The 72,089-nt window shown below is 43.4% G+C and overlaps 1 protein-coding gene across 1 annotated transcript; it reads right to left on the reverse strand.

Annotated features, from left to right (window-relative positions):
• Nucleotides 1-16,603: 16,603 nt before the first annotated feature.
• On the reverse strand, nt 16,604-41,354 carry KATNAL1 (katanin catalytic subunit A1 like 1). Its single transcript, XM_056858909.1, has 10 exons — nt 41,183-41,354; nt 39,123-39,283; nt 37,256-37,421; nt 33,876-34,003; nt 32,256-32,361; nt 26,698-26,856; nt 25,231-25,357; nt 23,504-23,638; nt 20,731-20,857; nt 16,604-16,888 (listed from the first exon to the last, which is right to left on the reverse strand). The coding sequence occupies exons 1-10, from the start codon at nt 41,342-41,344 to the stop codon at nt 16,690-16,692; spliced, it is 1,470 nt and encodes a 489-aa protein (XP_056714887.1). The 5' UTR covers nt 41,345-41,354; the 3' UTR covers nt 16,604-16,689.
• Nucleotides 41,355-72,089: the final 30,735 nt, after the last annotated feature.

Here is a 72,089-nt window from a genome sequence, read left to right on the forward strand (position 1 = left end):
GGGGCTGACGCTGCTTAGCTTTGGAGATCTGACCGAGATCGGGCTAGCCTGGGCTATCCATACGTAAATTAAAATAGTCACAGGCTTTTCCCTAAAGCTTATAAACCAAAAGATGGAAAAAAAAATATTTAAGGATGGTGAAAGAAAGTGAGGGGGATAGAAACTGCCAGATAGGCTCTGCCCTGAATGAGAAACAAACTTCTATTGGTTAGATGCCTTGAGCAAGACACTAGGGGTCCCATGGGAATTCATATTTAGGAATCAGATGCCATGGAAAGGCACCCAGCCAGAGATACAAATAAAGCAGAAATAAACATTCTCCTTGGGCAATGAAACACTGAACCAAAACAGATCGTAGATACTCTCCTCACCTTGATTTTCCTTATACCCTATTAACATATAACATATTGGCTGAGGTACTATTTTGTCTTTTATCACGCAGAAGAGACACTACAGAAGATTCCTGATCAAGGTAATGTTTGACTTCTACCCCAAAGTTTTACAACACTGGCTTCCGTTCCCCTGCCTCACACATATAGACATGGAGAAAAATGCCATCTATTTAGTAGATTCCTTTGAAATGTGGTGTTGGAGGAGAGTGTTAGGCATACCGTGGACTGCCAAAAAAACAAATCAGTGGGTTATAGATCAAATCAAGCCTGAACTGACCCTAGAAGCTAAAATGACTAAACTGAGGCTATCGTATTTTGGTCACGTCATGAGACGACAAGAGTCACTGGAAAAGACAGTCATGCTAGGAAAAGTTGAGGGCAGCAGGAAAAGAGGAAGACACAACAAGAGATGGATTGACTCAATAAAGGAAGCCACAGCCCTCAATTTGCAAGATCTGAGCAAGGCTGTCAAAGACAGGACATTTTGGAGGACTTTGATTCATAGGGTCACCATGAGTCAGCAGTGACTTGACGGCACTTAACACACACACACATTTTAGTACAGGGGTTATATAACTGAATAATCACACCAATGTTTATTTTATAGGACCATCCTAGCATGATCCTGGCCATAGACCCAAGCCTGGTCCTTGCCATCTCCAGGCTTCATCACGGCCATCTACCTGATCCTTGATTAAAGGATCCCACCAGGGTGTGATTCTACAGGGCCGAAACGATGGAAGGCTGACAATACTATTAGGCTGTTGAATCCTTATAAGATGTCTGTGGCAACTTCTTAACATGGATACATGCTGTTTCCTAAACAATAAACAATTGGACAGTCTTACATAACCAGAACAGTAGAGGGCAGCTTCACCATGCTTAAACCCAGAGAATAATTGTTTATGGAACATCAGCTCCTGGTACACTATTGCAGCTTGATATACAAACCTCTTAAAGTGGCCAGCTTTATCGTAAGGCTCCTTAGTGCCCTGCAGGCCAGTGAGAATAAACAGATCCAGCAATACCGGTATGAAATAGCCAGTTCATCTACATGTTGCGTGAATAAAATGTAATATGGGTATCCCACAGGAAACACTTTTTTTAAAATTCAAAATTCAAATTTCTCTTTATAATTAGTCAACTTAGTTAAAAGGACTCCTTATCCATAATTAGTAATAAGTTTTCAGTTATTGTTTGCTTGCAACGTATATTTGAGCCACAGTACTCAACGCTGTAATTAATTCTGTATCATTAGCACCAATACACGTTTTCAGAAACTCCAATAAGATTTCAAAAGTAAAGGTTGCATTTAAACAGATTTTAGAGAAACTGCATTTTATTTATCAAGCAGTATTTTCTGATTCTGTGCAGCAGTTTGTACGTTTTGCTTATTTGAATTTTTTTAAGTTTTAAAAATTAATTTCCCATTCCTATTTGTACAGACAGATGACATATTAGTAAGGTTGCCAGGTCCCTCTTTGCCACTGGTGGGAGATTTTTGGGGCGGAGCCTGAGGAGGGCGGGGTTTGGAGAGGGGAGGGACTTCAATGCCATAGAGTTCAATTGCCAAAGCGGACATTTTTCTCCAGGTGATCTGATCTCTATCGGCTGGAGATCAGTTGAATTAGCAGGAAATCTCCTGCTACTACCTGGCAGTTGGCACCCCCTTTCATGGACTTACCTATAATACTATTATTTGTTTGTAACAAGGCATAGTCCTCTCTTTGGTGTTACTTTTAAGGCAATAATTAACAACACATGTTTTTGCCTACATACTATCAGTGGTGGATATGTTATTAAATACCACTACTTTATAATCATTGTGTCTAGCTTGTGAAGTGCTGTTTCTAGTTTGCTGACTACCTGGCAGTTGGCAACCCTACATATTAGGATCTTATGATTCTTGTTTAATGTGAAATTAGGTAGGCTTAGGCAAGAGTTGGATTACCAAATTGGGAAATTCCTGGAGATTTGAAGATGGAGCCTGGGGAGATTCGGGGAGAGGAGGGACCTCAGCAATGTGTGACACATGAACACATGAAGCTGCCTTATAATGAATCAGATTCTTGGTCTGTCAAAGTCAGTATTGTCTACTCAGACCGGCAGTGGCTCTCTAAGGTCTCAGGCAGGGGTCTTTCACCTACGTGCCTAGTCCCTTTAACTGGAGATACCAGAGATTGAACCTGGGACCTTCTGCATGCCAAGCAGATGCTCTACCACTGAGCCAAGCCCCTCCGCTATACAGTCCACCCATCAAAGCAATCTTTTTCTCCAGGGGACTGATTTTAGCAATCTGGAGATTAGTTGTTATACTGGGCTATCTCCAGGCCATGCTTGGAGGTTGGCAACCTGAGCAGGAGGACCTTCTTCTCTTTGTACAAATTGTGGCATGATTTCTAAACCATCTCTATCAAACAAAAGGCTGAGTCTTTGTTGGCCTTGTACAACTTTTCTGACAATCTATCACCTCTAGTTGTAGATTAGCGGATGCTTTCCATTTATTTCATTACCCTAAGCTAAGGCTTGAAGCATCTCAATATTTTTAATGATGAATAATTAACTATCTAGCACTATGGATCATGTCACAAGGCCAAATGGTGGAGCAGTCAACACCTGCTTTGCCACCAATTCAATACTTACCGCTTGTTTAGTATGCTTCATCTCACCAGACTGAAAAGACATGCAAAGCAAGGTTTAGTTTAACCTTTGGTTAGAGATATCTTTGCCCAGTGTGGTGTAGTGGTTAAGAGTGGTGGTTTGGAGTGGTGGACTCTAATGTGGAGAACCAGGTTTGATTCCCCACTCCTCCACATTAGCGGCAGATACTAATCTGCTAGAATAAAATCTTGTCAAGTCTTAAAGTGCTGCTAGACCCCTGTTTACATTTCACAGTTAGGGTTGCCAACCTCCAGGTACTAGCTGGAGATCTCCTGCTATTACAACTGACCCCAGCTGATAGAGATCAGTTCACCTGGAGGAAATGGCAACTTTGGCAATTGGACTCTATGGCATTGAAGTCCCTCCCCAAACCCCGCCCTCCTCAGGCTCTGCCCCAAAAATCTCCCACTGGTGGCGAAGAGGGACCTGGCAACCCTATTCACAGTGTATTTCACAGAGTCATGCAATCCCTACCACGTGCCTGAGAGGGAAAGCTCCCTAGACATGACAATTACCAGCAAAGTTTTTTCATCAACACCATTAAGAGTTTCCTGTTCCAGGTTTATGTGCTACCTGCTGTAGTAGTTAGTGCCTAACTGGTATATTCAGGCACTGAACTCTCCCCAAAACAAAACTGTGAGCAGACACAGAATTTCATCTCTCCCAAGGAATTCCTTACTTCCCTTCAACAAAGGAGGCTGAAAGAAAAAAAAATGCTTGCCACAAATTAAACTATTTAGCATATTTTTTTTGTGAACAGTTTAATAAATTATAGTCCAATGCCTCTAGAATGCATTTGATGCGACAGTGAAATTGAATTTTAGATGGCCTCTCTTAATCAACATGGTTTTAAATAAAACATGGCTTTAAATTTTTAAATAAAATGCTTTTTATTTTAAAAACATTCTGTTTTATCACCCTCATTTTAAATAATAACAAGAAACTTCCTTGCAAGTTATAATTTAATTAAAGCAGCTTGGGGGAAAAGGACTGTTAATCCTTCATGAAACTCTAGACAGCCATCACTGCACCAAAAGAAATCTGTTTGCAGAAGCAGGTATCTGGGTAGGTATCCCTTGCTAGAAGCAAGTATAAATTAAATGCATATCCTAATATAGATCCTGTCTATCCACATTGCTTTCAGTGGGATGTACATTTCTGATATGCACTTCTCTGTATTCTGGTGCAAACTCCATGCATAAATACCTATACCGATATACATATGTTCAAAGAAGCATTATCTCCTTAAGATAGCAGTCTATTTGTTATTTTTTTCTGTGTAGAGCAAAGAAGTCACAGATCACGTACACTTTGGGGGGAAACTGCTGCTGTACTATCCGCTGTGTTTAGCAAATTGTGCGTCAAACCAGCAATCTGCAGAGGTCTGATTGCATAGGTGACTGCTAATTGATTTGCAAATATATGCTGGGCCAAAACGGGGGTAGGGTGGGGGAATGATCTAGTCTCTCCCAGTTAGGAACTGGTACTCTTTTGCAGAAGGTGTAGACAAAGTTTCAGGTGTTTAGTCATTCAAATTATCCCTGCAAAACTTCATCTAGGGTTGCCAATCTCCACATAGGGCTGGGAGATTTCCTGGATTTATAACAGATCTCCAGATTACAGAGATCAGTTTCCTTGGAAGAAATGGCTACTTTGGAAGGTGGACTCTACATTGTACTCTGAGATTCTTTCACTTCCCAACCCAACACCTGGGCATGGAGGAGGGGTCACTGGGGGTGTGTGGGGGGGAGGTATTTGTGAATTTCCTGCATTGTTCAGGGGGCTGGACTAGATGACCCTTGAGGTAGCTTCCAACTCTGTTTCTCTGATTCTAACCTTATCTTCATCTTTTCGTTCAAATGCAATTGGGTATTTAATGTGGACTGCGAAATTATGCTGTTGTTATCATTTTTGCTTTTATATCTTTTTTAAAGCTATTCTGTCACCTCATCCAACACTAGGGAAATTGCATTTGGGCAGAATTCTGCATGTCCTCCATTGACAAGAGGTGGGTACAGGGAATGGATAACGCCGGTTTTAGAAATGTTGCCCTGGCTTAGGGTTGCTAACCTCCAGGAGGAGCCTGGAGTTCTCCTGGAATTACAGCTGATCTGCAGTCCTGCCAGCTACATAAATCAATTCCCCTGGAGGAAGAAATGGCACTTTTGGAAGGTGGATTATATGGCATCATATCGCTGCTAATCTTCTCCTCCACAAACTCCATCCTCCCCAGGCATTGCTCCCAAATCTCCAGAAATGTCTCAAGCCAGAGTCCGCAATCCTATCTCGATTAACTGTTTGCCTCTGAGTCAGTATTGTCTACTCCGACTGGCAGCAGCTCTCCAGGGTCTTGGGCAGAGGTATTTCACATCACCTATTGCCAGATCTTTTAAGTGGAGATGTCAGGAACTGAACCCGGGATTTTCTGTATGCCAAGCAGATGTTCTACCATCGAGTCACAGCCCTTCCTCTGTCCTCAGCATCCCATGCAATGATAGTGCTCAGCACTAATTTGGCCATTTATCAGAGGTGAGTATATGTTCTTCCATTTTAAATTTGACAAGCTAATGTTATTTTCTGCATACCTGAGAATTTCCCAGAGGATGTAGAAACCTCTACTTTGTCCTTGGGTGGCACCGTTATACTGCCTTGCTGATAGGCTCATTTATCAATGTAGGTATCAATGGGAAAGATGTGGATTATATTGCGTTTATGTAATAGTCAAGTCTAGAATAGCAGATGAAGGATAAAAGTGAAGCAAACATTGCAAAAACAAGAACTGTATTAAGTATTAAATATTAAGTATAGCTTTTATAGTCAGCTTGGAAAGTAGAGGAAACATGGATACTGGATTTAAGTAGACTAATGATTAAATAAATGTTCAGTTTGACACGAATACTAATTCAAAATGAACTCCCTGAAAGACTGTTCACATTGTATATGGATGACTGAGAAGGTATGTGTGTATGCTTGTATTTTTTTTTTGAAAAATTTAAATAAAAAAATATATTTTAAAAAATGGGAAAGATGTGGATTGTCGTACTGTAATGTAGAATGAATTGTTAGAGGTTATACTATTAATGTCATTTGAAATGCCATTAGGCATAGAAACTACTAATAAATATGCTTTTTAAATGAAAAGGGAGTGAGAAATGTGTCTGGACTCACTGAGGGCACGCTGACCTACTTCTGTGTCCATGTGGCCCTGTACGGGGTGACCACGTTAAGTTAGTGTTTCCCGTCAACCTTGAATCTCCAGTGTATATACTTGACTCCAAAACCCTCATGCTGCCTAACTGGTTGAACCAATTAATGACAATTCTATTCTAAAATTAAGATTAGGAGAGGAAATCAGAGCAATTAAAGGGACAGCTGAGTGGGTGGTTTTTTAAAATAAATAAGGCAACGCTGAAATTGAAACGTGTCAGGTTCTGAACCACTCTTGTGTTAAGTAATTCAAAATAATTCAAGTGGTCTGAGGAGCACATCTAGGAAAATCATCAGTTTATACCGAGGGTTCCTTGACAAGTGTGTTGATTAGACTCTCCCTTCCTGCTCAACCCCTACTTTTCCAGTTGCTGTCTCCTTTTCACGGTAGACCATCTTGAATCATCATGGCAACCCAAGCAGGGAAGCAAATATCAGAAAGTGGAATATCTGCGTAGAGAGGAAAATGTATAGGGGAAGGAAGAATTGCCAGTTGCTTGAGAGGCAACTTTTTTTCTTGAGCAAAGGTGCCTATGCATTTGACATCTGCGTGGCAGGCAGAAATTCAACAGGTTAAGTTTTACCCAGTAGTGGAAAAAACTACTCCCATTGAATTTCTGTTGGCCATGTTACAGGAACCTAGCAGCCTTGGGGATTATTTAGGGAGACTATCCAAATTTTACAAAGTGCACATCAAAACAATTGTAATATTCCTATAGGCTAGATCAGCAACTAATTTTTAACAGGGGCTCATTTTTTGTATTCTGTAAGAGCTGAACAGCTAGCAGTATTGGCTTTGCCCATTGACTCACTTCAGTTTCGCCTAGCCACGCCCACAAAATAAGTGAAGATGATTAGGGACCAGGCAAGCATCTGTGGTGAGGGAATTTCACAGCCAGGACATTACCACGGAGAAGGCAATGTCTTTGGGTAGCTACCCACCTCATGGGTACCTGAAACCAACCCATCATAGAAGACTTTGGTCCATAGACAAATTGATATTAGAGTAAGTGGTCTTAAGTACCCCGGTCCCATGCCATCTGATACTATGCCTGGAAGCAACAACATTATTTTGATATTGGTATGGTGTCATTAAGGAGCCCCGTGGCGCAGAGTGGTAAGCTGCAGTACTGCAGTCCAAGCTCTGCTCACGACCTGAGTTCGATCTCAACGGGAGTTGGTTTCAGGTCGCCGGCTCAAGGTTGACTCAGCCTTCCATCCTTCCGAGGTCAGTCAAATGAGTACCCAGCTTGCTGGGGGTAAAGGGAAGATGACTGGGGAAGGCACTGGCAAACCACCCCGTAAACAAAATCTGCCTAGGAAATGTCGGGATGTGACGTTACCCCATGGGTCAGGAATGACCTGGTGCTTGCACAGGGGACCTTTACCTTTTTAAGGTGTCATTGCAGTAACTGACTGAACACATGACGCTGCCTTATTCTGAAACAGACCATTAATCTACAACGGTCTGCACTGTCTACTCTGATTGGCTCAGGCTGGGATCGTCTACATCACCTACTACCTTGATCCTTTGGGCGGGGGTTATAAGATTTTGAGAGTCCAAGCTCCCTTCATCACTTGGGGGAAAGGGTTTAACATCCTGACCCCACCTTGCCTCACCCCTGTACCACTTCCCAAACGTGATTCTCCTATCCTTTGAATTATCAAAAAACACCACATTAGATGCTGATCACACATCTCACAGATCACATCTAATTTCCCTACAAGAGCCAGTGGTGCATTTGTGTGATCTTCATATATCACTGAAGCAGCTATCATGTTGTCCACATAACAATTAACGTACTGCAATGGTTTTTCCATCCTCAACCCTGAAAGTTTTAAATGTCTAGATGGAAAGAGTTTCCGTCTAGACATCAGGAAGAATTTTCTTACAGTTAGAGCGGTTCCTCAGTGGAACAGGCTTCCTTGAGAGGTGGTAAGCTCTCCTTCCCTGGAGGTTTTTAAGCAGTGGTTAGATGGTCATCTGTCAGCAGTGCTGATTCTGTGACCTTAGGCAGATGAGAGGGAGGGCATCTTCGCCACTTTTCTGGGCATGGAGTAGGGGTCACTGGGGGTGTGTGGAGGAGGTAGTTGTGAATTTCCTGTAGTGTGCAGGGGGTTGACATAGATGACCCTGGTGGTCCCTTCCAACTCTATGATTCTAAGTTACAGGAATCAGCTCTGGGAAATGAGGAACATGCATACATAGTGCAATGCCTGATCTTTCAACTCAGAAGAGACAAGATAATTACAGTAAATAGATATTCACACACAGCTTTTTGGGAGCACAAGCATGATATCAGAAGAAGCCAAGTGGTTGTGCATTATGCTGATAAAATGTTATGACTCATAGTATCAAATCTTCACCATATCGAAGCTTTACATGTTGGAAATATATTCCTTGAAGGCCTTTCTAGAGTTGTGCCAAACTGAATCAAACAAACCAGAAAAAAACTACATTTGAAAGGACAGGGTTGCCTTACATTTTTAAAAGAACACAGCCCAAACAGGCATGTTGGGAAATATCAATGGTTAGAATCTACTGCAGTTTAAAAAACTAATTAGCAGCCTCAGGCAGCTACTTAGAAGATCAGGGAAGGGTTCCTGGGTGAAATTGCGTTTAACCCATTCCTCATATATTCCACTCCCAAGATTTAAAATACCCTGCCAAAGCTGCAATTCTTCCAAAGTAGGAAAAAATACAGATATAAGCACCTGAATCTCTCTCTCCCCCATATTGAACTGGTCCTCTCCCCTCAAAGGTCTTGCCAACCAGCCATTGAAGCTAGCTTGGGGGGGGGCACCTAAAATACTAGTAAATTAATTGAGCTTTCATGAGCATGAGCCTCCTTCCTCAGATACATTGACAACAAACATTTTGGACCATGGCCAAAGAAGTGAGGCAGGCGTGCATAAAAGAAATAGCAGGGGGACTTACTGGCAGTGGGGGGCGGGCTTGCCTGCGACATTACGATGTTGCTGGTGACACAGTGATGTCACTTCCAAGCACACAGGGAGTGAAACCAGCACATTGGGATGCTCCGAAAGCCCCCGCCCCCCATTTCTGCCATTTCTTCCCCATCCACCCAGCTGAGCAGTGGTGGGGAAGCATCCTCTGGGGGCAGTGTCGAGACAAAAAGCCATCTTTAACATCCATTTTGTTCTCTCTGGCTGGTCAGCCTGTAATTTTCCATCCTATGGCTTAGTGCTTCACGACAAGCTGCAGGTGCCTCTCAAGGTCTTTTCCTAGAATCGAGCTAATTAGCTCATGAGAAACATCCGAGTAAGGAGATGGGAGGGGACACTTGCTCATCTTCCTGTGGGAACACAGATCCATTCTGCACGGGCTCAGAGCACCCAGAAAGTTCCAGCCAGACATACTTGTGATTGGATGCAAAAGTGTCACCTGTTTTTGGCTAGCTTTTCCGTAAGTTTCAGTATAGCTGACCCCTTCCTCCACCGTCTTTGCTTCCTGTTATGCTGTCGCTCAGAACCATGTTTTGCTCAACAGACGTCATGCCTTAATTACCAGCCTATGTAACATCTTTAAGTATTTAGCTAGACAGATTTCTTCTTTTCTTTGTTGTATTCAGCCACTGACCTGTAACCTTTTACAACCTTTTTGCTTACTTTTATACTTAATAAAGTTGTTTTGCTATTATTGATGAGTTTACTGGTCCAAACCAAGAACAGGTCAGTTGCGTTACCAGAAACGAAACAGGGGCTCTGTTTCTACAGGCAGGGATTCCCTGCTCCCAGTGGGAATTGGCAAGCCTAGAAAGAAAGGCACATACGGAGCTAGAACTTAGTTTGCTGCTCTGCTTCAGCAGTCCCCACTGCTAAAGAGACAAGCCGCTGTTCCACTGTAAAAAAGGGTTCTGCAGCTGTGTCAGAAACACCAACTTAAGCTTGGATGTGAATGTAGTTTTGCAGAGAGCATATAGCTTATTGTAATGGTGACATTAGCTGAAAATGAATTATAATGTCAAGTATGAATGGATAACCTATATTTATAGCTGGCAAATCCGAATCACTAAGGGACCTTACAGATCATAGCTGTGGATATATTTTTCTTTTGGCTCTCTATAGCTGATACACCATTTCATAACCCAACCTTCTCCGGGTGGTACCCATGTACGCACTGCACTATTGTTCTCTACATGGATCATATGCAGGGTTGTCAGCAATCCTTTGGTTTATTCACTTCGCTCTTGTTATATTTATAAACCTTTCATGGAGTTGCTATGGTTTCTATTACATGCATCCCATTTCATGTCCCGCTCATTTCCTCTCACCTTTACCACTGCAATGACTTCACTAAGATCTTACATGCAATCATCTCTTCAATTATAAACCGTTCCACAGACAATGCAGCCACCTTCAGCTAAGCAAAGCGATACATCCCCTTCGAGCCAATAGGTATGAGAAGAAACGTCTACGATGAAACGTATAAAGCACCGTCATTTCAAACAATATCGTGAATGAACACATTGGCCTGTTCACTTAGATAAGCAAAAAGTGAAGAAATATAAGCTTTGATTTCCTCTAATGAAAAGACACTCTACAGATCTTTATTCATGCTCGATTTTTGCCAGGGAAGTGTCACAAATTGTTTCATGACATTCACAAAAATGTTCAACTCTTTAACAGTCTTTAACACTTCACTCACTGGGTAGCTTTGGGAAAGTCATTGGGTTTGGCAAGCCTAGAAAGAGGTCCTTGCAAGGTTCAAAGGGCGTTGCTGCCCTTGCAAGGACTTCGAGACCCAAATGGCGGAGAACAGGGTGGTGGGATGGAGTCCTTGAAAACGGGCCATACAGTGAACCCCTTCCCACCAGCAACGAGGTCTGGGTAACCGCTGTTATCTTCTTCAGAGGGGTTGTTCTATGGCAGATGTATTGGTTCCTTCTCTAACAGAGAGGTAGAAGGTCATCAGAGGGGGCTCGTTAGGATAAAAAGGTGACAATCTGATTTTTGGTGTTAAAATGCACAAGTGAGACAAGTGCAGCCTGAATTGAGAATTTTATGGTTCCTATTGGCTCTAGTCTAAGGACTGAGCTATAGAACTATTAAGCCATGCACCAATGAATGATTCAAGGATCCAACTGCCAAAATGTAGGCTATGAATAGATTCTGGCAAGCTCGGCAAGCCCATATAGGTGGGCGTTTGGGTGCTGCAAGGCCCCGAGAAAATTTTGAAATGTGACCGATTACAGGGACATTTTGAGGTTGGATCCTACCAGCTTTTCTCCTGGTGAAAGTGAGAGGAAGGGCTCCTTTTAACTGCTGAAAAGGTTATGCCAGGGATTGTGGGTCCCACATGGACAAAAGCCATGCAGACAGGGGCTGCGGTGCAGAGGAGAGTTTTAAAAGATCAACGCATTATTTTCCAGTGTCCATTTTTTTCACAGTAAAATGTTGGAAGGAGAACAAAAGGTCTGAAAAGAGCTCTAAATATTAAAGTGCTATATAAATTATTAATACAGGCTTTGAGCTTGGGCTTTTCTTGTTCTCCACTGCAGAGCACTTTCCTCTGGCACCAGGCACTTCCTGTTGATGTAAGACTGGTGTGTTGCATCAGCAGGAAGCACCTAGTGCCAGTGGAGCAGACTCTGTAACAGGGAATAGTGATTCACAAGCAGAAGCAAGCCATGATCACCTAACATCAATACTTATATTTCTTTTATTTCTTTTTAATTTTTTTGCTGTCAATTAACAGCTGACTTATGGCCACCCTGTAGGGTTTTCAAGCCAAGAGCAGTAGCGGAGCTACATTTTTGGGCCCCTGAAGCTTGAAGTGTTATGGGGCCCCATTTGCAACCGGCAACAATAGGGCAACATCCAACAAGGCCCAAAGGGCCCTTGCAAGGATCTTGAGGCCCAAATGGCGAAGAACAGAGTGGTGGGATGGAGTCTTTGAAAACAGGCCATACAGTGAACCCCTTCCCACCAGCAACGAGGTCTGGGTAACTGCTGTTATCTTCTTCAGAGAGGTTGTTCTATGGCAGATGTATTGGTTCATTCTCTAACAGAGAGGGAGAAGGTCATCAGAGGGGGCTCGTTAGGATAAAAAGGTGACAATCTGATTTTTGGAGTTTAAATGCACAAGCGAGATGAGTGCAGCCTGCATTGAGAATTCAGATGTCTTTTTATGGTTCCAATTGGCTCTAGCCTAAGGGCTGAGCTATAGAACTATTAAGCCATGCACCAACGAAGGATTCGAGGATCCAGATGCCAAAATGTAGGCTATGAATAGATTTTGGTGAGCTCAGTGAGCCCATACAGCTGGGGGTTCGGGCGCTGCAAGCCCCCAAGAAAATTTTGAAATTTGACCAATTATAGGAACATTTTGAGGCCATATGAAATGGGTAGTAGAGCATATTCTAAAGTCAGTATTAAGTACTTCAACCCATTGGCTTATGATTCTATCACTAAAATAGCCTTATTTTAATAACAAATGCTTAAAAAAAACTCAATTGATTTTGTTGAAAAAATCACTCATTTAAAAAAAAGTTGCTTCAGGGTCCCTCTGGGATTGCCACTGGGCAAGAGAGGTTCAGAAGTGGTTTGCCGTTGCCTGCCACCACGCCATAACCCTGGTATTCCTTGGAAGTCGCCTATCCAAATACTTGTCAGGGTCAAAGGCTGAGAGTTTGTGGCTTGCCCAAGGTCACCCAGCAAGATTCCATGGCAGAGTTGGGATTCAAACCTGGGTTTCCCAGATCCTAGTCCGACACTTTAACCAGTACACCACGCTGGCTCTCAATTATGTTTCTAGAAACTGAATATTTGCTGCTTATGAAAAAAACACTCTTTGAAAGAAGCAACCCCAGGCACCATGGAGTTTAGACATTTAATAGTACTGTCAAATTAGCCTTCATTTCTACTATGAATGTTACAGCAGTTTTCTTACACTGCTTTCTGAACACCATCAATGGTCTCTGGTACACTTTTGGGTGGTACCAAAGATCATAATGATAACAGAGATGAACTGGACGTTTTTGTAAAGATTTGTCAAAAGGTTTATTTGGAAAAGCAAAGAAAAAGGTGTTTCAAAGGGAATTTCTGAGCAACTGCAGTTGGATACATGATTCTTCCCTGCTTCGTTGGACTGCAGCCATAGAAGACAAAAGCAGCAGCTGATGTTTTGGTCCATTGTTCTTTGGGACCATACAAGACAATGTTGCAAAGAGCAAGCAAAATATAATAGCTATCCTCGGTACAGGATATGACTCCACTATACTATTCATAATACAGAACAAAAACTAAAGCTTATATAAAGAAATGCCCTCCACTTTGGACTACATCACTCTGTTGGGAGGCTGCAACCTCCCCCTCATTGGTTCCAAGAAGTTTCTCTGTTAGTAAAAGGTCAGGAAACAGGAGAGAGATCCATTATTAATTAATTTTATTTACTTTCTTGCAACTAAACTTTAGACAAGAGAACTTTAGATGGAGAAAATGGCTGCTTTGGAGGGTTGACTCTATGGAATTATATTTGGCTAAGGCCTCTCCCTTCCCCAAAACCCTGCCCTCTGCGAACTCCTCCACAAAATCTCCAGGAATTTCCCAACCTGGAGCTGGCAACCCTAGACAGGCCTGGCCCCAGTAAGTCCCCACTCAAAGGCCAAAATAGGCCTGGAAAGGGCTCTGCCCCCACTTGCCTTTTATTCACAGAACCAAGTCGGGAATCTGTGATTGCCTAGCAATGGCCACTGAGGAATCTGTTGCTTAAAGCTAGAGATACTCTGTTTATCATTTTGCTGTTTTTTAAACCCCCAAATGTTTGTTTGTTTTAGATGTCAAATTTTTCTGCAAACCTGGGACCCTTTTCTGGTCTGCAGAAAGATCGGTCTTGCTTGGTCACAACTCCAGCCACCGGATTTGATTATCCTCAGATTTAGCTGATTTCATTATTAGTATATAGATGACAAACCTATAAAAACTAAAACACTATATGAGGTGGGTGTGCTCCTCTTATGCTTCCAGAGCATCACATCCAACTTAGCCACTGCAGGAGCACAAAAGAATACCAAAATCTCTATGCAGAACAAAGAGTACCATATAAAAGAAACATGAGTCATCATTAGGACATTTATTGTGATTTCTTCCTTTCAAGGTACAGCTGCCATTTGTTGGAAACACAATGTACTATTCACAGTCTCAACTCAAGATGCCTTCTGTGTAAAAAATAAAATAAAATAGTAACAAGTAAGGAATCCAAGACAAAACAATCACAAACACCATCTCTGTAACTAGCCACATACCATGGGACTGGATCACCCACGCAGATCATACTAGTCCTTGGTCTGCTTCTTGGACTAGTAAAATTCCTATGTGGCTTGCAGATGTCCAGAATGCTGAATTAGCATGCTGGATACTTGAAAAAACCATGTCTGGAAATACTCTAAATGAGAGCTTTTGAAACACGAATTATTTTGTGTGGTAGGCTGCCAAAATGAAAGGAAACATCTATTGGTCAGTCAAACAATTCCGTCACAAGATAGACTGATCTAATTTAAACCTAACAACTGGTACTCCAGGGATTAGATAACTTATTCAAGTGGAAATGTTATCTTGGATTTGGCAATCCACACAGTTTTTCTGGAGCTGAATCTAAGAACAGGACCCACCGGTAACTCTGATTGTGGATTTTTCACTAGAAAAATAATTTGGATAACCAGTTCCATATCTGCATTTACCTAAACATGATCACTTTAAAAAGTCAACTGTGCATTATATCTTTGAGGGCCCAATTACGATTAGAGCAATCCTTTTGTATACACCAGATATTAGAAAGATTCTGTTGAAATTATCATATTTGAGGAGCAAACTGCTAAAATGGGTAGAAACACACAAAAAATGTTACGAGAGCTTTAGATATACTAACAGCCCATTCTTGAGAGTTGCTGTGGCCAGGGACGGCATGGCCACGGCATCGCTGCAACACCCCCAATGTGGTTTCACAGCAGCTCCAGGAAGAAAAAAGGGCTATTTAAAAAAAAAATGGAAAATGGGGGGGGGGGGGGAGAAGCCCTATAGACAACAGCAATGCTGCCCCAATATAAAGGTGGCGCAGCACCGCCATAGCTTTTGGGGGCGTTCCTGGGCTGAGAGGGGTTAGGAGGCTGCCTAGTGGCAGCTCCGCCCCCAAAAATGCCCTGGGAATGCCTCTCGGGACGTCTGCACAAGGACATGCCAGGAGGATGCCGGCAGGACGCCGAGCTGGCGTCCAAGGGCAGCGCTGCCACCGCAATCCAGATGGGCCAGCGTAAGTGCCCCAACACAGGCGTCCGTGCCAGTTTAGATGGCACAAGTGGCACAGATGCCAGCATAGGGGTCATACTGCCTCCTAAGCCCATTTGGCCCCCAGCTTCAGGAATGGGCTGTCCGTGATGGGGAACAGGACATTCTTAGATGCTAAAAATGATAGCTCTCTATTTTCAAGTTTAGGTTCCATCGTGTGACACTTCAGTATCCCATACTGTAACAAAGGTGCAACTGAAAAAAGGAAAAGGTACTCTAAAAGCAAAGGATATCTGGACACCCAGTGCAAGATCTGCACTGGTTTAATTTAGCAATGTATTTAACACCAGTAACAAAAATGGAGATGAGAGGAAAGTCGGCCCTGAGATTTTCGCATAATTGCCTGCTTTTCGGAAAGGTCTCCACTACTGCTTCACACTTTACACAACAATTATGATGGCCGCAGTTTAATCCAAGCTGGCTGCAGTAAACATATAAAGTGTAAGAGGGAAACTTAGATTTTCAAACACTCGGCAACAGAATGCGTCAAAGAGGTGCAGCTGGCCACCGCAATATACATGTGTATATTGCACATTTAGAGACACACGTCTCCCTTTTACAGTATGGTGTTTAATTGTGTTCCAGCAAATACCAGTGTAGCCATGGCAACATGACTGCAGTGTAAAGCGAACCTCAGTATTTTTATCTTAGATCATACTGAAGAGCTCCCTAATGGAGGCAGAAGTGCAGAATAAAAACTTGTGTTTTACATTCAAGTGTATGAAATCCAGGTATAACTAGACATACACTATGTCCTAGCATCACAGGCATATATCAAGAGCAAGCTGGTAGCTTTCTTCCTGCACAATCCCATATCTGGTGGGCAGATAACATCCATGAAAGATTAGCATGTGAAAATCAGGACGCAGGCATCCACAGTTAAAGTGCAGGAAGCCACAAATGCAGAGGGATTCCCTTGCTATGTTTACAGGTTGTAGTAGTCATCCATGAAATACCATGATCTCACTGTGTAACATTTTTATTTTGTTCCCTTTAAAGTGCAAAAAAAAAAAAAAGTTTAATAGGGGGTATCTCGTCCATAGGTAAAACTCAAGATTTCTATGCCTCTTTAACATTTTAAAATGGGAAAGCTACAATCCACTGGGAAGAGACATCCCCGAGGTTAAGCAGATCCAAATTCCGACATCCACTTGTCATATTTCTCCAAGTCGGCCACTGAAACAGACTTAGAGATTTTCTTCAGAGCTAGGTCAAAGTCTCCCTTGGTAACGGGCATCTGAAGCTCTTCTTTAGATAGTGCGCGAATCTCTTCAGGGCTTAAACCGTTAATACGCCGCCTCATTGCCATCAAAGAGGCATCCCTAGAAACAAAGGAAAATGCACAGGAACTAATTACCAACAGTGCAGGCTGGGAACCATCAAGATTTTGATTACACTGTATGTTGCAGCCTCCTAGCAGGAGGACATAAAACATTTCCTCTCATCTGTCTTCCCGTCCCCCTTGGAAACTCTGGCTTCTACATCTCCAATATCCCCAACATTAATATAACGCAAAGGACAAGATGCAGCTGAAACTCACTAAGGCATCGAGTAAATGTGAAGATAATTAAACCTATAAAACCAATACCCCCCCTCGCAGACACAACCCTTTTACAATGATTTATGGAGATGCTGAGCTAATCGTTCAGCGTGTGCAAAAGAATGCTGCTGAGTCGCTATAGCTCCTTCAAACCCTCTGGATCTATCCTCCTCTATGTTGAGAAAGGGGGTCCCAAGTGGCCTTAAAATCCAATCCAATAGGCAGGAATGGATGTGGAGTTAAGAAGGAGCAGAAACCTGCTTTTCCTAGCTACTATATCCTTTTCTGCCTATGTAAGCCTGAGAGCAGCTGTGGGTGCATTATAAATTGTGTCAAAGATGTTTCAGGATATAGAAAAGGAATCAGAGAAAAGAAGCTTCAGTATCAAACTTGCCTGTATACCGATACTGGAGAACCTTCATATGGTTTGGGGGCTATTTCCCCATCTTGGACAATGGCTTGAATTTACTGCTTAACAACTTTCTAACCAGCCCCTCAACCACACCACCGTGAAGGTGCAGGTTTGGTTGCTCAGGCCATTTTTGAAAGAGAGACAGTACTCAGAGGCTGAAATTTCTTCTCTGGGGAGACTTTACCAAGTCCTTCTCTCAAGTTTTCCAAGGCAAGCCAAGTTTATTTTCTTTTGTGTAGATTTTGAGGGGGCAGATGATTTTGCTGCTTTGGGTTTAAGCCTTCTTCACAGTTCTGCTATTGCTGAGTTCTGGGATGGTTTGTTCTTCTCGTATTTGTCACCATTATCTAAGCCACACTGGGGATCTTTTTTGGGTTGGGAACGTAACATATGTGTTTTAAATAATGAAGTTTACAGGATGATTTTTGCCAGATTGAGGGGAGGGAAATTGTCCTGGTGTTCACTTGATCTTTATCAAGGCACAGTTCATATGTCAAACAACCCCATCAAAGTTCGGTTGTGATAGGTACTAATTGTTATGCTCAAACATGTCCTCCCTCCCCTGGCATGGCACGACTGATACTGAAAACAGAAGGAACCCCTAGTTACTAGGATAGAAACTATGTGTGTGAGGTGCCATCAAGTTGCGGTTGACTTAGGGTGGGCTTTCAAGGCAAGTGAATAAGCAGAGGTGGTTTGCCATTGCCTTCCTCTGCAGAGACTTCCTTGTAGGTCTCCCTTCCAAGTACTGACCACACGTAGCTTCCAAGATCTGATGAGACCGGGCTGCCTTCCCTCCCACAGGATATAAACTACCCACAGATTATTAAGGCGCCCACATTTGAACATCACAACTAATTGTAGTTAGTTACTACCGCCTTCAATTGCTGCATGCTCATGCCATGAGGCAGAAGGGTATGTGCAAGCCCAACACCTAACCAGATTAAGCTCATCTCACACACAAAAAAACCCTCTGGTTTGTTCATGACATCTGAACCAAACCTGAGAAGTTGAGACGCAAACTAATTAATTAATATCTTCTAAATTATATTATAGTATTACATCTGTTCCATTATTTATTAATTTGGGATTTTTAGCTTGCCCAATTTCAGAAGGCTCTAAGTGGGTTACAATAAGTGACACTGCATGCATACATACATTATTAATCTCATTATTTATTTGTTTAATACATCATTATGCAGAGGACTAAAGGTCATTAAGATTTAGCTGCATTTTGAAACGGCAGCTGTTTGAGGTAGCGGATTTCTAACTGTGCTCCAGAGAGGCCTGAGTTGCCTCAGATACTTGCCAGGTATCTCTCAATAAAAAAAGACGAGCAATGACAGGCTTGCTTCACTAACAGACAGCTTCACTAACAGTACCAATCTTATCCTGCAGTGCATGGCCATGCAGAAGTTTGGGGGTGAGGCACCAATCCACTGTGAACAAGCATGTGACCTTGTGAATCATGTGAAAGCCATTTAACACTAAGTTCTTTTATGCATGGCTGTTTCACTCTCCGTCACCCCTCCGATGACCTTGGGTCTTTGTGTTGATTATGCATGCCCTTTCCGACGGTCAGAGGTCGCCTCGCTCTCCCCCTGCCTTTCCCCACCTCTTGTCCGTGTTTTCAAATTTGAGATAAAAAGGTTTCCTGAAAACGGAAGCAAAACGTGGGGAAACGCAGGGGAGAGTGCAAGGCGACCTCTGACGGTCGGAAACGACATGGCTTAATCAACACAAAGACCCAAAGTCATCGGAAGGGTGACAGCGAGTGAAACAGCCTTGCATAAAAGACCTATGTCAGACCATTGGTTCATTTAGCTCTGTATAGTCCACTCGGTATGGCAGCAGCTTCAGTTCTCTGACACAGAACAAACTTTTCCAGTACTTGCTACATGAAATACTTTAACTGAAGGTGCCGAGGATTGAGCCCAAGAGCTCCTGCCTGCAGAAAGGGAGCAATCTGGTTTTAATGGAAAGGTGGCATATAAATATACTAAATAACCAATATATCTAATTCTCAATGTGGCCAAACTTCTAGATTTTTAAATCCAGAGACTGAAGCCATGAACAGACAAGACAGATCTTTCTAGAAACCTGAAAGAAGCTCCAGTTTGCAGAAAAATCTAAAAAAGTAAAGAAAACACCCTGGATGTTAAACCCCCTAAACTAACCGTAGAAGCACCTATAGTTTTAAGAAACAAATCCCTTCTCAGTGGACATTGCAGGAGTTGCTAGGCAACCACAACAAGTACTGCCAGCCTTCAAGCCTTGGTTTTTGTCAGTAAAAGGCCAGGGGAGAGGGCAGGGCCCATTGCAGGGCTGTTTTGGCCTTTGAGGGAGAACTCATTGGCCTGGCAGCAACCACCAGGCAACTTGATACCATGTGACTTGCATAACTCATTCAAGAATGGCTGCTTGCTACTGCAACAGAAGCCACCCAAAAAAGCCACTGTGATGTAGTGGTTAGACAAGGATCTGGGAGACCCAGGTTTGAATCACCATTCTGCCATGGAAGCTCACTGGGCAACGTTGGGCCAGTTATACATTCTCAGCCTAACCTACCTCACAGGGCTGCTGTGAGAATAAAATGGAGCAGGAGAATGCTGTAAACTGCTTTGAATCCCTCTTGGGGAGAAAGGCAGAATATAAATGAAGCGAATAAATAATGAATATAGCTGAAGATGGAGGGGGCAGATAAAAGGTAGGTTTAATGGGAAGAAGGAAGCAGGGAAAGGAGAGGAGATGGAAGTTGCCAGGAGAAGAGAGAAAGGAAATAGTACAAGAAGGAGTATGTGGAGGAGTATATAGGGGAAAGTGAGCCCCCTCCACAAATATTTGTGGGTTCCCTATTGCACAACTGGGCCCTGCAGCCAGCACCACACATTTTTTTCCCCAGGTAGAGGCTGTCATGGGTGGAAAGGAGGGAAAGGTGAGGAAGGGGGGGCAGAAGGAAACCGGGTGGCTTGTGTGTGGTAAGGAGAGAAAGAAGGAAAGGAGGAGAGGCTATAGGGGTTTCCAGAGAAGGTAAATAGGGAGGGGAAAAGAAGATGCAGGAGTCCTTGTGGGTCCCCTGCTTGTAAAACTATAATAATAAAAGGATCCATCTGTGGCTGGCAAAACTCATCAGAAAATGAAGCTACGAATCTCAAACTTTTAGTTTAGTTTAGTAGTTCAACTTTTTTTTAGCTAGGAAATATAGCAGATACCTGCAGACATTAGTAATGTCAGCACCAGAATAGCCTTCAATCTTCTCAGCAATTTCTTCCAGGTTAATGTCAGGATCCAGATCTACTTCCCGGAGATTAATCTTAAGCAACTCTGCTCTGCCTTTCGCTACAATAGTGAAGATCTGATTAAAGTAGCTTGCAAATGTAGAGTATTTATACAATGTTTAACTTTCGAATTTGGTTTTATAATCTCAGAAACCAGCCCTATCTTAAATACCTTAAAAATGCAAGCCTATCATTTTTTAAACAACAAAAAAAATGTTACATTGTATTGGTCTAAACCAAGAGGTTTCAGGGGCAGAGATCGGTTTCCTTTGGATGAAGGAGTACCAGAAATTAGCAGTGGCATCCTAAACAGAGTTACACCTCTAAATCCATTGAAATCAGTGGGTCTCAGGAAGTCTTAAGAACCTAAACAATATTTACAAGTAAAATTCCAGTGCAGGCAAAGAGGCACTTCTGTGAAGTGGGAGAGCCATTTACTTCCTGACAGATCCTTGGTGAAGTATCTCCCCGCCCCCAGGTGTTTAGCCTTCAGCCAAGTGAACACATGACGCCACCTTATTCTGAGTCATGCCATTGGTCGATCTAGTCCAGCAGTTTGTAATCTGATTGGCAGTGGGTCTCCACCAGGATCTCAGACAGACATCTTTCCCAGCTCTGTGGACTGAAACACTTCTAAATGGAGCTGCTGCAGACTCAACCTTCTGCATGCAAACCTTCTGCTCCCTTAGATTTTTTTTAGAGAAATAAATACCCTGTTTTGAGGGCAGTTCTGACCCATTTCCATTCCCTATAGAAAAGATGATTACAGTAAAACAAAATGTAAACTTGGGAGTTTTTAAAAGAATTTTTTAAAATCCATAGGAGAGGGGGAGTGCCTTCCCAAATGATTAACACTTGTGACAATCATCAGTTTGCAGAGCCTGGAAATAGAAAGATTCCTGCAGAGTTGGATTAACTTTGAAAATTCATGGCTTTAAACTTTAGAAAGAGAGAAAAAGGCTCCAAAGTGAGCTCACTGCTATCTGTGCATAGCTTTTACTGCTCTACTTTCTGTTCAGGCAGGAGTTCTACATAATTCGAAGTTTTATACTACCAGAAGGGGAGCCCAGTAATAATTCCAATCTTGCCTATATTGCAACACTGTTAGATGAACACAGTGAACACCTTCCTCTAAAAACTAATTTATGTAGGAATCAGCAGTAAGTGACAGAACTTCAAACAGAGAGTGTTTTCACATGAGAATCAAAGCAGTTCTCACTTTGATTGATTTGCAACACAAATGCTCAACCTACATTAGCCAAAATGCTCAGTTGCACCACACCTGCCGTCTTCCACCTTCTCTTTCATGTTAAATAAGAAGGCATCCAGATAAACAGCATGACAGAGGTGTAAAGGCAACTTAAACCTCACATGAGAAAATGATTCTATATCAGCCGTCAACTTAAGTTCTCCCACACAAGACGCTAAAACAATACATTACATATGAAACGGCTGCTTCTGAAAACAGGATGCCTGCAATGAGTACACCATCTGAAAATATCATGCGAGTTTCCCCAGCCTGACCACTCACCAGTCACAACCAATGATGTGGTACAGGGTTAGAGAAACTTCGGCCTTTTATATGCAGGGACGTTTTCCCACAGTCACCCCCACCCACTGCTTTGGGGACTCCTTTTGATTATGCATGCCTTTTCCGCCCATCAGAGGTTTCCTTGCTCTCCCCATGTGTTTTGCCTGCGTTTTCCAGATTCTGGCTAAAACAGCATCTGGAAAACAAGGGCAAAATGCGTGGGGAGAGAGAGGTGACCTCTGATGGGCAGAAAAGGCATGAATAACCAAAAGGAGTCCCCAAAGCAGTCAGCGGGGGGTGATCGCAGAGAAACGTCCCTGCATTGATTGTAATGTCATCATGACAAGAAGTAATATTGAACATCAAGGGGAGGACTTGACCTGAAGATAAGAACATAAGGATGCCATTAATGCCAGCAGCCACACTATATTGCACAAAATATGCCATTCTGACCCCTTAATTTACAACCTGATGAAGTCAGGCTATACAACTATGAAAGGCCCTTCCCTCCATCAAGCTCAACAGCAGCTGCCATCACTTCACACATGTACATTGTTATCTTGAAAGTTTATGCAGGAAAATAAGCCCTAACCCCATTTTAAGAGGGTTGCTGCTATACAGCCCTAAAATTATAAGGAATCTTTAAAAGCATGTTCAACCAGTGGCTAGGAAAGCCAATGCACACTGAGGTACCATAAGGCAGGGGAATAAGCAGCAAGCTATGATCCGAACAGCTGAAAATCTAGCCACAAAGGCCAGGCAAGGGCTGATTTACAACATGGGAAGCCTGGAAGGAAAAAATTATTGGATCCACTTTTCTGCTTTGGTGGGCAAGGGCACAGAAGTAGATTGGCAATATTTCTTCAAGACACCCAAAGGCTGCCTCTGATGTCCACTCAAGCATTGCCCATTAAACATTCGAAATAATTCTAAGCTCATTAAAACAAACTCAAGTTCTGAACCTAAGATCCTGCCCACTGTGAAATACTGCAGCTAGTTCATTCTGCAACCTCAAGCATGTTTTTTTTTAAAAAGAACAAACAAGTTATGAATCCCTGAAAATGCAATATTTGTAACAGGAATGTCAATGGATTCTCTTACAGTCCCCTAGGGAAGCTTTAAATAACAAGGGCAAGAAAAACACATTTAAGAGGAAAGCGGTTACAGCAGTCCCACCTGTCGGCAATGGTATATAAATCCTTTTCTCCAGCCTCCTTCTTAAAGCTTCATCAATGTCCCAGGGAAAATTGGTGGCAGCCAACACCATCACCATTCTGGATGGGTCGTCATTCTCAAGAGCTCCGCTTACTCCTGTGTGAACAAAGGCTGCATCTGTAACAAGGCATTTCTGTTTTGTTCACTTTCGAGTATGTATTTTATGTGCGATTTAAAGAGTATTTAATCATGTTGCCTGGCCCTCTTGTGTGAAGGAGAAAAATAATCCTCATTGGTTAAGAGTGGCAGAGCTTTTTGGAGGGAAGCAGGAGCAGGGAAGACAAAAGAAATGGGCCACCACCAAGCTACATGCTTGCAAAACACCTAGATACCTAGCAAGGGGAAAGGTAGAACCAAAATGGAGAATTTATTTTACATAGAAGAGACAAGAAGTTCCCACAACTATGTCTCCAGGTATTTACCTTTTGTGGTGATCAAGGAGGATTTAAGGATCAAACTACACATGATGCTTGAGATAGTGGATCCTCCCGCTTGTAATTTATCTTAAAAAGCAGCCGTGTGTGTGTGTGGGGGTGTACTGGGGCTGTTGCAATGAGGAAGAGTTTGCATACCCCTACCCCCATACTGTTTCTCTAATACTTTTAGCCTTAGCAGAGAGGGGAAAGACACAATATGGGTTAATCTGGATTTTTACCCATCTGGAATTAAAGGCAGCTTGGGGAAGGACAGTTTAGATGGGAGAAAAGGAGTGTGTGTGGTGGTAGGGGGGAGATGTACCCTTCCACAGCAATGAACAGCTGCAATTAAGCTACCTCTATACTATTTAAGGACTGGCCACTGTGCCCCTCATAATTATCTGGGGCTAAGATGAGCACTAAAAACAACATCCAGTAATATTAATGTCAGAAAGGGCAGTGACCGCACAGAGCCAGTTCAGGAGGTCAGAAATGTGCGTACTTCAGACTCGTGTCTTTTATAACCTGAAAAAAGGCTCAGACACAACTATTCGGGTAGGCATCTCAGTAAGAGTACCCTTCCCCAACATTCTTATCACATATGTAGTGAGAGAACTGTGCATCTCCCTGACCCCACGATCTGAACCTGGACGGACGTAGTCAGGCTACAAAATTACAGGGTGAACCCATGTTTATATAAATATAGTCAGGCAAAAATGCAGTCAAGTAAACAAAGGTTTGTTGGTCAGGGAGAGGGAAGTGTGGAACAGCCCAACAGTGCAGTCCTAAGAAGAGTTATGCCCTGATTAGAATGGACTTAGAAGGATAACTCTGTTCCGGATTGTTCTGCAAGTCTCTTATCAGGTTGATTTATCCTCAGAAGTTATGTGGCCTTGGTCCTTCTTTACCCAGAAATGTAATACTGGAATGAAGGGGAAAAACACTCTTGTTTGTATATAAAAAGAAATAATACATTGACATTTCATAAAACCTCAATGTTTCTTATTAGCTGTAATGTCAATAATGATAAAACACACACCATTAATGGGGGGAAAGTGTCTTGCAAGTGGGAAAATAAGTATGAAAATGCTCTGATTTTAATTTCTGTTGAATTGGAAAGACATTGTGTAAACTTAAGAAAAAGTTGAAGAAATTAAAATGGAAAATATGCTACTTCTTGATCGGCTCTGCACGTTTTTGGAAGCAAGTCCACCATTAACTTACAAAACTGAAAGGGAAGCTCATTTGCAGATATCGAACAACACTGCTTACCATCCATCTGAACAAGCAGCTCAGACTTGACCCTGCGGCTTGCTTCGTGTTCCTCAGAGGTGCCTCTGCGGCTGAAGATAGAGTCTATTTCATCCATGAAAATGGTGGTAGGGGCATAAAATCTGGCCTTGAACAAGGACAACGAGTTACTTACATGAGATAAAAACTGCATGCAAGATCCTTAACAGCAGCAGCCATGTTGACCAAATATGATGTGCTGCCTTGGGACAACCTCTTATCAGCACTATCTACATATCTGTTGTCTAAACCGAAGCCAGTTGCGACAATCTTTTGAGGAACTTACTGTGGCCAGTGAGTTTAAAATGACCTATCACATTAAAGCACAAAACAGCGAGATGTGCAAGAAAATAGCATTTTGTCAATATACCCCTCAAATCAGATAAACCAAAGGGGGGGGGGAGAACCAGGAGAAAGATAGGCAACAAATTTTGAGATCACCCTAACTGTGAGCACTGTGTCTTGAGTGGATGAGCCACGCCTAGTCATTGGTTGAGTTGCTGAGATGTTAAGTATTACTTAGTAATGTTCAACTGCTCTACAGTTTTGTTTTGTTTTTAAGTCAGTAAAGATATAGGGCTTGGGTTGTTCTTTTCTGCAGAGAAGGGTGTGGGAAGAAGTACTGCAGTGTGGGTCTGGTTTTTTACTGTATGACTGGGGCGTATATAGAAGAAGAAGAGGAGTTGGTTATTATATGCCGCTTTTCTCTACCTTTTAAGGAGAATCAAACCAGCTTACAAGGCACTTTGTGAGGTAGGAGAATCAAACCAGCTTACAAGGCACTTTGTGAGGTAGGTGGGACTGAGAGAGGTAGGAGAGAACTGTGACTGGCCCAAAGTCATCCAGGCGCCTTCATGTGGAGGAGTAGGGAAACCAACCTAATTCACCAGATTCAAGTTCACCGCTCATGTGGACTCAAACCCTGTTCTCCAGATTAGAGTCCACCACTCCTAACCAGGGCGAAGAAGAAGAGTTGGTTATTATGTGCCTAACCATTACACCACTCCTTACCACCACTCCTAACCACACCACGCTGGCTCTGTACTGAAGTGATATGTGAGTGGCATGCAAGTAGAGTACATACTTGTGTTAGAAACTGAAGGGGAAGTAGAGATGGAACTACATGTATAATTTCTGCCAATCCCCCCACCCTGTGCACACCTCCACTTTGCCTGCTATGCTGTTCCTGAGGGCCCAGTGACCCCAAGAACAAAATTCCATGGGGAAAGGCACAGTAAGTGGCAATGCAGAAATCAATGGAAATCACTGATTCCCTCTTCTGACAACTCAAGTATCCTTAAGTTTTCCAAACAGTGCACTTAGGTACAGGCCAATTGTTCCAGCGCTTTACGCTAGTCCCAGAGATGGTTGAACCTAATTTGCTTTTGAGACAAGGAATTGCAAGATCGTTGATGTCTGCTTTTGAGCTGGAGCATAAGTGAGACTTACCATTTCAAATAACAAGCGGACTAACTTTTCAGATTCACCTCGGTACTTAGACGTCAGAGTAGAGGAAGACACGTTGAAGAAGGTTGTCCCGCATTCTGTGGCAACAGCCTTGGCTAGCATGGTTTTGCCAGTCCCTGGAGGACCAACCATCAACACTCCCTAAAATTAAATACAGACAACTGAAGAAACAAAAGAAGCCCTCATATAAGCAATCTAGTCAAACTGAATCAATCCAGTGTAAATCTAGGCTATAGATTTTAACTGCCCAAAGCCATTTGTGCTATATTCAAGGGCCTAAGTTACTTTTACCCTGGCCTGGATGGCCCAGGCTAGCCTGTACTCATCAGATCTCAAAAGCTAAACAGGGATGACCCTGGTTAGTACTTCCATGGGAGACCACCAACGAATACCAGGGTCACTATGCAGAGGCAGGCAATGGCAAACTACCTCTATTAGTCTCTTGCCTTGAAAACCCTACTAGGTTGCCATAAGTCAGCTGCAACTTGATGGCACTTTACACACACAAGTCACTTCTGCTTCATGATGAAGGCACTCGTTCATTCCATTAGGACACAGCTAACTGATGCTGAAAGGCAAGGGAAATGTTACCGCCTCTAGTTCTGCACTCTTGTACTTTAGGGTTGCCAAGTCACTCTTTGCCACCGGCGGGAGGTTTTTGGGGTGGAGCCTGAGGATGGCGGGGTTTGGTGAGGGGAGGGACTTCAATGTCATAGAGCAGTGGTTCTCAACCTGGGGTCATATGGCCCCCGGGGGCCCCTAGGAGATTCCAAGGGGGCACAGATGAAAACTGCATAAATGGGGGGCCACAGCACGAGACTAGGGGGCCACAGAGGGAAGTGAGAAGTGAAGAAAACAGAAACACATGAAAACCTAACACATGACTTTCTTCTTTGCACTTCTATGCATCGTTTGCAACTGTGGATTTTTGTATCTCTGTAATCTTGTGCAACAGTGGTAGAGGCTTTGTTCTCCCTTGAATGTGAACATTGTTGTTTATTAGCGTGTTATATTCCCTTTTTGTGGGGTATTTTTTGTAAATTTCAGTTTCCCAATAAGAACTGCATGTGTGCATTTTGTGTGGCTGTTTATGCTTCTTTGTTCCTTGGCTATTTACAAACAAAACATTTAAATAGCTATCTTTCTACTGGTAGGACAGGGGGGCCACAGGAAGGAAACAAGTTCGGAAGGGGGCCACGGTAGGAAAAAGGTTGAGAATCACTGCCATAGAGTACAATTGCCAAAGCAGCATTTTCTCCAGGTGAACTGATCTCTATCAGCTGGAGATCAGTTGTAATAGCAGGAGATCTCCAGCTACTATCTGGAGGTTGGTAACCCTATTGTACTTACTGCTGAAGGAATATTTAATCTATCATCATGGCAATGTTTGCCTTCTTATCTCCATGTCTCCCTTTGCCGCTTTACAAAACACTTAAAATAAATGAATGGTTGTGTAGCATGATTGATCTGCCATGAAACAGCTCCAATTTAGGCGATTTTTCTCCGATGCAAAGACCAGGTTGACTTACAAACTACCGCCTCTTCAAATGACCATGCAGGGCAAACTGGCTGCCTGAAAAGCATGTAGGTTCCGCCTTCCAGAATATAGCTCATGTGCACTTCCCACTATGCACAGAATTTAGCTACTGAAAAAATGGAAAAATAATATTTGCCTCATTATCGCAAAACCAGAATTCTATGGATCAAAACAAATGCTCACAGGTGTTATCAAGCAGCTTTCCTACATGTGCAATATTCATGCAGCTCACTTCTTAGTATGCATGGAATGTGATTTCTTAATGTTTACACTAAGTACATATGGAATAAACAATGCTTCAAGTGATAGATTTTTTAAAAAAATAGACTTTCTGTTCTGAAAGAATAGCAAGCTTCCGAGTTCCATAAAACTCTTCTTTAGGTACGGTGCTACCTGCAGTACAGTTGATTGAATAATGAAATCAGCTACTGAAATTATATGAACCCTTTTAGCCCCTCTTTGCGACCAATAAAGCAATTGTCCTTTTAACTACTTTGAAAAGAACCTCTGAGATTTCAGGGATCCATTCAAAAGCAAGTTCTAAGCTGCTTCACCTTCCTGAAGGAAAGGGTCAACACAGAAGCAGCAAATATCCTGACTTTTTATTGGGAGAGAGGCTGATTTAGACTGGCGCAGAAATGCTTCATGAGGGTGCGTTTAATGCTTTCTCCACCCATATAATTTCCCTGAAGCTGGTATTAGGCCTGTAGGGAAAGGAAGGAGAAATACACACACACTTGGGGGCTAAGAGCATCTTTAGGGAATTTACACACGGTAATGGCAAATAATGGCTACTATTAAATTTTTAAGAGGAAGTGGAGTCAGCTCTTTAAACCCTAGCCATTAAGAACCACGAGAGTGAACACATGAAGCTGCCTTATACTGAATCAGATAGCTGATTCAGCCAGGGAGATGCCCTCCTGACTGTCCCACCAATTACATATGCTTGTTTGGTGAGAGAGGTTCTGTTCTGTGGCAGCCCCACAATTATGGAACAACCTCCCCAGAGAGGTGCGCCTGCCCCCTCATTGTCAATCTTCAGGAAGCAATTGTTTTATTTAGGACTGCAGTTTGATTGATTTAGCTTTTATTATTGGCAGCCCTAATTGGAGCTTTTAAACTGTGACTTCTATGGGTTTTATAATTGTTGCCTTATTGTGTTTTGTTATAAGGTTTTATTTATATTGTAAGCTGCGTGGAGTTCTGCAAGGGAGAAAGGCAGCTAATAAATGTGATAGACAGACAGACTGACAGATAACTGGTCTGCCAAAGCCAGTATTGTTTACACTGACTGGCAGTGGCTCACCAGGTTATCTCAAGAAGTCTTTCTTGAAGAAGTCACCTTCCACTTGATCCTTTTAACTAGAAATGCTGGGCTTTGAACCTGGGACCTTCTGCATGCCAAGCAACTGCTCTACCACTAAGCCATAGTCATTCCTCCAAGAGGCCAAAATCTAAAGGCTACACTTAAAAAACAAATCTTCGTATTTCTCAGAGCTACACACGAAAATGGCCTCATCTACTATCCACTGTCCCACCTTCACTTCTTCTCCTCTCCTGAGCCCCCACTCAGCCGGAAACAATAATTCTGCCCCATAAAGCCTCCATAAAAAGTGTCCCTAGTCTGGCTGTCTACACACAAAGAGCTAATGTTTCCATCCATCTGCCACGTGCACTCTCTCTCTCTTTCCCAATATCTACCTGGGATACTGGGAAGGTGGAAGGATAAGGAGTTGGAAGAAGGACAACTTAGTCCATATGTCTTTTATAATCCTTCTCATTCTCAGATTACTGAACTGCTGATTACAGACCCATTCAAGAACCACATATAGCTCATGAATCACACCTGGTCAGCTCTAAGAAAGACTGCAGCTTTTGAGACTGTAAGAATTGTGCTCCCTTTGCAAAGCACAGAACTAAATTTAAAATCTCTCTTCCAGGGACACATTTGCCATCTTACTCTCTCATCACAGATTCTGCTGTTACTGCATTTCTTTCATTCCACTGCAACCATAAGATCAGATTACATGCTAACAAGGGCTTCCTGAAGACACACTGTATTTTCAGGGTAATCAAATTAGCTGAAATTAGAATTGCACATCACAATGGACTTTATGCAATTAATATCTTACATAAAGTGCCACTGCAATAAAATAATCAGTTAAAAGCTATCTACACTGCAAATTAAGTTTTGCCTGTTCCTTGGGGGGGTGGAATTACTTCGAAAGAATGACACGGGAAGAAAGACTTATAAAACCAAATCAACTGAAAATGCAATTATTCAAGAATTGTGCTCTCCCTCAATTCTTTGGCTTAATGGATGTACGGTGCATTTTGCATTAACTCTTACTACCTCAGTAGCTATTTAAGGACTTTTTGAATGCAGACCCCAATGTACATGTATGGGGAACTACATCACATTAGTTCATATCCTTACTCCATAGCTGGTATTTAATATGGCACTTTTAATGTTGCTAAAGTTTTCCCAAAAATTGAAAATAAAAAAGCAGAGAAAATAAATGGATTTGTCTTCCGCAAGAAGATTAAACTACAGTGATGAAGTGTTCATCTGATAGCGGGCTTTTTGCTCGCAAGAGCTTATGTCACACACAAAAAAGGAAAGGGGGGGACCTGTTTTGAGATCCACACAGCACATTGCTGGTTTCGCTGAAACAGGCTGACACGGCTACCCATCTGGAATCTGCCCACAATAAGACATGGCAACAATTTACACAGTGGCTAAAATGCCCAGTGTCATATACCATTTTACTTTTAAAGTACAAGCTGTATACAACCCCAGAGGCTAACCTGTATCCCACTCCATCCCATACCACTGGAACTGGCTTAATTTTCAAAGCCAAGGAGCTTCAGAAAGCGAGCTCGCGCCGCATCTCACCACAGAACAATCAGTCCCAACATGGACGGCTGCTTAATGTGCTTCGCACAAAAGATGTCCTTTTCTCCTCGGCTCTGTCAAATCTTCAGCCTTCCATTCGCAGGCTCAATTGCACTCCAGGGGGGGCAGGCGTTTTGATGGCATCACAGCAGGATTATTTCTTGCTGCTGTGAAGAACTGCTAGTTGAACAGTGGGAAGCACAACTAAAGCTTGGCCCTTCTTGGCTCAGAGAATGCTTCAAAGGGAGCCAAACAGGCAGCTCTCTGATGTCCCAAAAACAATCGCTCCAAATGTATCTACTCATTCCTGTGCTCACCTGGCAGAGAGAGTCTTTTTTTCATACACAGCACCTACCTTGGAAATAAAAGCAGCTGTCTTGAGAACTGCTTTCAGAGGAGCTTGAACATACAAGCACAGAACTGGCTGGTTTCTATTTGTATTGTTGCCCTCAATGTCCGGGAACAAAACCTGCTTTATTTCTGCTGTTCCAACAACAGTGAAATATAACCCTGTCACCCTTGCGGCACAATCAAGAGTAGTAACAACTCGTACTATTGTAGGCTTCTCAGCTTTGGGGATCATGGGAATTCACTTTGAACCAAAGAGACACCATGGAAGATGATGCCTGTAAACAACCATGTAGACAGCCAAACTCAACCTGCAACTCCTCAGGTCAATCAGACCAACAGACAGCAGCATGGCACCTAGAGATGGCCACAATTCAGTTGGTTACATGAGTCAATGGTAGCAAGCTATCTTGTGTGTGTGTAAAGTGCCATCAAGTCACAGTCTACTTATGGAGACCCCAGCAAGGGGCTTTCAAGGCAAGTGAGAAGCGGAGGTGGTTTGCCATTGCCTTCCTCTGCAAAGTCATCCTTGGTGGTCTCCCTTCCAAGTACCAACCCTGCTTAGCTTCTGAGATTTGACGAGACTGGGCTACATCCCTCCCTCTTCCTAAATACAGGATACTATCATGAAAGAGAATGGAAACAAGTATTAAATAACATGGTGCAAATGCATAAATATACACGACAATGTGGGACACAGGTACATATTGTAGTTATGAACACGCACGCGCACGCGCACAAAACGCCTTCAATGCTCACCTTCCAAGGTCGCCTGATCCCTTTGAAAAAATCTGGCATCCACATGGGAAGAACAACTGCTTCCCTTAATAATTTCTTGGCTTCTTCCAAATCTGCGATGTCATCCCTGTGCAAAATTTAGAAGACACGTGTAAAATAAATTCTGGTTTTTTATGTAAAAGTACAACAATTATTTCCTCTGGTTTTATAAAAACCGAGACAGCTACTAGAATAAGCCTGTGGAGGAGGGGGACATGACTTTCAGCCAACCCTACCACAGGCTGTTCAATTAAAAAAATAGTTTCCCTGAAAACCTGATTATCAAAGCAACACTTTAAGATGCTCCTGAGTGTTGTTGCACATTTTAATATATGTCTAATGAACCTTTTGCTCATGGTGGTACTGTTCAAGAATAAAAGCCTTGCTTGCTTATCTGAACAGAACAGAGTTAAATCCAGAAGAACAGGGATGAACCTGCCAGTAACACAAGGGTGCCCCGGGGTCTCAAAGATCAGCTGTGTGTGCTTACCTTGGGAGCGCAGGCAGCCCCACTCTGGCAATAACCTCCATTAGCTAAAAGTGCTGCCCACGACAGGGGAAATATCATGACACATACACAGTTGGACCACCAATTGTCCTCCTTATTCTGGCCAAGAATACGGAGATATTTTATTTATTGGCAAATTTCATATCCCACCTTTCTGCCCTCAAAAGGGTCACCAAGGCAACTAACAATTTAAAACCAGTTCCAGTCCCAGTGCAAAAAGAGCGCCTGTATGCAAATGAACGTTTAGGCGTAGCTTGATTATAACTTTTGGCGTATCTTCAAAGCGGCTGTTAAGTAGTAAACTACGGATTGAGTTAACAACCTTATCATTACCAGACAGCAGATAAATTAAGTGGTAGTCATGAGAACATACAGGAAAGTGTGAAATCAATGGAGCAATCAGAAAAGATCTTATAGAACAGGGGTGGGGAACGTCAGGCCCGGGGGCCGTTTAAGGCCCGCGAAATCATTTAGTCTGGCCCTCTTGGGTCCTGGCAGATCTCTAGCTTAGAAGGATCTAAGACTGGTGATCCACCCCCTCCTGCAGATAGGAATTGCCTCTATTCAAGGCAGAGTTTGTTTTGCAGAGAAAAGGAACCTTTTTTTCCCCTTGCGGAAGAGTCGTTAGCTATGGAGCTGCTAGGACTGCCCAAGAAACTGTGCGGAAAAAAGATTCCCCACCCCTGTTATAGAATACAAATCACAACTGAATAAAAAATGGGTAGGTGTTTCTGTTTTTGCCTTTCCACACGGACAGACTCTCTGTTCGACTGGGGTTTTCAAAAATCTGCCAGTTAATTCATTGAGGGGTAAGGCATTATATCTGGCAGGGGCGACACCTTGATCACAATTTAAAACACAGGAGACAGAACTGCATTTAAAAACCATTAAAACCAACCTCCCCCTCCCTGCATACACATAATTACAACAACTTTAAAACAGAGTTAAAATAGGTACAAAGATTTAAAAACAGCAATTAAAACATTGGTCAGGAAGGAGGAGACAGTAAAGTTTCCCTTCTGAGATCCAGCAAGCTTGGCTCTCAAGGAAATATGAACTTCAGCCTCATTTACTTTACAAAATATGCAACATACCAATGAGTACTTAGATTCCTCGACACAATGTCTCTTTCAAGAGCTTCAACCAGATCTTTGTCATATCCCGCACCATCAAATTTCTGAATATCGCTATCACCAGCGCCATCCTGAGAAATCTTCTTTCCCTATGTTTCAAACATGTTGAAAGCAAGCAGAATCCATTATCATACCCTAAATTTAAGATATACAGCCAGAAAGAATGTAAAAAGACATTGAAGAAATAGGGGGGGGGGGCAGGGAGCCAGAGGCATTCAAAATACATGACAAAACACAAAATACATGACAAAACACAAAATAATTTAAACCCTGGCAACTATACCACAAGGAACAGGGTATCACTAACTGAGAATTCTCAGCAGCCTCACCAAATTCAGTTCCAAAGATTCACTGCTCCCCCCCTTGAATGGGACATTTGTAAGGCGATGTTGCTAGATCTTGCTTTGCTTATGCCCATTAGAAGCAGCATCTGTAGATCCGAACACCTGTTACCAACTTTGCTATGTCAGCTGCACCCCCTCCTGGATAAGAATGATCTTACCACAGGGTATTCATGCATTGGCAGCTTCCAGGGTAGACTTCTGCAATGTATAATACACAGGGCTACCTCAGAGAAGTCTTCAGAAACTTCAGCTTCTCTGGAACACTGCAGCCATAGTTATTCACTGCAGCAAGCATCTCTCTCTCTCTCTCTCTCTCTCCAGCGCTCAAAGACCTTCACTAGCTTCCAGTTTGTTTTCAGGCACAGTTCAAAGTACTGGTGTTGCCTTTTAAAGTCCCGAATGTGACTTTACTGGAATCAGAGTGTTTAAATGACTGCCTTCTTTCACTTAAGCCTGCCTGCCCTGTTGAGATTGTGACTGACGGCTCTTCCCCAGGTGCCCCCACCATTGGAAGCGAGGTGGGTACTGGAAAGAGAGCCTTTTCAGTGAATGGGCCAACCTATGGAACTGCCTGCCAAGGGATGCTTGCTTGGCACCATCTTTGTAATCTTTTGGCCACTGGGTAAAAAAAAAAAACACCTATTTACCTCCAACTTTTTGTGGTTACATGTTTTCAATTATTTTATTTTATGGCATCAAGGTCTTTACTAGAGTAGTTTCTACTGTTGCCATTTTAATGCTATTGTTTCCCTGTTACTGCTACAGTTCAGTGTGGTTGTACGTTGAAGAAGAAGAGTTGGTTTTTATATGCCGAATTTCTCTACCACTTAAGGGAGAATCAAACAGGCTTACAACCGCCTTCCCCTCCCCACAACAGACACTCTGTGAGGTGGGTGGGGCTGAGAGAGTGTGACTAGCCCAAGGTCACCCAGCTGGCTTCATGTGTAGGAGCGGGGAAACAAATCCAGTTCACCAGATTAGCCTCCAACGCTCATGTGGAGGAGAGGGGGAATCAAACCCGTTTCTCCAGATCAGAGTCCACCACTCCAAACCATTGCTCTTAACCACTACACCACGCTAGCTTAAAGTCTACGTTGCTGCTTTTTATGTGCTACAAGCTGCCTTGAACTGAAAGGCAACAGGAACAGAGCAGTTCCATCCAAGTGTGCATCAGCAAGACAGCCATGATTCTTCAAAGTGTTCAAGGGACACCAGTAATGAATGGAAGCCCCCAATTCCATGGTGAGGCTCGTGGGGTGTTGACATAGTTGGCACACAGATGGGAGCCCACTGGGGACCCCAACGTAAAGAAAATGCAGGTCACAAGTGTAAATAACAATTCAATGAATCCCCTACACCAGCTGCCAATAAAGCTTGTTTTCTTGGAATACGCCCACACTCGCAGCATGCTGCTGATGGCCCAAGCTGAGTTTAAATCATCATCATGCCAGTTGTCTCTTCATTTGTTTTTAAGCCAATGCTGTTAACACTTCAGAAAGGACCCCCTGTGCGCCTTGTGGGTGTACCGATGCTGCTCAGTGATGCTGAAAAGCAGCTGTGGCTTTTCTCAGCCAAACTATGCAGAATTGGGAAGCCATTTGCTCTCAATGTACTTCTTTCACATTAGAAAGGAAAGAAATGGCAAATCAGGAAAGGGGACAGATGTGGCACAGAGATTGGAAGAATGTGAGAAGCCCAGGAGAGGGCATCAAGAAAGAGTCTGAGTGGTAGAAGAAGAAGAGTTGGCTTTTATAAGCCAATTTTCTCGACCTTTTAAGGAGAATCAAACCGGCTTACAATCGCCTTCCCTTCCTCAACCCACAACAGACACCTTGTGAGGTAGGTGAGGCTGAGAGAGCTCTAAGAGAACTGTGACTAGCCCAAGGTCACCCAGCTGGCTTCATACGCAGGAGTGGGGAAACCAACCCAATTCACCAGATTAGAGTCCGCCACTCATGTGGAGCAGCGGGGAATCAAAGTTGGTTCTCTAGATTAGAGTTCACCACGCTTAACCACTACACCACACTGGCTCTCCAATGGTGCTTCTCTTGCGGACATATGTTCCTGTGACCCTTGGAGACTAGCCTGTGCCTTTCTAGCTTCTTTTCAACCCCACTTTGACCAGAAACCAGTGTTCAGAAATCTCTGATGCACCTTTTCTTTTGCACAGAAAATCTCAGTTAAGAGCAGGAAATGGCTCCCCAAAAGGATGCTAAAATTTCACAAAGCAAGAAAACAAGGAGAGACTGTCCAGCTTGTGCGGGGCTGCACAAAGCCTTCTCACCTGGACAGCTCGCAAAGCCTGTGCCCTGCAGCAACTCAGTGGGGCGGACACAACGTGCCAGATGCCACTCTCCATGGTGCTCGTGCGCAATCGCTCAGGATGTGGATGCTCAGAGAGGTTTCAAAATAGAATTCTTACTCCATTTTGCAATGGGAACCATAAGCTATTTTCTTTCTGCCACCTAGTGACCAAATTCTTTGAACAGCAACTCTGATTGAAGATAAACAGAAATCTTCCTTGGGGTGTCCCCTGATTTAAGATTACTAGCAGCATTCTATCCAGATATAACAGCCGTTCTCTGAGTTAGTTTCAGCACAGGCTTAACTCGATTCCATAATACACCTTACCAAAAGGCAGAGGATAACTAATATAAATCTGTTACAAATACAGGTTTGAGGACTGTCGGTATCCTTCTAATGGATGACAGCTCATTGCAATGCAGGAACCCTCCCTGGAAGTTGCCCCCCAACAGCCTCCATGCCTTTCCTGGGTCCCAGGATCAGATGCAAAGCCTAGGGTGCCACAGGCACTTTTCTTCCTATGCATGCTTTAGCCTATCCAAAAAATGATATGCCGGTAGGAAAAAGTCTTATGTAAAGCAGCCCCCAAACAAAAACTACTTCTTGTGCTGCTGAGTACCAGTTCAATGTGCTGTTCTTTTCTACTAAAGGTAAAAATGCCTCCCTGCTTCCAACCATCCCCCAGATGCTTACCTTCTCATCTTTTCCTTTAGCTTTAGCTTCCCTCTCTCGGCTGCTGGCAGGTTTCTCATTTTTTGAGATTGGTTGAGCTCTGCCCACAGGGCCTCGCTGCAACCCTGGTGATTCTCTTCTCAAGGGTTTCACTTCTCGGTTGGGTCGTTTTATCTGGGGTGGGGCTCTGTTATGTAAAGGAATCGTGTTAAGTAGTTATGAGAAACAAAATACTTTTTGCTAATGTGTTTTTGCACTCAAACATTTTTGGAGGGGGGGGAAACTGATAAAAAAGTATGCAGGTTGATCTGAGAGGGGAGTACCAGTGGGTGGATGACCAGGGAGAGACTAGATATCCTTTCAGCCCTTTCCAGTGCTATGTGGGTGTTAGTTGTATTATTTCGATGAAGTGTCCTAAGGCAAAAAAAAATTCTGAAGACCCAAGAAAATCACCATAGATTTATAGGAACAAGAAATATTAGACACCATGGCTTATCAGTCCCCAGAATGTCCTTAAACAAGATCTAAAGCTGGTACAATGAAGAATCAGAGTGAAAAGCCAAATTCAGACATTGTGTCAATCAATGGTTAAGGAACTGACAAGTGTGGGAATCCTTTGTTTGGGGCTCTGACCTCTATGACAGTTTCTGTTCTCCTGGCCTCTTTCCAGGAAGGGGTTTGTGGGCACACACGCACAAACCCATAGCTTCCATCCTATGCTGCCTGGAGCAGGTAGCTGGCCATGTCCTTCTCAGCTGCCTCCCAGCCTGTTTTGAAGTACGCATAGCAAGCCATACTTGCTCTCTTATGAGACGTCAGCCATCTTTCCCATCCCAGCAGCACCTAGCATGTGCACTGTGCCCATGATGGCACTTAAAGGGTGGGTACCACAAGGTCTCGGTTGGGATGGGAAAAACAACCACCCAGACAACAAATCATGGCTTGCAATCAGCCAGCAAATCAGGGGCAGAAATTAGTATGAAATGGGTTTGTGCTAAATATACTTTGGTGCAATGCCTAAACAGAAAAACCAGTTACAGCTGTTGTTCCACCTCTGGAGACAGCCATCCCAGAGAAACAGGATACTGAGCATACTGGGAGGGAAATCAGAGGGAACAATTGTAAACTACACTGTGCCAGCACATTCGAAAGCTCCAGACATGCTTTGGGCTTTAAACTATGGTTCGCATAATGCATGGTTTGGCTTAATATCCAAACTGAAAGACAGTCAAAGTAACCTGGCCACACAGCAAACACATCCCAAGAAGCTGGAACTACGGAGCAGCAAGTTGAACCAGGCCAGAAATAGGCTTAGTCTCTTAGAACTCCGTTTACAATAACAATGAAAGAGGAGGTAGCAATTTCCATAGATCTCTCCCTTCCACTGCAGACACCCACTTTGCCCCCTATGCTGTTTCTGAGGATGCACTGACCCACAAAAACAAAATTTACGGGAACTCAGGGAACTACAGCAGAAGAGGGAAGGCTGGAAAGTCACACTCTGTTAGGCCTGCTCCTCAAGTGGATCTCACTGGCTACAAGTGATGATTTACTTTTACACCACCCTTCCTCCAAAGAGTGCAGGGTAGCATAAATGGTCATACATTCACCATTTTATCAAAGTGATAGAAACAACAGCATACGAGGCTAAATGAATACAATTAACAATAGAAAACATCCAGGCACCATTTTATCTTCACAACAGAAGGTAGAGCATGACAGGTCCCTGGTCAGCTAATAAAATTCATGGCAAAGTAGGGATATTCGCTTGGGTCTCTCTGGTCCTAGTCTGACACTTCAACCACTACCTCATACTCATTCTCACTCAAGCTTTATCAGATTTAATCAGTTCAATTGTACATTGAAGTCATACTTTAAACCCAATTACCTGTGCTCTGCTGGAACAGGTGGTGGCCAAACAGATGGATCCCTAAATGATTCATCCTGATAAGATACTGGAATATCTGTAGGTCTGTCTATTTTAAAACTCTCTAAAGTATTGACAATGATTTTTACTTGCTCGTATTCTTCCAATAATTCTTGCCGAACCTTGAAAATAAACAGATTACAAAAATTCTACCATATTTACTTATTTAATTTACAGAAGCAGTAAGGTGACCAGAAAAAAGGGAGTCAGGAGTATTAACATGACACTTAAAGCAGAAGTAGACCAAAGATGATCCATCACAGTGGACTTTGCCAGTTCCTAGTAGATCCCCCTAATGCCCGCTGACTTCTAGTATTCTTGCAGATGGATTCTTGGCGCAATCCAGCTTGGCAATTTTTATGTTCTGAAGTAAGAGTACATATGAGAACACTTAAAACAAATTAGTTATACCTTAACTGTTACAAGATGCTTGACTTTGCACTCCTACTTTCTAAATTAAAATATAAAGTGGACTTCTACTAAAAGAAAAAACAGACTATACAACAGAGTTATCCAGTCCCTAGTTTAAAACAACAGGAAAGAAAGAAAGAAAGAAAGAAAGAAAGAAAGAAAGAAAGAAAGAAAGAAAGAAAGAAAGAAAGAAAGAAAGAAAGAAAGAAAGAAAGAAAGAAAGAAAGAAAGAAAGAAAGAAAGAAAGAAAGAAAGAAAGAAAGAAAGAAAGAAAGAAAGAAATCATCCACACAGGCCCTTAGCTTATATTTCTTTATGGGATGAGTGTATGTGTAGGTAGGTATACACACAGAATTTATACATCTCTCTCCCACCCAGGCAGGACATCACGTGTGTTTAGGCTGTTACATTACTTATCCATGGTTTTCTCACTAATCAGTCCACTATGTGTACTTATTCAGAATGTGTATCCTCAAGTGGCACTATTTGGTCCAGTCATTCCTCAATAATTACCTTTTTGTTGTTAAGATTCAGAATTAAGCTTGTGTTTCCAAAAGATTCACTATACACCAGACTTGTAATGCATGAAAAGGTAGGAAATATTTAATCCAACTACTATTTGTCAATTATTTTATAAGTTAATGAGGCATCAGCTAAATAATAGATGTTTTAAAATCCTGCAGTTTGTCCAAAATCAGATCACCAACTCTGTCTTACTTTAAGGATTGCTCTTTAATTCCAGTTTCCACAGATTCCATCCCTGCCCAGGAGAACTCCACTTGGCCCTCTACTATGTTCCTGAACGTCTGCTGAACCCTAAGAATAAGGCTTAGTAGTCTGTAGAAGAATGGGGAAACAGGAAAGTCTTGCTCTACTACCTGTCTACAGACAATTGGATACAGGCCACTCTATAAAATCTGTTTGCAAAGCTCCCGTGAAATATGCCATAATATTTTGCCCACATAGTATAATGCATATACATGGAGAATCATTGAGAATCAGGCTTATCTTTTTAGCTCAGAGCTTCCTAAACATCAGCTGAGAACAAGACGAGATAGCAAAAGAGAACTGCAGGCAAAACACTTCTAAAATAAGCAGACTCACACAGTTAAGCCTTTGATTAGCAAAGGCAATAACTACATTGGCAAAGGAGGGATCAAAGCAATACATAGGAAGCATGACAGAGGAAGGAAGGACAGAGAACTGGGCACAGGACAGACAATAGGGACTCCAGATGCTACCACTGGTGAAGAAACTAGGAGTAAAGCTGGTCTAGTAGAATGTGGGTGGGGGAGGCCTTCCTCCTACACTTGGTCTTCGCCAAAAGGCCAAGAAGTCAAGAAGTGATTGGGGGAAGTGATTGTGGGAAACCTTTCTTAAGAACTCTGACCGTGCAAATTTAATCTAGCCGGGATGCTAAGCCATTTTTAGGAGCATGAAAAATTCATAAAAGAAACATTTTACTGATCTGACAGACAGCTGAGGGCATTCTGAGGACATTCTAATATGGTCCTTGCTAGCTAGTGCTGGCTAGTTGGTGACATACATGGGTTAGAATAAATACAACCATTTTGCTGTGCACGATGCGAATAAGCGCCACTTTATCATACCTGTTGCCACTTGCCCTTCAGTGCAGGGTCTCTGATTGACTGACAATGTCTCTGAATTTGCTGGATGACACCCTGATAATAAACCATAGAAGAGTCGTAGTTTCCAAGAAGTGCGTATTCCCTTCCTTTTTTAGCGTTATCACAAATCTCAGCCAAATTCATCTTCTTTGAGAAACCTAAAGTATATCATAAGAAAACAATTTTACATGCTGTAACATAACATACAGAATAGTAACTTAGCTCTGTAATGGAGAGTTATGGAACCTCGTGCTCCCCCAATTCTGCAAGGATACTCATGCTGCCCAAGTTGTTTGCAATGCCACATTTTTTGCAGCTAGCTTTCTCAAACCACGCTATTTTCTTTTCACTGTTGTTCTTGGGTTCCCAGACTACCCATATAGAGATGTTTTTTTATTTTTAATCCAGTGTGCTACTTGAGCTACAGTGAACATTAAAAGTTTGATATACGTAGCAAATTCAAAGAGCTGTCTACAGCTACTAGCCATAGTAACTAAAAGTAACCTTCATGTACATGCCTCTGAAATGTTTAAATTCATAATTATTTGGTATCCTATTTTTGTTCCCTGTGGCCTGGGCTATGTGTTCTTTGCTAAAATTAAAACTGCCCCCTGATAATCTAAATTCTATACCCAGAAAAGCTAGATTCTGTAGTCTGCATTTGTTATGCATATTGCACCAATTCATTCTTTATTTTGTAAATTTCACATTTTCCATCATTCGTTCTTCTGTTTCTAGTCATAAAACCCACTGCTAGGGGGAGTTTTATCTAGTGATCCCTCTGACCACATTCAGATGCCACATAAGACCACAGTTTATAAACCCTGGTGTGATTAACTCCAGTTTAGTGTGATGTACTGCCCAAAATACTGTTGATGGGTGCTGATTCTAAACCATGAGATTCTAAACCATGGTTCATAAATGGCTTCTTAGTTGTGGTTGCAGACAGCTGTGAACACTCTATTAAGTAACACTGCCCACTAAGCCTCCAGGACACAGAGATGGATGCACAACTCAACAAAAAACCTTGCTGTCGCACCTGCGTTTGTGGAACAAAGACTAACAATCCTTAGCCAAAAGCAATGAGGAAGAGGAATCCTGGCTTGCCCTAGGCTGCTTCTCCCTTGCCCCTCATACCCCTCCCACTTATTGCAGCCCACCAGTAACAAGCCAGCTGCATATGTAATTGGTAATCCAAGGGAATTTGTAGTAACATCCAGAGATTCTGTTAAGAGGTAGAAGGTAGACTGCAAACCGATTTACAAACTGTGGTTATACAAACTACAATCTATTGTAACATCTGAATGGAACCTTCAACTTCTGAAATTATTTATTTAGAATTTTTACACTGCCTCTCTACTGAACCTTCCCATAATTTAAAGGTATTTCCCACACAACTTTAAGAATAAATCTGCATCTCTAAGGGCTAAAACTTGCTTTAAAAAGAAAAAAAAAGTGGGAGATTTTTAGGAAGCTGCACTCCCATAGAATTTCAGCATACATAGAGCTGTGTTATTATGGGGTAACAATAGAAATGTAAAGTTTCTGTAAATTTTGAGGCCACTGAGAAGAACTGGGGGGTTTTTTTGGGGGGGGGGAGAAAATGGGAATTTTGGGGGGAAATGGAAATATATGCAATACTTACTGTCCTGTCAAACCCAAGCTAATTTTACTACTGTAACAACAAAAAATGCATAATTTATAACTTACTTAGCATATGAAATTGCTACATTTGACATACATATAAAAGTTATAAATGCCTTAGTTTCCTGAAAGCAAAACTGCAAATATACCCAGTACTTGAGAGAAAACTACAAGCTGCATGCCCCAATGCTACCTTAATACATGTACCTTAATTTTTATTATCTGAAAAGTAGGACAAACAGAAAACACAAGCTTTATAGTAAATAAGATGAAATTTATCATTTGGTCAGAAAAGGGGGCACACAAAGGGTTAACAACAATATCTGCACAGCTGGATGTAGTTCCAATTGGTTGCTTTCTTCTTCCTTCTGTGGCTACTGGTTAGAGAGCGCCTAGTTCTCAAGGAAGCTTTCAGAGGTTTCCTCTGAGGCTTTGCAGAAGTCTGCCCTACCTTCTTGTAATCTTTTTTTCCCTCCTGCATCCTAGGGTAATAAACTACTTACTACCCAGTCTGTGGGGTATTTGTGTTATAGTGGTAACGGAGAGGTGAAAAAGTCAACCATAAGGGAAGAGTCAGGTCAAAAGGACAACAGAAGCAATGAAAGCCCTGCATGCTCCCCTTATGAAGATTAAGTATCCTCCTAGGTGCAGAAATGTATCTTGTATTTAAGAGCTGTATATGGTACAGCATGCCCACCTTGTCTTTAAAAGCATTTCACTCATTCTAAAGAGAAAATATTTCATAGCAGTTTTTTCAGTACTTCCCCAACTTTCCCCAGGGAGCTCGAGCAACTGTTCTATGAGGAGCGGTTAAAATGCTTAGGGCTGTTTAGTTTAGAAAGAAGATAGTTAAGGGGAGACATGTTAGAGATCTATAAAATGATGCATGGTCTGGAGAGAGTAGATAGGGAAAAGCTTTTCTCCCTCTCTCATAATACCAGAACACGGGGTCATCTGCTGAAGCTGAAGGGTGAGAGATTAAAAACAGATACAAGGAAGTATTACTTCCCACAACGCATAGTTATATTGTGGAACTCCCTGCCCCAGGATGTGTTAATGGCTGCCAACTTGGAAGGCTTAAAGAGGGGAATAAACATGTTCATGGAGGATAGTGCTATCCATGGCTACTAGTCAAAATGAATACTAGTCACGATGCGTACCTATTCTCTCCAGTGTCAGAGGAGCATGCCGATTATATTAGGTGCAGTGTAACACAGGCAGGATAACGCTACTGCAGTCGTCTTGTTTGTGGCTTCCTAGAAGCACCTGGTTGGCCACTGTGAACAGACTGTTGGCTTGGTGGGCCTTGGTCTGATCCAGCAGGGCTTTTCTTATGTTCCAATTCTTCTGTCAGAAAAATTGGTGGGGGGGGAGGCCTTGGTAAAATAAACTGATTTCCACCCGGCAAATTTCCCCCCAGGTTTTTTCCAGGCCTTCGCATCTCTAGGCACAATCCTGATTTTCAGACTTGAGAGTATACTTGATAAGCCTGGTCTCGACCAGGAAGAGTGGGGTATTAAATTGAAACAATAAATAAATAAATAAGCCACTTCCAGTTCTGTGATGAGAGCACCCCACAACATAAAAAGTAGGTTTTTCTCATTCACATGTTTCACTGTTTAGGTAAAAACCATGTATGAATAAGCCCGGAGAGTGGCACAGCAACTTTTCACAAAACTGGAAGACCCAGCTGCAGCTTTCGCACATGGAAAAGCACCAGTAGCACTGATAGAGACCCTACAGAGTACTTTATCAGTACAACAGTTTCCAAACTCTTTTAATTCTACCCATTACACATGTTCTGGATTTTTCAACAACCCACGCATACAGCAACAAGCCAATCTGTTCACTGTATCTGTTTCTATGTATTCCAAGTCTTACGAAAGGTACTTTTCTGAAATGACGTACAGCAATCAAATCATAACCTCTATGGTATTGCAACTTGGCCTACCTATGTGCTTTTGCTCGGCTATAAAGAACTGTTAATTACTTGGAGCTGGCTTCTCTCCAGGACAATCATCCAAACAAATTAATGCACATGAGATATAGTGAAAACTCCCAGAATGCTTCACAGAACACAGGAGGAGAAAGGGTGATGTCACCCAGTTATTTTTGGCACACGGAAGACACAATTTGCCATTAGCTCACCTATAACATCCTATTAATGACAATCATCACAGGAAACTGTTCTTAAAGAACAGGCATAGGCAGTTCAAGGTCCAAAGAATCCACAAATCAGGAGAAGAAATCTCAAGAGGAATTTGTTGCTAGGTAGGAAATGGTTCACTTGGCTCATTATCTTCTCTCTCAGTGGTCACTTTGAGCTACCTTTGCCAATGCTTTTCTAGTTCTTCCTCTATATGCAAGTTTTTGTGCCTTTGGAATTCGAACAATATAGCTCAGGAGACCCAATATCACGCCAGGTCATCTATATTGTTACTCCCTAGACAGTGACTAGTTGCAGTGGTTAGCACAGGCAAGAAATTGGGCAATTCAAAGTATAGTCTGCAAGGGTAAGTTGCAAATCAGAAATGGTTCAGAAAAAAACAACTGAAGCAAATGCATCATTAGAATAATAGAGGATGTAACATCCTGAATCATCTGTGTGCCCTTTGATAACTCAGCTGGTAAAGGACCACAGCAAATTTTTAAAATGTCCTTAGGTCACTGGTTCAACACCAACACCATGAGGTTTTCAGGAAGGTAAAGCAGGAATTGCATAGTTCATTTATACAGCATATTCCTTGTATGTGGAACAGACTAGATTCAGCCCCTGGTGTCTCCTCTTAAACCACCTTAGATAGCAGGTGTCAGGAAAGCTTTTTTCTCTTCATGAAACTCTACAAAGGTAATTCCAGCCATAAAGGGCATACTGAGCTAGATGGACTAATGGTTTGATTTGGTGAAGAGCAGCTTCGTATGATCATTCTCAGCCTTTTTAGCAGTTAAATATTCAGTACAAATTGTCTTTAAAGGTCCCCTGTGCAAGCACCGGGTCATTCCTGACCCATGGGGTGACGTCACATCCTGACGTTTCCAAGGCAGACTTTGTTTGTGGGGTGGTTTGCCAGTGCCTTTCCCAGTCGTCTTCCCTTTACCCCCAGCAAGCTGGGTACTCATTTCACCGACCTCGGAAGGATGGAAGGCTGAGTCAACCTTGAGCCGGCTACCTGAAACCGACTTCCGTCGGGATCGAACTCAGGTCGTGAGAAGAGCTTTTGACTGCAGTACTGCAGCTTAACACTCTGCGCCACGGGGCTCCTTCAAATTGTCTTTAGCTTCCATCTTTTCATCATTTAGATCCTGTCAAGGACTTGGGGACTTGAACCTCAGTGTCCAGGACAGGGAACAACTGCAGACTGTATAACTTCATGCTTCAGTCTTCTTCATGAGCAAAAGTTAATAGCAGCATGCTATTAACAGAGTAGCCTCAGTGATTAGCAGGCAGCATGAAGCCTCTGGATCAGCCAAGCTCTGTGTAAATTCTGGAAGCCTGGCCTTCTGACTTTGTTTTGTTGAACTGTGCCCTTTGCTTGCTGCAGTTCAAGTTCTAGCTCCTGACTCAGATCACAGATCTCAGGAAGTGTAGTCTTTGATCCAGCACTGTTCTTACCAGATCTTTAGACTAGTGTTAACTAGAAAAATAGCTAGAAACCTTTGTTTTATGAGACAGGATATCAGCCTGGCCCAGTCTTCCACACCCTACAGAACCTGTTCCCAGAGCCACAGATATTGTGGATGTGACTAAAACTGCAAACAGAACCTCCTGCTCTTGTCAGGAAACTTTCTTATCGTATTCCACAGTTCACATTTGGAAAGATTACCCACAAAATGTATTCTGATTGAATAATTGGGATCTCCAGGTTGCAGGGTTTTGGCTATTAAACTTGCAATAAGCTAATATCCCTGGATAAAGAATCTTATTCTTTTTAACTATTTCCACATCGTTTGCAATATTGTATCGACATCTGAAGCTTTCCTGAAACAGCCTATGACCGCTTTTCAGATAGGTTTATTCATGGATCATAGATGAAAATACAGTTTATAGATATGCATGTCAAAGAGCTGCTGTTCCAATCTATGGTTTAAAAAAAATCTTGCGCTAGATATGGAAAGGAGGTCACAAAACATATTAACCTTCATTCTTCACAGCATAAGCTGAGCTGATCCTCGAGGTCAGAAATAAGTTCTCTCCACAGAGACATAAACACTGTTGATCTAATGCTGTTCTTGAAATCAGCTAAATATGAGTTCCTTACAAATAACTTCTAAATGTTGTGTTTTTACTAGTTTTATTTTGTAAGCCACTTTGAGTATATGGTATAAAAAATTTCTAAATAAATATATACTCGGTCAGATTCCTGTATTTGAAGAAGGAATCCCCAAATCTTTCTGAAGTAGAGCTTCTGTTCAGAGGTGTAGACCATACTCTGCCAATACTCTTTCTAGTACCACCATTCCAGCAAACAGTATGCCACAAGTTTCCCAGTCCATTTGTACCACATGCTAATAGGGACATTGCACAGCATGGTTTCCTTAAATTTTTTTAGCCTCTTCACAACTGTCTTAAATCAGTACATTCATATCTTTGTTTATTTATATTTATATCCCACTCCCCCCCCTCACTACAGTTGGGCTCGGGGCAGATAAGAATAAACTGGTCTCATGTACCGGTTTCAATTCATTTGTTGTCCTACATCTTGGTTTCATCTTGCTTCTGATCTGGTCTTCTGATATCAACTCCAGCTTATGGCCACAAATGCACCTGAACATCAACAGCTGCCATGAATTACCAAGGCTCTTGGGGCCATCCATACATATGGCATAAGGGACAAATTCCAGGTGAGTAGCCAATGTTAAGCTAACACAAAGCAAAACAGGAGTCTTGTGGCATCTTAAAGATCAACAAATGTTTATTCCAGCACAAGCATGCATGGACTAGAGCCCACTTCCTCAGGTACATTATCATCATTTTAATTTTCTACCATCATCTTCACGTTCTCACTTTTCTCACTAAGATTCAAGGTGACACCAAATTATTTAGAGTGATTAAAACAAAATTGGACTGTGAAGAGCTCCAAAAGGATCTCTTCAGACTGGAGGAATGGGCATTAAAATGGCAAATGAGATCCAATGCGAGCAAGTGTAAAGTGATGTATATTGGGGCAAAAAATCCCAACTTCATATATACACTGATGGGATCCGTACTAGCAGCAACAGACCAAGAAAGGGATTTTGGAGTGGTAGTGCATAGCGCTATGAATATGTCAACCCAGTATGCAGCTGCTGTGAAAAAGGCAAATTCCATGCTGGCCATAAGTAGACAAGGAATACAAAATTAAACTGCTGCTATCATACTCCCCTTGTACAAATCTATGGTGAGACCACACATGGAATACTGTGTACAGTTCTGGTCACACCTAAAAAAGGATATTGCAGAGCTTGAGAAGGTGCAGAAAACAGCAACCAAAATGATCAGGGGGCCAGAGCAACTGCCCTATGAGGAGAGGCTAAAAAGCTTGGGCAGTTTAGCTTGGAAAGAAGGTGGTTAAGGGGAGATATGATAGAGGTCGATAAAATTATGCATGGTATGGAGAGTATAGAAGAGTATAGAAGAGCCCCGTGGCGCAGAGTGGTAAGCTGCAGTACTGCAGTCAAAAGCTCTGCTCACAACCTCAGTTCGATCCCAACGGAAGTTGGTTTCAGGTAGCTGGCTCAAGGTTGACTCAGCCTTCCATCCTTCTGAGGTCGGTAAAATGAGTACCCAGCTTGCTGGGGGTAAAGGGAAGATGACTGGGGAAGGCACTGGCAAACCACTCCGTAAACAAAGTCTGCCTAGAAAACGTCAGGATGTGACGTCACCCCATGGGTCAGGAATGAAGCTTGAAGGTGAGAGATTCAAAACAGACAAAAGGAAGTATTTATTCACACAACGCATAGTTAAATTGTGGAACTCCCTGCCCCAGGATGTGGTGATGGCTGCCAACTTGAAAGGCTTTAAGAGGGGAATACATGTTCATGGAAGGTAGAGCTATCCATGGCTAGTAGTTTTATTTCTTGTATTTTAGGGCATCCTCTTGTCACAGGTCATCTGTGAAGCACTACCTGACAGCTCATATTAATTCATGCTCACAACCATTGTTTCACTTCTCCAGACTGCAAAAATGATACTGTGCATATTAGAGCCAGTTCTACCACTTTATTTGGGTTTTTCCCCCCTCCTCAAAGGCACATAGGACTGTGCACAAAAGAGTTCACACTTAAGCATCTTACCAAGCATCACACACATCAGCATTAAGTGTTTGCCAAGTATAAGCTGCAGTCACCCGCATCCAAATCCTGCCATGTTATCATGGTCCTCCATGGAAACTGAGATACCCGTCTTTTTAAAGTAAGCTGACGTCATCTTGGGTTGGATGTGAGTTTATTAACCCCATTCAATTTTTCATCATACAATGGCTTACAGCTGAACATTCAAAAAGCTTCTGATAAGAAGTCCTGTGCATGTTGTAAAATAAAAGCTATTTATGGTGTTAAGCAATAGATGTTGCTCACATGCAAGACATGGCAGCTGTGTATCTATATATTTTTAAAATCACTCTATTTACATAAATGAGAGTATTTCTGAACTCTAAAAGGGTGCAGTCCTAAAAAAGAGCAAGCTACCCCCTTTCACCCATTTGATGCAGCAAAACCCTACATCTCAAGGACACCAAAAAAGAATCGCCTTCGAGATGCTATCAACTCCAGAATTCTGCAATTGATACTAGTTAAATAGTAAAACACCAACTTTTAAAGAAAAACAGCATGAGCAACTGAATAGTAAAAACACCAACTTTTAAAGAAAAACAGCATGAGCAATTTCATTTTTTATAATATAGAAAGACCTAGGGAAAAGATAGTAATATTCTTCTAGAAATACAACAGATCCATGGCTTTATTGTTTCTTATGCTGTAAAATACCAAAGAAACCTATAAAATAGGCGCAAAAGCTTCTGAGTACCCGCCCCTATTTTCCTACTTCTATTTTGATTTTGCAGCTATAAAGCTTTCCCGCAGCTCTGCCTTATCCCTTACACAGGTAAGATCATTTATCCAACGACTCCTTGGGGGTGGGGTAGACCCAGCCTTACAGCCCACCCCGTGATAAGGCCTCAGGGCAGCAAGGCAGACAGAGGATCGGGGAGGGGCCTGCCTGTACCGTTATCTGGGCGCCTCCACCATCAGCTCCCGCTCTCCCCACCCCCCACTTGACCCTACAAGGCAGTTACTCCCTTCCCTTTCTTTCAGACTCTCCCTCTTAATGATACACACCCTCCCCAAGGAACAGTGGCAAAGGGGTAAAACTAATAGGATACCCCCACAAGAGCTCTCTGGGATTTGTAGTTCTTCCCGGCCCGCGCTTCCTCTGGCCACTAGAGAAAACGAAAGCCCGACCGAACTACAATTCCCATCATGCTCCGCGAGAAGGCGGGGGGGGGGTAAATCCTTTCTCCCTGGTCCCCTGATTTACCTTAATAGGGACGTCTCTCAAGCGATGCAGCCGCTCGCGATTCCTAACCGGCCAGGTTTGCTTCGCATCCTCGCCCTGAAAACAATCCGTCGCGGAGGAATAAAGTGTAGAGAATGAGCAGGCGGGGCGTCGGTCCTTCGGCTGCGCGCGCGAGAGAGAGAGAGAGAGGAAAAGGAGAGGAGGGGGCGCAACCCTCCGGCTCCCTCACCCCGTTGGCGTGCGCGCGGGGCAGCGGCGGCGGTTGGTTGCCATGGAGGCGAGGGAGGAGGGAGGGAGCGTGGAGAGAGCCTGTCGCTCCTCCCCCTGCTGGTGGGAGACCCGCATCCTCTCTGGCAGTCCTAGGCCATTGATGCCTGGGAGGTTTCTGGCAGTCCTAGGCCATTGATGCCTGGGAGGTTTTGCCTTAGGTTTGCTGCTCTCTAGATGCTCATTTCCCCCCCATCTGAATTCTCAGAACTCTGCATGGGGGCTGATTGTTGAGTTTTGAGAATCTGGATGGGGAAAATGGGCATCTGGAGAGCGGCAAACCCAAGAACAAATCTCCCCTGCATCAATCCCCCGAGTCTCTCTCCTGCTGGACCTAACCAACTCGTCCTTCCTGCCCCTCCTTTAGTAGAGGTCTAAAGGTGGTCGGATCCTACGCAAGCTTTATGCTCAATGTCAAAACCACCATCACCACCCCGCCTTCAGCCTGTCCTCCAAGCAGCAGCAAGACACCTCAAGATATAAACACAATAAACTTTTTGGGATTTTGCACTAATGGCCAGGCTAACTCGCCTGCTGAAAATGAATTCTATGGACGAATTTATGATAAAATGGCAACCTTTGTGTGATTATTACTCATGCGCCGTGAAAAAAAAAGGTAAAGGTCTCCTGTGCAAGCACCAGGTCCCATCCCGACATTTACTAGGCAGATTACATTTACGGGGTGGTTTGCCAGTACCTACCCCATGAACAGTTACTAAAAACAAAGAGTTTTAGAGAATTGATTTAGAAATTACTTAATGAATGCATAGTAACGTTTACATGCTTCAGACAAATGATGATATTTTTAGACAGTATAATGCTTGGAAGACGAATTAGATGTGACCTTTCCCCCCATATCCCTTTTTCTACTTTCTGTACCCTCTTATAAAAAACATTTTTTTAAAAAAGATATAAACACAATGCACAAAACACTCGTTCTTTACTTCAGGATAGCTTTCTCTAGAATTCATAATCCACCTTTCAGACCATCAGGACAACTCTGTCTTGTCCAGCACCTTCTATCTACCAACTTTTCTGCTGGGGCAGCACAAGCTCACAGTAAACAAAAGGGGCTTGTGGCACTTTAATAAGCTGACCCATTCATTATAACAGGAGATTTTCTGAGCTTTAGTCAGATGCAGTGAAAGGCAGCGGGAAAAGAGGAAGACCCAACAAGAGATGGTTTGACTCAATCAAGGAAGCCACAGCCCTCGGTTTGTAAGACCTGAGCAAGGCTGTTAAGGATAGGATGTTTTGGAGGACATTGATTCATAGGGTCGCCATGAGTCCGAAGCGACTTGACGGCCCTTAATGCATACAGCGAAATATTCTGCTTCTAGCCTGAGGGCTGTTTTATTCACCAAAATCAACATAGGAAGCTAAAAATCACATATAAAATGACCTATATTATCAACAATGTCTACTCTACAAATATCTACATGAACAAACAAAATTAATTGACAAGTGGTCCCACAATATGCCATATATCGGAACAATTCAAAGTCCAAAACAACTCGAGGATTCCGCCCTTAATGTGTCTTAGGTCGGATTGCTTTGCAAAGCGATCTCAATCCGATGGTCTTCTAGAAAATGTACCATTTCGACATCCAGCTTCTTCAGAAAAACGTAGAATCTGCCACACAAGAGCTCTTCATATGTATATAAATAGTATGTGAAAAAGCAGCAACACCGCTTGTTAATCACCAAATGTACAATGACAGTTTGAGGACTGTTTTGTGCACATCATTTTGGGCTGGTGAATGTTGTATTAGGCTGTACATATGCCCCTGGCTTGTGTTTTTATGGCTTGTTTGAGGATTCATACTTTAAATGTTGTTTTCATCATTTTATTAATTTTTTACTTTGAGCTTCCTCAAGCAAGTTTCTGGAGAGGTGGCCTAGACATTTTCTAAATAAATAAATGCAATTCTGTTAAACATAAAAGTTTGTATTAATACATAAATTTAATTATATTCAAGTAAAAAGAAAAACACTAACCACACCTGTTCCCCCAGTTAACTGACAGAATCAACCAGTTGGGACTTCATGTGTGGGGTACCCCAAGGGCCCATTTTATCCCCAATGGTCTTTAACGTCTATGTTAACATTTGGTTAAGATCATCATCAGCTTCTGATTGGGTCGTCACCAGTATATGGATGACACTGAGCTACATTTCATGACCTAAACCCCCAGAAGCAGCCATGAAGGTCCTGGATTGGTGTCCTGAAGCCATAGTCATGTGGTTTTACCATAGTGTTTCAGTGGAATCCTAGAGTGTTGCCCCAACTCGATGATGTCACTTCCAGTGTCGCATCTGAAGTGAGGTCATGCCATCACTCTGACAGTGATTTTCCCCCCAGCATGGTGTAGTGGTTACGAGTGGTGGTTTGGAGCGGTGGACTCTGATCTGGAGAACCAGGTTTGATTCCCCACTCCTACACATGAGCGGCGGAGGCTAATCTGGTGAACTGGATTTGTTTCCCCACTCCTACACAGGAAGCCAACTGGGTGACCTTGGGCAAGTTACAGCTCTGTTAAAGCTCTCTCAGCCCCACCTACCTCACAGGGTATGTGTTGTGGGGAGGGGAAGGGAAGGTGATTGTAAGCCAGTTTGAGTTTCCCTTAAGTGGTAGAGAAAGTCGGCATATAGAAACCAACTCTTCTTCATCAGTTACCAAGCAGTAGTGAGGGATCAGGGTCTGCCGTTTGGAGGTGCAGCTCCACCTTAGACCCAGGTGTGGCATCAAATCCTCGCTGAGCTCCCTGTCTTCCCCAAACTCCATGCTCCCTAGGCACCACCTAAAATCTCCAAGAATGTCCTGAACAATGAAGGCATGTAGGGCAGTTTAATTCTAGAGGGCAGTTGCTGAAGGGTAAACTATTTTGAAAGATTTGGCAGCATGTTTAACTGTCCGTTTTTAACAGTGTGTTTTAAACTGTATATTGTTTACATCTTGTTGCTCTTACTGCTTTGTAAGGAGCTGAAGCAGGATATAAGTAAATAAATAAACTGTTTTAAATGCTGTTGCCTGATCTGAAAGACAGAATAAGTTGAAACTCTACATTTAAAAAATGGGGCAATGCAACTAAAATTCATCATGCTTATCGTATGCCATTGAAATAAAGGAACAAGCTCATTAGTTTCAAATTAAGCCCTACTAATTTTGATGGGTCTTGATGGGCTACATTTCAGATCTTGGTCTGATCAAGCATGGTTGTGTTTGAAGAAACGTTCATGGTCCTTAAGAGGGGGGATTTAGCATTTCCTTCCTCATTCATGATATCGATTGCTTGCAAATCTTTATGTTTGCTCAGGCTTGCACTGTGAGTGGAATTGTCCTCCACACAAGATGTTTTTAAGTTACTTGCTAGGAAACTAATTTTACACAGCTCTAATTTCAATAATAAAAAGGCTTATCGATAGCCTGAGGAGAGTTTATTGTCCACCATGATGGTCTAAAGACAAATACTGTCACCCATGGGACTCTGCAAAGGCAGCAATTAGACAGCATTTTATTGGACTGTGGAATGCATGGAAGATGCAGTCAAACTAAGCTTGAGTTTAGAAGCAAAACTGGCTTCTGAGAGAGAGAGAATGCAAGAAATCTGACAACCTAAAAATATTTAAAGAGCTTAAGGCTCTCTGGAGAGACGTTATTGAGTTGGACAGGACTGAACATTTGCAGAGCACGAAAACATGGATTTCAATGACCAACTGCAAAGTGCACTTTACCATTGGTGTGGCATCTTTAAAAATGAGCAACAAAAACTTCAAATCCCAAACTCAATTTGTAACAACACTTTCATAATAACATAAGAACATAAGAAGAGCCCTGCTGGATCAGACCAGTGGTCCATCTAGTCCAGCTTCCTGTCTCACACAGTGGCCAACCAGTTCCTCTGGAGGTCCAACAACAGGGCATAGAGGCCAAGGACTTCCCCTGATGTTACCTCCTGGCACTGACATGCAGACGTTTACTGCCTCTGAACATGGAGGTTCCCTTTATTTATTTGTTTATTTATTTACTGTATTTATATTCTGTCTTTCTCCCCAATGGGAACTTAAAGTGCCTTACCTCATTCTGCTCTCCTCTGTTTTATCCTCACAACAACCCTGTGAGGTAGGTTAGGCTGAAAATGTGTGACTGGCCCAAGGTCACCCAGCAAGTTTCCATGGCAGAGTGGGGATTCGAACCTGGGTCTCCCAGATCAAGTCCGAGCTGTGTAAAATTAGTTTCCTAGCAAGTAACCTAAAAACATCTTGTGTGGAGGACAATTCCACTCACAGCGCCAGCCTCAAAGGGGTATCACTCTGTAGTGCACCAAGCAGCCAGGCAGGTGGGTAAGGATTTATGCAGACCCTGAAGTTAAACAAACTTTATTTCTACAAGGCAGAAACTTAGGGTATTGCAAAGGACAGAATCTAGGTACACTAATTAAAAAAAAACAACCCTGAAAAGAGAATGCTAACTAAGTACTTACAATCCATGTTACACCTGATCTCAGGTAGTTGCAGGATGTCCCCATCCCTGGCTTTAGACACCACAGCCACTGATAGACCTCTCCTCCATGAATCTGTCTAATCCCCTTTTAAAGCTGTCTATGCATGAGGCCATTCACTACATCCTCTGACAGTGAATTCCACATTTTAATAACACGCTATGTAAAGAAGTGTTTCCTCTGTCCATCCTGAATCTACTGCCCATCAGCTTCATTGGATACCCTCAAGTTCTGGTATTTTGGAAGAGGTAGAAAAGGTTCTCTGTCAACTCTCTCTACCCTGGGCATAATTTTATAAACCTCTACCATGTGCCCTCTTAGTCATCTCTTTTCTAAATGAAATAGTCCCAAACTTTTCAGCCTTTCCTCATAGGAAAGGTGCTCCAGCCCCTTAATCATCTTGGTTGCCCTCTTCTGTACTTTTTCCAGCTCTGCAATGTCCTTTTTGAGATACGGTGACCACAACTGCACAGAGTACTCCAAATGAGGCTGCCCCATAAATCTATACAGAGGCATTATAATATCAGCTGTTTTACTTTCAAACCCTTTCCTAATAATTCCCAATGCAGAGTTTGCCTTTTTCACTGCTGCAGCACACTGGGCTGACATTTTCATTGAGCTATCTACTAAGACCCCAAGATCTTTTTTCCTCTCCGTCTCAGCAAGTTCAGAGCCCATTAGCATTTACTTGAAGCTGGGATTTTCTGTTCCAATGTGCATCACTTCACACTTACCAACACTGAACTTCATTTGCCACATTGTTGCCCACTCGCCCAATTTGTGGAGATCCTCCTGGAGCTCTTCACAGTCATCCTTGGTTTTCACCATCCTGAATAATTTTGTATCATCTGCAAACTTGTCCATTATACTACTCACCCCTAGTTTCAGATCATTTATGAACAAATTAAATACCACCAGCTCCAATATCAATCCTTATGGGACCCCACTGCTTACTTCCCTTCCATTGTGTGAACTGTTTGTTTATTTCTACTCTTTGTTTCCTGTCATTTTTTTAATCCATAAGAGAACCCATCCTCTTATCCCATGACTATTGAGTTTATTCAGGAGTCTTTGGTGAGGTACCTTGTCAAAAGCCTTTTGAAAGTCCAAGTATATAACATCTACCAGGTCACTGTTATCCACATGCTTTTTCACTTTCTCAAAGAACTCCAAAAAGTTAGAGGCAGGACTTCCCTCAGCAGGCTTTGTTCCTCTATATGCCTAATAATTTTACCTTTGATTACAGTTTCTACTAATTCGCCTGGGACAGACATTAGGCTAACTGGCCTGTAATTTCCCGGTTCCCACATGGACCCCTTTTTAAAAATCAGTGTAACATTTGCTACTCTCCAGCCTTCTCGTACAGTGGCTGAATTTAGTAATAAATTACAAATACAGGTTAATAGATCAACAATCTCACATTTGAGTTCCCTACAGAACTCTTGGGTTTATGCCGTCAGGACCTGGAGACTTATTGGTTTTTAATTTCCCCAGTAGGTCTAAAATTTCATCTCTCATCATCACCTCAATTTGACTTGGTTCTTCAGACTCCCTTCCTGAATATAGTGGCTGTGGCATGAGTACATGCCCTGCACTTTCCACAGAGAATGCAGAGCCAGAACATTCAACAAGCTTCTCTGCCATCTCCCCATCTTCCTTTAGCAATCTCTTTATTCCTTGGTCATCCAAAGGCCCAACTGCTTCTCTGGCTAAAGATTCAGTTCAGGGCATTTCCCAGATCAATATTGGTTGATTACAAGCAGGGGACCTGCAAGGACTTGCAGGGGGTATCTCATTTAAACCCCATTTCTTCTTTCCCTTCTCCAAAAGCCCCCGTAGCATCTCCCCCTTTCCTGCTTCCTTCTCTCCTTCCCACCAACCAACCTTCCTACTTTTATCTGGCCCCTGTCTTCTGGTTTCCCTCCTTCCCCTGGAACCTGGGAAAACTATGGCCCACTTATCTGGTGCTGGCAGCCAAGCTAGACCCCATTAGGTGCCAGCTATGGGGCTGGGTCCATTTACAAGGAACTGGCTTCCCACTTGAGCAGTGGTGAAACTGCAAGGGCTTGTGGTGGCCAACTTTACACAATACATACTACTTTGGACTATTAATGACCAGTTTTAATGGATTTTTAGTTGTGTATATGTTTGACCATGTGACATTTTGAAATGTATACATTCTTTCCCCTACTTCCTTTTCTTCAACTCTGTCTCATCTATTCTTGTTTTCTTTTGCCTCCTCAACCTGTCCTTTTCACTGCAAATTCTGCTCCTTCATTTAGCCGTCCCGCTCCATACCCTGCTCCATACCTCTGGATAATGTTGATCTCCTTCCAACAGAGCCTTGAACACATGAAGCTGCCTTGTACTGAATCAGACCTTCGGTCCATCAAAGTCAGTGTTGTCTACTCAGACCGGCAGCGGCTCTCCAGGGTCTCAGGCAGGGGTCTTTCACATCACCTACCTGCCTAGTCCCCTTCAACTGGAGATGCCAGGGATTGAACCTGGGACCTTCTGCATGCCAAGCAGATGCTCTACCACGGAAGCCACAGCCCCTCTCCTTCCTGAGCTATGTATGCAGATTCTGTCCCCTGGCTGCTGCAAGGTGTTTCATGAAGCCCAGTGACCTTTCATTTCTCTCGCAAAAGCTCACAAGCATCCTATTTTGTCAGCTTCCCTGGGCTAACAACTGACCTGGTTTTACTCTTCCACCTCCCCCACCCCTGCCACTTCCCAAGATATAAACCATGAACCTGCTGCTGTTCCATAGGAGGGTATGTTATTTTTCTTCTTCTTACAAAACTTAGATCCAAGGACTAAAGGGGTGAATAAGCATCCACCATTGCTGTGGAAAAATATCAGAATACAAACGGTGGCTGTTTGTCTCAATGTTCTGGCATTTGTCTTAGGAACACAAGGACAAGCATCCAGATAGAAATAGGAAAAAGACTGATGGAGAGGAAGTAAGCATTTCTGACAGCTTTGCCTCCCATCTCCCTCCCTGTCTTCAGCATCTGGAAAAGAAGGAACATAATGTGTGGAGGAACAACGGGGTTGTAGATGGAGTGCATAGACCTGAGGTGATTGGATGAGCACGGAAGTAATCATAACCTGATAATTTTGTTTGCAGGGTGAGTTAGGAATGCTTGTGAATGTTCTACAACTTCAGAGTAGTTTGGTCAGTGGCTTGTGGAGTTGACTTGTAGACTTCTGCTAGGCAGTTTTTATCCTGTGTGCATATGTGGTTATTGTAAGCCACCTTGAACCAACAGGAAAGGCAGGATGTAAATGTTGTAATAATAACAACAACAACAATAATAATGACTAGTATGACAACTACAATGACTCAGTTTGTCCTGTATTCCCCTCCCCAAACAATTTCTTCTTTCCCTCCTCCTCACAGCCCCACATGCCAACTTTTCCTGCTTCCCTCTCTCCTTCCCACCCACCGATCAACCTACCTTTTATCTGCCTCCCATCTTCAGTTATATTAATTATTTATTTACCTCACTTATCCACACCTTTCTCCGCAATGGGGTTCCAAAGAGCTTCCATCATTCTCCGCTCTTCCATTTTATCCTCACAACAACCCTGGTAGGTAGGTTAGCCTGATAATGGGTGAGCAGCATAACAGAATAGGGACCAAGCACGCGCGTGCATGGAGTGCCTGCCGGCCATCAGCTGGCCAGTGGGCAGCCCAGTCGATCGGCGGGGTTTTACCCGCCACCACCGGGCACTTGGCAACCGTATATGTGTGGTTTTGTTTTGTTTCATTTGTTTTAGATTTCCGATTTTTCTGCAAACATGGAGTTTTTCTCAGGTTTGTAGAAAGATCTATTTTGTCTGTTTGTGGCCCCAGTGTCTGAATTGAATTATCCATAGATAAAGAGAGTAGGTGCCTATTCCCCTGTAGGTTTGAGGAGCAACTGATATACCTGGATTTGTAGCTGTCTGAAAGAAAGAGCAGGGGTGCAGGAAGTGGGCTATTCTCTTTTGGGCCCATAGAAGGGTTCTGAGCAAAAAAAAAGAGAAAAGTTTGAGGCTCGGAGAATTCCAAACATGTACATTGCCTCCTAAGCTACAGTTGCCTACCTTCAGGTGGATCTTGGAGATCTCCCAGAATTACAACTGATCTCTAAACTAAGAGCTGAAGAAGACTGGTTTTTATACCCCGTTTTTCTCTACCAAAAGGAGCCTCAAAGTGGCTCACAATCATCTTCCCTTCCCCCCCCACAACAGGCACCTTGTGACGTGTGTGTGGCTGAGACAGTTCTGAGAGAACTGTAACTAGCCCAAGGTCACCCAGCAGGCTGCATGTGGCGGAGTGAGGAATCTAATCTGGTTCTGTAGATTAGACTCCACTGCACACGTGGAGGAGCGGGGAATCAAACCTGGTTCTCCAGATTACAGAGTCTGCTGATCTTAACCGCTACACCACGCTGGCTCAGCGCCCCTGGAGAATATGGCTTCTTTGGAGTGTGGACCCTATGGCATTATAGCCTGCTGAGGTTCCTCCCCTCCCCAAACCCCACTGTTCCCAGGCTCCACCCCCAAACCTCGAGGAATTTCCCAACCTGAAGTTGGCAATACTGTGACCTGAACTCTTCCACACAAGGCTTCAAAGCTACCTGCCTCCATCAAAAGCATTTTCCTTGTGATTTAGGGCCCAATAAATAATTCTGGAATGCTTAGGTAATAATAAAAGGAGGGGACCATGCAAGTGGATGATTTATGGAAGTACAGACAAGAGCAGAGTTTTGCTTTACGGCCTACATTTTCAAAAGGGATCATTGTTGAGGTCCTCCAGTAGTATTTATTTCTTGTCACTTTTGTCTTTGATCTTTCTCTCTTATTTTGCCGTCAAGTCACATCTGACTTACGGCGACCCCTGTAGGTGATTTCAAGGCAAGAGACATTCAGAGGTGGTTTGCAATTGTCTTCTTCTGTGTCACAACCCTGGCATTCCTTGGAGGTCTCTCATCTAAATACTTGCCAGGCTCAAACCGCTTAGCTTCTGAGATCTGACAAGACCAGGATTTTTCCTGCCTGCCTATAAAACATTTCTTTTAATATTCAGAGTCAGCATATTGTTGAGAAATGCCCGAAGGAAGGAAAGAAAGAAAGAAAAAAGGATGGAGTTAAGTCCTTTGATTTTGCTATGTTTTGATATATAGGGTTGCCAACCTCCAGGTACTAGCTGGAGATCTCCTGCTAATCCAACTGTTCTCCAGCTGACAGAGATTAGTTCACCTGGAAAAAATGGCTGCTTTGGCAATTGGACTCTATGGCATTAAAGTCCCTCCACAAACCCCGCCCTCCTCAGACTCCGCCCCAAAAACCTCTCGCTGGTGGTGAAGAGGGACCTGGCAATCCTATTGATATGTCCCAATTACTTTAAATAGTACAAGTTTGTGTTATTCATGGGAAGCGGGGGAGAGGGAATCATAGAATCGGAAGGAACTACCAGGGTCATCTAGTCCAACCCCCTGCACAATGCAGGAAATTAACAACTACCTCCCCCCACATCCCCAGTGACCCCAACCCTCCCCCCGCCATGCAGGATCCCACAATATAGAATCATAGAATCATAGAGTTAAAGAACCCCTGGAAACAGTGGACATAAGAAGATATCAGATATGCACCTTAACAACCAATCTCAGAAAACAGTAGAAACAATTGCACCCATAAACACCCTATTCGCATTGAATTACTGCACTGTAGAAAAGAGAAAACATATCCTAAAGCATAGGATTGGTTAAAAAAGTCGTAGTTATATTGCTCTATGCAAAATCCAAAACCAAGAATAAAACCTGTGTAATGTAATATCTTCTATTAGGACCATCCAAACTGACATAAGGCATTGAGGAGGAAGCTTTCAATTGGGTAGTCCCATGCCACCTAGTGACCTTAACAAGAAACACAGCTTGTAAATAATGTTTATATTACGTAAAGCAAGTGGTAGGCACTCAAGTTCCAATGTCATGGGTTCTGTTCTCATTTCAGAAGGGGGTATTTGTACTAGATGGCATTTGTTGTGGTTCACTTCACTATTTATTTGCTTTTTGGAATTGCTTATTTCCCTTTCCTTGTTCCATGACTCTGTGCACTTTCAGTCCACATACAAAGGCCTGCAAAGGAGTGGTGAAGATAGGGTTGCCAGGTCGCTCTTCACCACCAGTGGGAGGTTTTGGGGGCGAAACCTGAGGAGGGCAAGGTTTGGGGAGGGACTTCAATGCCATATAGTCCAATTGCCAAAGGGCCATTTTCTCCAGGTGAACTGACCTCTATGGGCTGGAGATCAGTTGTAATAGCAGGAGATCTCCAGCTAGTACCCGGAGGTTGGCAATCCTAGGTGAAGAGCAAGAGCCATAATGAGGTAGAAACACACCTCTTTAAGGAACAAGCTGAGACACTTTCTCACAAGTAAATTTATGAATGGGTAGGCCTGATGCACTGCTCTTTGGATACAGTTGCCAACCTCCAGGTACTAGCTGGAGATCTCCTGCTATTACAACTGGTCTCCAGCCAATAGAGATCAGTTCACCTGAAGAAAATGACTGCTTTGGCAATTGGACTCTATGGCATTGAAGTCCCTCCCCTCCCAAACCCCGCCCTCCTCAAGCTCCAACCCAAAAGTCTCCCACCGATAGCGAAGAGGGACCTGGCAGCCCTATCTTTGGACCAGCTGGCTGGCTGCTCCAGCTATTGGGAAGTAAATTGACTCACTACTCTCGGAAGACATCAGAAAGGGCTTTGTGAAAAAAAGTATTTCTTTCAAAATCTTACTACAGCAAATCTTTATGTGAATCCCTAATCATAGTATAGGCTTGCCAACCTCCAGGTGGCACCTGGAGATCTCCTACTATTACAGTTGATATCCAGACAACCAAGATCAGTTCACCTGGAGAAAATGGCTGCTTTGGAGGGTGGACTCTGTGGCATTATATCCTGCTGAGGTCCCTCCCTTCCCCAAACCCTGCCCTCCTCAGGCTCGACCCCCAAAATCTCCAGGTGTTTCTCAACTCAGAGTTGGCAAGCCTACCATAGTATGAGGTACAGACTTCATCAATTGTTCACACGCATGTCCTGGGGTCACATCACACTGAAACAGTAAGGCTTGGATTATGGTTGCCAACCTACAGGTGGGGCCTGGAGAGCTCCTGGAATTACAACTAATCTCCAAATCTACAAAGATCAGTTCGGCTGGAGAAAATGGTCCTTCCCCAAACCCTACCCTACCCTGGCTCCACCCCTAAAACTTCCCAACCTAAAGCCTAGCTTGGATCCAGATTAGGGTTGCCAGGTCCCCCTTGCCACCAGCACGGATGGGTGGAGATAGGGTTGCCAGATCCAGGTTAGGAAACTCCTGGAGATTTGGGGATGGAGGTTGAGGAGGAAAGAGACCTCTATAGGGTACAGTGCCATAGAGTCCAACCTCCAAAGCATCCATTTTCTACAGGGAAACTGATCTCTGGAGATGAGCTGTAATTTCGGGAGATCCCCAGGTCCTACCTGAAGGCATCCCTAATCCAGATTTCCACAAGTGGCGGGGTAGGGGGGCTATTTTAATTCCTTTCTCCCCTCCTGATGGAGACCTCCAACTCCATACTGTGTGGTTACTGTGGACTCCTGTCTCCCGGTAGCAGCATTGGGAAGAGGGCATTTTGAGCTGCAGCAGGAAGAAGGAGGCTTAACTTTCCACGTGGATAGAAATTTCTTTCGTCCACTGAAATTACTAGTGGATCCAAAGAGTCTTTTTCTGTACCAAAGGTAAGGCTTATCTCGGAAGCATGAATAATTTAATAAATATATCAATACTAGTAAACTTCTAAAAAAATAATCTGATGTGGTTTAAAAAAATAATAGCTATAACAATACCCCTCAAAAGTGCTTGAAAATGAAGAAACAAGAGTTTATCTGTAAAAACAAGCTGTTTTAAGAGCAAATGTGAGCATTAAATAACGCACGGTAAGTAGAAGTGCAAAAGATTTGCCCTGCTTTCTCGTTAGTTGGATTTGTTTCATTTATTTATTTATAGAATTTATAAGCCACCTTTCAGATCACATTCCCAAAATGATATACAAATTCATTAAACAACTAAAAATGCAATTTTAAAAGTGTCTAAAATATTGCAAAACTGAAAGAAAGAAAGAAAGAAAGAAAGAAAGAAAGAAAGAAAGAAAGAAAGAAAGAAAGAAAGAAAGAAAGAAAGAAAGAAAGAAAGAAAGAAAGAAAGAAAGAAAGAAAGAAAGAAAGAAAGAAAGGCCCTGCTGGATCAGACCAAGGCCCATCGACTCCAGCAGTCTGTTCACACAGTGGCCAACCAGGTGCCTCTAGGAAGCCCACAAACAAGACGACTGCAGCAGCACCATCCTGCCTGTGTTCCACCACGCCACCCAAAATAATAGGCATGTTCCTCTGATACTAGAGAGAATAGGTATGCAGCATGACTAGTATCCATTCTAACTAATAGCCATGAATACCCCTTTCCTCCATGAATATGTCCACTCCCCTCTTAAAGCCCTCCAAGCTGGCAGCCATCACCACATCCTGGGGCAGGGAGTTCCACAATTTAACTATGCGTTGTGTGAAAAAATACTTCCTTTTATCTGTTTTGAATCTCTCACCCTCCATCTTTAGCTTCGGGGATGACAATCATGCCCCTCCACCTCTAAGTGCCTGTCTCCCCCAACGCCTGCCAGTTGCCATGCCATGCCATGGACATGTCATGCCTGGCAACCATACAGCCAGTGTGTCCTCATTTTATCCCTGGAGGCGGAGGTAGCAGGAGCCGGCTGTAGAATCCGGTCCCGACCATGCGGAGCAGGAGCAACTCCGATGTGTGGCTGGACGGCTACGCCCAGCTGGTGCAACAGACCATCCTGTTCCACCAGGTGGGCGAGTGCGCCACTGGTTGGATGCTTGCCTGCTTGCCTTCATGGGGGGGAGGGTTATCTGGGGCAGCTGCCTGCTTGGGGCTTGGTCGGCTAATTTTTAAGTTGATAATTTTGTATGGCCCGCGAATGATGTAAATATCTAAATGGTCCTTGGCATAAAAAAGGTTCCCCACCATTGGTGAGGGATCTACTACTACAGGGATCATCACAAATGGCAAAATCTGTGAATACTGGGAGGTGGTGGGTCTGCAAAACCACCAAATTTCCCACAAAACATAACCATGTAATGATCATGATGGTATGATGGAAGTAAAAACAGGCAGGGGACTGTGTCATGTAGCTTGACCATGAATAAGTGAAATCGCAAGTCGCAAATCTGCCAATGGCGAAGTATAGTAAATACAGATCAACTTTGTCTTTGCTAAGATCTCAGAAGCTAAGCAGGGTCAGCCCTGGTTAGTATTTGGATGTGAGACCACCAAGGAATACCAGGGTTGCTGTGCAGAGGAAGACACTGGCAAACCACCTCTGTTAGTCTCTTGCCGTGAAAACCCCAAAATGGGTCGCAATAAGTCAGCTGCGACTTTACACACACACACAACAAAGAAAGTAGTGTCATTTTTCAGTGTACAGAATGGTCGCCTATTCTGCCGTTAGTTTCTGAACTGGATATTGGGCCCCAAAATGACTTTGCATAAGCTATATAAGGCCTCAGAACGAAACCCCCAATATTAGATCACCCTCAGTAACAATAGGCAAAAGAAACTATATTTCAACAGCCAAATGTATGCCTTGCACCTGTAATTTTTTTTTTTTAATTTGCAAAGGTCTTCCCCCATTCAGTGTTATTTGCTATCAGTCTTGGGCCTGCATGTGCATTATCCAAAGCCTTCCTATTACACAGCAAAAGAACAGCTGCATGAAACAGTTACTGGTCGAACAGGAAGGAATCCTCACCCTCCGTAACTCTCTTGCACGCATATGACAGTGCAAAGTCTGAATGCGCGGAACGAAATAACAGCTCTGACTGCATCTCTTTTACAGGAACCTGAAAGTCTGTAGAACTGTTTAAAATAATTTTTAAAAAGTAGAAGGGTGGGGGAGATTTCAGGCTTTCTCCTCTCCTGCAGCGAGCCCAGAGCTACCAGTAAAACAGATGTCTGCTTTTAAAGACTGCACCTGCCAAGCCACCGGCCTCAAGCTTCCTTCCTTATTTTTTTTTTCTTTTTCTTTTTAAGGCCTCAAAGGGAAGGGAGGGGGGAAACAGAGCATTCGAGCAGTGTGCAAAGCACTCTGCGGTTGTCGTTTTTATTTCCCTCAAGACTGCCTATCTAATCTCCTCAGAGCAAGAAATTAGACAGCGAGCCTTCTCAGGCAGGGGAGAGATGAACTGTGAAGCAACAGGCACTGTACACAGAGGACTTTTTAAATTTTTGTTAACAGGAAAGAACTTAGAAAAAAAGAGGATATATGCCTTACAAGGCAGGAGCTTGCTGTACAATACAAACAGGGCTGTTCCGGTTGCTGGACCCAAACTTATATTGATGCAAGCTCTTGAATTATGCAGAGGTGTTTCTCTGGCAAAGTAGACAGAGTATTAATTCCCAGTTGTTCACATTAACTAGGCAGATGATAATTAGGATTGCCAACCTCCAGGTATTAGCTGAAGATCTCCTGCTATTACAACTGATCTTCAGCCGATAGAGATCAGTTCACCTGGAGAAAATGGCCACTTTGGCAATTGGACTCTATGGCATTGAAGTCCTTCCCCTCCCCAAACCCCTCCCCAAAAACCTCCCACCGCTGGCGAAGAAGGACCTGGCAGCTCTACTCTATGGCAATGAAGTCCCTCCCCTCCCTCAAACTCCGCCCCCTCAGGCTCCACCCAAAAAAAACCTCCCACCGGTGGCAAAGACGGACCTGGCAACCCTAATAATAGAGTTGCCAGATCCCTCTTCGCCACCGGCGGGAGGTTTTCAGGGTGGAGCCTGAGGAAGGCAGGGTTTGGGGAGGGAAGGAACTTCAATGCCATAGAGTCCAATTGCCAAAGCAGCCATTTTCTCCAGGTGAACTGATCTCTATTGGCTGGAGATCAGCTGTAATAGCAGGAGATCTCCAGCTAGTACCTGGAGGTTGGCAACCCCAGTGTAGGTGCAGACGTCTTATGGCACAATCTGTAACAGAAGCTTTGCTAACAGTCTGGGGATTGGTTCTTGAATATGTAGAAACACATCATACCTAATCTGACCTGCGGAGTGTGGCAGATAATAGATCCTTTTGCAGCTCTTCTGGTAGTGCTAAAATACAAGGAAGTCATGCTTTCGATTGAGCTTGAGACTGAAAGTAAGCAACTTCCACCCAATGGCTGTTGCAGTGGATTGTAAATTGTGGAGTAGCCAGTGCTGGGGACACAACAAACAACATAGAAATGTGGGAGGGGTGTGCGCAAGATGCTAGTGGGTGGTCTTGTAAACCAACAGCACTGTAGGAGGGAAAAGGATTCCAGACCAAATTAAGAGCTTGGGTAGAGGCCAAGGTGAGCAGATATTGCCTCAGACGTTAAAAAACACCTGAACCCAGGTCTGCCATAACACAATCCCCTTACCACTCACTCTGGGGAACTCTGGGAACGGTTCAAGACGAGCAAGCCAAAAGGCTATGTCTGATGGCTAATAAAGGGGTTCCCTAGCCCGGATGCTCTGAGGCAATTTCAATATTTTGCCAGGATTGCCAGTGCCTGAAGCCTGTGTAAAAGACCTCACCCTCCACGCACACCCCTCCGTTGTTCTCCAGTCTCTCTCAGAGTAGAGTCTTATTCTTAGCAGGACCAGATCTTTTCCCCACCTTTGGCAAGCACCTAGTTTTAGCAAGTAGCTGTCTGTTGCCAAACCGCCACTTCTGGCAGCGATTCAAGGATTTCATAGCTCATAGCAGCATGTGGTAAGACAACAATGTGTTTGTGAAGTTCTGCAAAACTGCAGCCCTGACGTATGCCAGGATACCTAGAGTGCATTGAAGAAAGGAAGAAATCAGATGAGGTATACTTGTGAAGATATAATTTTCTCTTCCTGGGATTAGCAAGAACAAAATGCGCCACAGTGAATTCAGTCATCATAGCTCCCACCTCACAGAATGTTTGCTATAAACTGTTAACATTTGCTCCTGTGCATCGTGGCATGCCATGTGCCTTGGGCATATTACGGAGGTGTTATTACTTGTTTTCAAATGGAGGGATCATATCCACGGCTACTGGAAGAAGTCTGTGTAACGTGTCTGCGCAACTCACTGCCTTGGAAAATTACACAATAAAGCTGTAGTTGTTGATGTTGCCTGCAGGGTCTCTTGAAAAATACATTCAGTATGGTATAATTCGATCGAGCTGTTTCCAGCTCTAACAAGCAGCACTCCTAGGAAGCCTTCACTGATTTTCCCCCAGTGTGAAACTTATTTCTACATTTTGTTTTGGGATTAAAATGTTTTAGTTAAAGTATTGAGCAAGAGATCTAACGAATGATCCAGAGGGGGGGAAAAGGAGAGCACTAGGAGAGCCAGCATGGTATGGTGGTTAAGAGCGGCAGACTCTAATCTGGAGAACCGGGTTTGATTCCCCACTCCCTCCACATGAGCGGCGGACTCTAATCTAGGGTTGCCAGCCTCCAGGTACTAGCTGGAGATCTCCTGCTATTACAACTGATCTCCAGCTGTTAGAGATCTATTCACCTGGCGAAAATGGCCGTTTTGGTAACTGAACTCTATGGCATTGAAGTCCCTCCCCTCCCCAAATCCCTCCCTCCTCAGGCTCCGCCCCAAAAACCTCCTGCTGGTGGCAAAGAAGGACCTGGCAACCCTAGGTAGGGGAGAGCCAAGCTCTAATCACTTCCCTCTGTATTCAGGCAGAATTGCAGCTTAAAGGGTAACAGATGCCTGAGTTTGCAGTTGGTTCCATTTGTCTTAATCAAAGGTGTGGGTTTGTTGGAAACTACATCTCCACAACAGCTCTATCACCAGCAGAAAGGGAGAGAAATTTTTACTATGGGGACAAGAGGTGAAGAGCTGGGTGTTAAGTCCGCGTGGGAAGGATTCACGAGATCAGAGACGGAGTTCAACAACACAGCTTTATTTGATTTCAGCACAGAACTAACTTACACACTGAACGTGCCCTGCTTATATGCCCCCCTGGCCGCCTGCGGCCACTCCCCCCCTGATCCGTGATGGGGGGGAATACCCTCTCGGTGACCAATGGGACATGCTGGCTTAGGGCCAATAGGATCCGTTTGCTTAGCCAATAGGGCGAGCAGGGTTTAGGATCCTTCGTGCGAAACTCAAGCTCCTAAGTCTCCCCTTGCTTACTACCCTACTAAATACATACACAACACTGGGAAAAGAACAAAAGGTAAAGGTCCCCTGTGCAAGCACCAGGTCATTCCTGACCCATGGGGTGACATCACATCCCGTCGTTTACTAGGCAGGCTTTGTTTATGGGGTGGTTTGCCAGTGCCTTCCCCAGTCATCTTCCCTTTACCCCCAGCAAGCTGGGTACTCATTTTACCAACCTCGGAAGGATGGAAGGCTGAGTCAGCCTTGAGCTGGCTACCTGAAACCGACTTCCGTCGGGATCGAACTCAGGTTGTGAGCAGAGCTTCGACTGCAGTACTGTAGCTTACCACTCTGTGCCACGGGGCTCCTGGGAAAAGAACAGGAGGAAGACAATTCATACTCCCCAGTTTCAGCCATGGAAACCCTCCCTCTCCTCCCAGCACCTGCCACATCTAGGATAACTTCACACACACACACACACAAACACAAACACACACCAATTAAAATCTATTGTACACAAGCTTATGGACCACAGGTCTAACTTTAACTGGATTCCCCTCCAAGAGACCATGATCCTGCCAAGATATGCTGATGGAAACTAATTGTAATTTGTTTCAATTGGAAAACATATTAGCAAGCTTGGGCAATTATATTATCTGGAAGGTGGTTTGCCATTGCCTGCCTCTGTGTAGCGACCTTGGACTTCCTTAGTGGTCTCCCATCTAAGTACTAACCAGAGTCAACCTTGCTTAGCTTTTGACGAGATCAGGCTAGCCTGGACCATCCAGGTCAGGGCAAACAGGAGTGGAGGCAAGTATTTCTTCTGTAGAGTGAGCTGTGTTTCTTCACTCTTCAAATATTTGTAACCTCTGAATCAAATGCCTCTTCTTCTTTGCCTCCCCACTTCCCCACTACTTCAGGCAGGCCTCCCAACCCCCCTGTGCTTTGTATGTTTGTCTGATAAAATGTTTGTTTGGTGCTTTGTAAAGAAACAGAACAAAACCAAGTACCGGTAGTTTCTTTGCAATTAAAAACTGCTCTGAGAAGGGAGAGGAGTAGGGTTGCCAGGTCCCTCTTCGCCACTGGTGGGAGGTTTTTGGGGCAGAGCCTGAAGAGGATGGGGTTTGGGGAGGGGAAGGGAAAGGCTTCAATTCCATAGAGTCCAATTGCCAAAGTGGCCATTTTCTCCAGGTGAACTGATCTCTATCAGCTGGAGATCAGCTGTAATAGCAGGAAATCTCCAGCTATTACCTGGAAGCTGGCAACCCTAGAGAGGAGGTGGCTTCATGATTGGCACAAGAGCCAGCCAGTCAGTGCTGTTCACAACTTTTTTCTCTACAGACAGGTTTCCACTAAACTAAATGTGTATGTGTACAAGATCCAGTGAGTATACTCAGCTATAAAATTATGTACTTTTGTGCCCAGCCTTAGTGCAAATTTGGCTTTATCTGTATAAACTGTATTAATTTTGAACTCTTGCCTTGGTGTTTGTCTCGGAAGCTTGGGGGAAGACAAAGAAACATAGGCTTTTATGGTTTCAGTTTTCTTCCCTTTCAATTTAATTAAATTTTGGATTGTATTTTTCTTTTTATAAGACTCATAAGCAATTACACTCCCTCTGATGTACACTTTAAAAGAATCCCAGAACATTGCTTTTGAAGGGCTCGTGGGTGAGTTGATCTCAAAGAACCCTTTGATTTCCTTTACCATTTGTGTTTTAAAACCTTGTCTTTTAAGAAGAGACACGTTCAGTTTACAAGTTGGTTTCTGTGAAGGTTCCCACACAAAACAAGTCAGCACCAATTTTCTGGTGCATGGTCAGATATATCTATGGGGGCAATCTTGCATTCCTCAGTTTGCCTGTACTGAAGTGTTGGGTGGTAGGAAATAGCCTAAGCAGAAGCAGTTATTCTGTACAGTGGAAAGAAAGGAATATTCTCTTACTCTGGGGTACAATAGCCACCATACATTGCAGAGAGCAGCCTTGCACATCTGTGCCTGGCTACATTCCCTAACCTTAGATTTCAATTTGATTGTGAATGTGTTTCTATTCATGAATGATTCTAGTATTTCCTTCCAATCTCCACCAAGTATTAACTTATTTTGTATGAACTGCACAACAATCCACCCTGTATTGGGATGTGTCGGTACTCGGACTATACATGTTGGCAAGCACTACTACGTGCTCTCCCTCCACTTGTAAAATCTAGCTTCTAGATCAGTTACAATTTTGAAAGTCTACACTTTTCTAAATTTGTGTGGAGCAGTATTGCCATCCCTTTGGTTTTTTTGGGAAGAACATGACGGCGGAATTCTCCTACCACATTCTTGAAAGCTCTTTCTATCTGGTGAAGATTTCCCTAATTTAAACCATGTTAGTTTTAAGGGCTTTTAAAAGTTTTTTCTAAAGGCTTCTCTGTCTTGCTAAGATTATTACACTAAGGAGAAGACACAGATTGTGCTACTTCTGGATTTTGCAAAGAAAATTTCAACCAGGAGCATGCTTTTAATAATGCAAAGAAACTGGAAAAGCAAGCAATTAGAGATGCAAAAAAGGATTTTGAAAGACATATCGCTAAACACAACAAGACCAACAATAAGAATGTCTTTATATTAGGAGCAGGAAACCAGCTAGGGAAGCAGTTGGACCACTGAATGACTATGGGAGTAAAGGAACACTACGGGAGAATGAAGCGATTGCTGAGAAGCGAAATGAATTCCTCTCATCTCTCTTCACTGTTAAAGATACAGGGCAGATACTTTTCCTGAATAGATGTTTTGGGGAGGGGAGAATGAGGAGCTGGGGCAAATAGTGGTAACAAGGCAGGAAGTTCTAGAACAGTGATGGCGAACCTTTTAGAGACCGAGTGCCCAAACTGCAACCAAAAACCCACTTATTTATTGCCGAGTGCTAATGTGGCAATGTAACCTGAATACCACCCCCAGAGGGGGCCCAGAGGGAGAGGCTAGGGTTGCCAAGTTCCTCTTCACCATGAGTGGGAGGTTTTTGGGGTGGCGCCTGAGGAGGATGGGGTTTGGGGAAGGACTTCAGTGCCATAGAGTCCAATTGCCAAAGTGGCAATTTTTTCCAGGGGAAATGATCTCTATTGGTTGGAGATCACCTGTAATAGCAGATCTCCAGCTAGTACCTGGAGATTGGCAACTAGTTCCTTAGTCTTTTCTCTCTACATATCAAGACAAATGGAAAGGTGTTTGGAGGATGGCTTGTGGGCACTTCAAAGGTGGAATAGGACTGCACGCCCCTCCGCCCGCACAGTCCCAGAGGGTGCCGGAGAAGCCGCTGGAGGGAAAGAAGGAAGGAAGGAAGGAAAGAAGGGAAGGGAGGGGAAAAGGGAAGGAAGGGAGGGAGAGAAATAAAGAAAAAGAGAGAGAAAGGGAGAAAGAAATGGAGCAAGGGAGAGAAAGAAAAGGACAGAGGGAGACAGAAAAAGAAAGAGGCCATTTATGCATGGGAGGTTTTGCCTTGGATTTGCCACTCGGTGGGGCGCGGCGGCAGGCTTGTGAGAGGCGAGCAGGGTGGGGCAGAGGGCGCCTCCTTCGCACCCACCGACCAGCCATGCCCCTCCGCCCGCACAGGCCCAGAGGGCGCCGGAGAAGCCGCCGGCCATGCCGAGTGTGAGCGCTCGGCTTCTGTTCCCCGCTCTCCCACCCGCCTGGCTGGCCGCGCACGCTCCAGCGGCGGCAATGGCGGCAGCTTCTGTGGGAGAGTCCGGGGGCCACAGCCAATGATGTCGGATGTTCCCCACCCCT

This window comes from Euleptes europaea, chromosome 12 (assembly GCF_029931775.1).
Source record: "Euleptes europaea isolate rEulEur1 chromosome 12, rEulEur1.hap1, whole genome shotgun sequence".
NCBI classification, from domain to species: domain Eukaryota; kingdom Metazoa; phylum Chordata; class Lepidosauria; order Squamata; family Sphaerodactylidae; genus Euleptes; species Euleptes europaea.

Coding starts and splice junctions, on each gene's coding strand:
- KATNAL1 (XM_056858909.1), bottom strand. CDS start 41,344: ATGAATTTGGCTGAGATTTGTGATAACGCTAAAAAAGGAAGGGAATAC. Junction 26,857..32,255: donor GGATCAGGCGACCTTGGAAG/GTGAGCATTGAA, acceptor ATTTAATTTTAG/GGAGTGTTGATGGTTGGTCC. Junction 20,858..23,503: donor TTATATACCATTGCCGACAG/GTGGGACTGCTG, acceptor TCACTATTGTAG/CGAAAGGCAGAGCAGAGTTG.